The sequence below is a fragment of the Equus asinus genome, chromosome 24, assembly GCF_041296235.1.
Source record: "Equus asinus isolate D_3611 breed Donkey chromosome 24, EquAss-T2T_v2, whole genome shotgun sequence".
Lineage (NCBI taxonomy): Eukaryota > Metazoa > Chordata > Mammalia > Perissodactyla > Equidae > Equus > Equus asinus.
In genome coordinates this window covers 22,164,096-22,233,843 of record NC_091813.1, presented here as the reverse complement: position 1 = coordinate 22,233,843, position 69,748 = coordinate 22,164,096, and the positions used below count along the sequence as shown (strand labels likewise).

General features: G+C 38.9%; 1 protein-coding gene, 1 long non-coding RNA gene and 1 pseudogene across 5 annotated transcripts; 1 reads left to right on the top strand and 2 right to left on the bottom strand.

Moving 5' to 3' along the window:
• Positions 1 to 12,832: 12,832 nt before the first annotated feature.
• Positions 12,833 to 15,951, bottom strand: TPBG (trophoblast glycoprotein). 3 transcript variants are annotated; one of them, XM_044757452.2, is made up of 2 exons: positions 15,820 to 15,951; positions 12,833 to 15,122 (listed from the first exon to the last, which is right to left on the bottom strand). In XM_044757452.2, exon 2 carries the CDS (start codon positions 14,781 to 14,783, stop codon positions 13,521 to 13,523), a length of 1,263 nt encoding a protein of 420 aa, XP_044613387.1. In that variant the 5' UTR covers positions 14,784 to 15,122; positions 15,820 to 15,951; the 3' UTR covers positions 12,833 to 13,520. The 3 variants fall into 3 exon arrangements, with proteins under 3 accessions (XP_044613387.1, XP_070352515.1, XP_070352516.1); XM_070496414.1 differs by lacking the exon at positions 15,820 to 15,951 and adding an exon at positions 15,488 to 15,745; XM_070496415.1 differs by lacking the exon at positions 15,820 to 15,951 and adding an exon at positions 15,353 to 15,457.
• A 7,565-nt stretch (positions 15,952 to 23,516) lies between these two features.
• Positions 23,517 to 50,451, top strand: LOC139041822 (uncharacterized). Of its 2 annotated transcripts, XR_011497799.1 has the most exons (5): positions 23,517 to 23,648; positions 37,717 to 37,763; positions 44,752 to 44,888; positions 47,636 to 47,698; positions 50,183 to 50,451. It is a non-coding gene; the product is annotated as an uncharacterized lncRNA (long non-coding RNA). The 2 variants fall into 2 exon arrangements; XR_011497798.1 differs by having other exon boundaries at positions 47,636 to 50,451.
• On the bottom strand, positions 28,116 to 28,764 carry LOC106838848 (peroxiredoxin-6 pseudogene; annotated as a pseudogene).
• Positions 50,452 to 69,748: the final 19,297 nt, after the last annotated feature.

Here is a 69,748-nt window from a genome sequence, read left to right as displayed (position 1 = left end):
CTGATATGACAAATAAAGTCAGTTAAAATAACAAGAAGCTAGTTTGTACACGAAGATGCAGGTTATTTGAAAAATATCTTGATTGCAGCATCTCAGGGACAGTTTATATGGGTAGCAGAGGAATCCTAAAGCTGGGCCTTGGTGAGGACACTGCGATTAACACCCTGGCAGACATACAAAGAGGGCAGGAGGGCTTGCTCTCAGCTTCTCCACCCACAGGGCAAGTGTTCAGCCAAGATTAAGCTGGAGAGATGTGACAAATTATTCTAAACCCTAACAGGGGGAAGGCCACAGCCACCTCATTCAAATGAGAGACACAGACCGCAGATCAGATAAGTAAGGTCAATACATTCAAGAGAAGGCTTGAAATGTCTGATTCATCTATGCTGGTCTTACTATACCGATGTTCAAAACTAAGTTTCCCTTTGTGGAAAACATTTACCAAAAATGGATGCAGCCAATAGCCTAAAACTAATCATTTAAAGTCACAGAGGAAATCTATGAACACATCTAGATATTGAAAGTAAAACAGCAAGACCATTCTTAAAGAAAGTGTTTCTTTTTTAAGCTATTGTGATTTTTTTTTCATTTTAGCTTTGCAAATGGAATTCTTATGGTGCTATTTTCCATACACAACATCTTATTCAGGGCCTTATATTATTTTATTACTGTTTCTTCAGATATATTAAATACCATTGAAATGTAGCGATTTTCTGTTTATAGTTTAACATCAAAACATGAAAAACTAAAGACTTTAAAAGTGAAATTATTTGGATCACTTATTCCATAATCCCATACACCATACTTGTTAAAGAGAAACCTGTTTACAGATACATTCTTAATTTGTCTAAGAACATATAGCATTGTGGTTATCATGGTAGATGTGAGAGGCAATATAGCACAGTGGTTAACCTGTGAACTCTGGAGCCAGATTCAAATTCTAAGATCCTGAGTTCAAATCCCAGCTCCACCATTTCCTGGTTGTGTGAAGTTGGGTAGGTCATTTAACCTCCAATGAGCCTCGGCTCCCTCATCTATGAAACAGTCCCTACCACACTGTCCCCTTATATCCCATTAAGAGGACACAATGACTTAATATTTATAAAGCACTTGGAATGGTACTGGAGCATATTAACATGACATAAGGAATTATGAAATATGTCACTTGTTAAATAAAAAGCACCTCCTTCAGTAATATAAAATGTCTCTGCAGTATGAGTGTAAAGCTAATTTAAAACTACTCTACCTATATGTGATCAATTTAGTCTAAGGACTATTGAAATGTAATATCATCCAACATTTAAGTTGATTAGCCAGTATTACATTATTAAGATTGCACATTTACTCGAGCAATCTCTCTGGTGAATTCATTTTTCATTAGAACATCTATCAATGGATAGAAGAGGAAAGAAGGGGTAGATATGGGATGCATCTGGTTAGATGCAGCCAGTCTCCTCCATTCACTCGCTCAAAGGGCAAAGCCAAGTGGCCTGCTAAGTGGTGGCAGCATCTTTAGACTTGAGCAGGGAAGCTTTTTCTTTTTAATTTGTTGAGTTAAAAACCAATAGAAAGGACCATCTTACTGTAACTACTAAAATAGTCTGCTGTCTCTTCCTTCATCACTGCCAGGTTAGTCTTCCTGGAGCAAAAGGGTAATAAAGAATCTGACTCCTTGGGGGCCAGCCCTGGTGGCCTAGTGGTTAAGTTCAGTGTGCTCCACTTTTGTGGCCCAGTTCAGTCCCCAGGCATGGACCTACACCAGTCATCTGTCAGTGGCCATGCTGTGGCAGCGACCCACATACAAAAAGAGGAAGACTGGCAATGGGTGTTAGCTCAGGGCGAATATTCCTCAGGAAAAAAAAAAAAAACTTATTTAAGGACTTCCCCTATAAAAAAAGAATCTGACTCCACTTTTGATGTTTGACCTCTGATACTTTCAAGCCCCTCTTCTCTGCCTTCTGTTCTTGCCCTACATCTGGGCAACCAATAAGAAGGCCCCAGCACTCTCTCCCGCAGTATGGTCAGGGGAGGGAGGGAGTTCAAACCAAACGAACCCTGGGAATTTTGGCCCCAACCCATAACGACAATAAAAATCAGAGCCACTCTCTTTGCTTAAGCCAGTCTAGAACAGCTTGGATATCTGCCCTGCTCTTTCCAGAAAATCTCATTATGTGAGTAATAAACTTTTTTATACTCTCTTGGGGTATGTGTGTGGTGCCATCGATATTAAAATCCAAAACAATTTTGGGTGGGGAGGTTGATCCTGTCCTCCACGAGGCAACCAAAACACAATTGGTAGAGTCAGCAGTTGGTCTAGTTGATGACCACCTTTGACGGGGGTCTTTCTTCTCCTGCTCTTGGCCTGCTCACTGGCTCTGATGCCTGCTGGGGAGCATGCATGTGGAGCCGTGCTGCTGCTGCTATCAAGCTTGTGCTTTGAGTTGTGCTGTGGCAGTGCTGCATCTGCTGGGTCCTACAGAGCCTCTGTTTACAGTTAACCTAAATCAGAAGTTTTGATAATTGGGGTTTAGATACAGAATTATGGGACTGGGGGGTGGGGGCTCCTTCAAGTGGTCCTGGGTCATGTGTCTCAGCCCAGACCTATCAGTATGTCTTAGACTGAATTGTATGTCTCAATTCTGCTTAAACTGTGACCATTGGGTTTGCCTATCAACCAGGCATTGGCCCCATTCTAGAGAACACAGGAGAAAAACTGATACCCTGAACAATATACAAGCCCATCAGGTAGCCACTTGTGTGAGGAAGAGTATTCACCATGTGGCAAGCTGGAGTCCATGTTCCTAAAAACAGAGGGCTCACTAGGACCCTTTGCCTAAAATGTCTCTGGTTTTATTGCCGTCTATGATTCTGTCACCCAAAAAATCCTGATCATCAAGGGCTATAAAGAAAAACATACATGGCACCCCATAAGGCACAGAACATTATGAAAAGCATCCTCCTAAGAGGATGCCATCACCTTATTGGATAACTGTAAAATGGACTGACAAATACTCTAGGTCCTATTGAGTGCACAGACTTAACAACATGCCAAAGAGTTATTTCAAAACTAACTTAAGCCCAGGGTCCCTAAACACAATAAAGCAATGGTTACCATGGGAGAGGTCCCTAACCCTGACAATACACAGTTGGGACTCTCTATAGGAAGAAATCCATAAATATGAGCATAATAGAAAGAAATCCCTAAAGTACATGCAGTAATCACAAAGGGAAAGTGAGGGAGACTTTGCTACAGGGGAAGGAATCAGAAAGCGAAACAATGTTTGGCAATTTGACCCAATGACAAATCCAAAATATACTAAAATAATTGATACAACAGGACATTGATCGGGTTTTGTGCCTATACAACATAGGTTCTAAATTAATTTTAACATCAGCTAAGATGCACCAATTGGCCTTCATGGCCTTAATCAATACTGGTGCCCAAGTTACAATTATAGCTGGGGATCCCAATAAGTTTAAACAAGGCATTCCCTATACTCTGAGAGGAGTTACCAACAAATTGCCAAACTTCACCACCAGAATTTCTGTCTTGCGTAAATTTCTCATGGTCATAGTGCCCACTGACCTAAAATATCCTGTAGTTGGTATGGATGCTTTGATCCAACAAGAAATAAACTGAAATAAAATTAAGTCTTTGGCCCTTACAATTGGTCTAACAGAATGGGATCTCACAGACCTTCCCCCAACAGCTAAAATAGTTAATATAGCCCAATACAGATTAAAGTAAGGCCTACAGGAATTATGATCCACCATATAAAACCTACAAAAGGAAGGAGCCATTATTCCTGCTGCTTTCCTCTTAATTGCCCAATGCTCAAACTTGATAAAAAATGAATGGCATCTAACAGTGGACTATCACAACCTTAACACCATAGTACCCATAATTAAGGCGCTTGTACCCAATATTATTAAAATTACTGACTCTAGCCAATCAGAAACTGGAAAATCTTTGCCATCATATGTTTGGCAAATATGTTCCATTAAGTTTCTATTTCAATGGCCTCTCGGCCACAATGTGAGTTCACCTTTGAAGGGACACAATATACCTTTACTCGGCTATCCATGGGGTATCTCAACAGCCCTACCCTCCCACACAATCTCTTCAGGCAAGATCTTCACCACATCCACCCTTCTCCAGGAACACAGGTATGATACTACATCAATGACAACCTCCCTTTCTAAGATTCATTTGACACATTCACTCAAGACATACAAATAATCACACAGGAGCTCACCTAAAGGGATGGGCCATTGCCCCACAAAAAGTACAGGGCCTTAGCTAAATTCCTAGGAATGATTTTGTCTGTCAAGGGCTGCTCCATCCCTGACACTCAGAAAACAATGACCGACCCTCTGAGCATCCACAACGTTAAAATAAATCCAACATCTTTTTGGGTTCTAGAGGTAACATATTACTTGTTCACAAATTTTGCTTAAGTTGACTTATGCTATTACTTGCAAACTGGCCTGAATTGAACAGGGTCCTCTCCCACAAAAGGCTCTAGAATCTGTCCAAAGTACACTACAATAGGCACTCCCATGCTTTCCAGATACTTCTTCACTGTAGAAGCTTTAGCAACATCCTCTCGTGCCTCCTAGAGTCTCTGGACCACCTATGATGGCAACAAGTTGCCCATGAGCTTCCAATACAAGAAACTGCCCTCCTCAGCCCTGTGCTACACACCCTGTGAATATCAACTTCTGGCTGCATATTGGGCCTATGGAAACAGAGGCCCTCACAGGCCTTGAGCCCAGGACTCTCCACAGCCAGCTCCCCTTTATGCCTTGGATCACTGAGGCAGCATCCAGCAGATCTGGCACAGTCACAGAGGCCTCCTTATTAAAATGAAAATGGTACTTACAGGCTAGAGCCAAACCTAGGCCTTCTGGCATATCACACCTGCAGGAAGGATTGGCTTCCCCTGTCCTCAGTCCCTTGCCAGATACGATGGTACTAAGGAAGTCACCCCTTTCCCAGACCTACTGGCCACCTAGAGAGTGTGTGTGTATGTGTGATTACCTAGGGAGAACTGAGTAATCAGAAAAGAAACTTTACCTCTGGTAAGGTCACCACAACACGTGAGGGAGCCCTCTAGCACGACGCTGCTATCCATCCCCTAACCAGGACCACTTTGATCAAGGACGAGACTCACGGGTCAGCACAACTGGCCAAACTTCATGCAGTCATCTTAGCAAAAGAAGATGCTTGAACAAAAATTGGTCCACTGTCCATCTTTTTACAGAATTTTGGGGCATTACCAATCATCTGGCCACTTAGTCCAATCAATGGCAACAACAACTCGTTATTCAAGGTCACCTCCTTTGGGCAAAAAACTGTGGAATTTCTTACCTCACATATACCCTTGATTTCAAGGCCACACATATCTGCCCACACTAAAGCCAAAATAAAAGGTCTCATCAAGACACTTCTTATCCCCTTTGGAGTTCTAGACATTATGCTGACCAACTGACCAAGGCATGAATTTCACTTCTCAAAATACACACCACAGACTCTTGAACAAGGCATTCAATGGAACTTTAACCTCCCTTAATTGCCTCATACTGTAAGCCTCATAGAGTGCCATAATGGCTTACTTAAACAAGTGCAAAATCAATTAAATGAGAGGTAGCACATTTCAGCATCAATCAGACATCAGTGGTGAATTATAATTGAGTCTGATTCCATTTGTGTGTCTGAGTACTGACAGTTTTCAAGCCCTATCTCCCCCGCTTTTTGCCCCACATCTGGGCAAGCCCATAAGAAAGCCCATGAGCTTCATCCCTTGGCATCTTCTGGGTAGTTAAACCATGAAAACCCAAACCCTCACTCTGGCCCCACCCCTTAATCACAATGAAAAACAAAGCCATGCTTTCCCAGAAAATCCCATTATGGGAGTAATAAACCTCTTCATATCCTCTGATGAATGTGTGCTGTCATTAGTCTTGATATTCAAACTAGTTTGGGGAAAGGGTATTGATCTCACCCTCTGGGGGACAACCCCAGCTATGCATATCATTCCCCTGCTCATAGATCCCAACGGTTCCCTCTGTCCACTGAATTAAATAGAAACTGTTTATCACAGCTACAGATTTATCTTTCTAGTCTCACTCTTCACCATCCTCCTTTATAAACATAATGCTTCAAATGTTACATTCCCAGAACACATTTGGTCTTTAATTGGCTTCATGCTTTTTGCTTATGCTGTTCCCTCTGTCCTGAGTTGTCTCTTCCACCCACCATCTCTATTTGCCTTTTCTTCAAGATCATCTTAAATGCTACGCCTCCATGAACTCTCTTCTGAATATCCCAGCCAGACAAGCTCTCTCCCTGCTTTGAACCCTGTATCGTACTGTTTGAATCTCTGGTAGTGCTTTACCATGTTCTACCCTATAACAAAGTCATTCACATCTTATTGCTCCTAAAGCTCAGGGTTGAGAGCATGGGTCCTGGAAGCAGACCCTCAAAAAAAAAAAAAAACTCACACCTGATTCTTGCTATCTAGTTCCCTGGGAAGGTCACCTATCCTCTCTAAGCCTCAATTTCCTCCTCAAACGAGAAGAAATAAGGTCTTACATGTGAAGGGTTTTGCCTAATGTCTGATTCAGTCTAAGCACTCAACAAAATGTCAGCTATCATCATTACTTATCCTCTCTACTGGATCAGAAACAATTCTACATCAGAAGCTCATTTTTTTAATCCAATGCAACAGTGTCTGGCATATAGAAAGCACTTAATAAATATCTATTGAATGAACTGAATAAATGGTTCGTGGGCTTCAATGAAATTTTAAAGAAAATTAACAGTAAAATTAGCACAATTATATCACATGCATGGGATCTAAATTAATTCTAAGTATACAGACACAAATCATCTAAAAAGAGAGTAGAATTCAGGTGAAGACATAGGTTTGTCTTGAAAACTCCTTGCCAACTGATAACTGGCTTAACTAATTCCCTAGATGTTCCTCCACCCCCACACCGTCTCTCCCAGCCTGCAACACACACACACGTGCACACACACACGCACACTCTTTTTCTTCTCCCTAAAGCTCCCCAGTACATAGTTGTACATCCTAGTTGTCGGTTCTTATAATTCTTCTATGTGGGACGCAGCGTGGCTTGATGAGCCGTGCCAGGTCCACGCCCAGGATCTGAACTGGTGAACCCTGGGCCTGTGAAGTGGAGCGCGCAAACTTAACCACTCCGCAACGGGGCCGGCCCCCTACACACTCTATAACTGGGTTCTGGGCTTAGCTATCCTCTGACTGTGTTATTTTAACAAAGAGTAGACATTTGTGGATTAAAAACAGTGACAAGTTAATTTGCAACTTAAGTTTCTTTCTGTTCAAAATCCCGTCCACAGACGATTCAGTACTCTGTAAAAAGTTTGATTGAGACGCTTAAAACATACAGTGAACTATGCTGGTGTACATTTAATATTCCTAATTTAAATAGACATCAAAGATATTTTTAGAGGTTAGAAAAAAGAGATTATACCCTCGGATGCAATAATTCTCTTTCAAGGACCTACTTTAAGGGAAAAACGGGAGATGGAGAAGCACAGGAACAGCATCGGTCCAACAAGGCTCATTACAGCATTAGTTAAAACTGCAAGAAACGTCCTATATATACGTGTAAAATATGTGATTGTCTGCAGTACTTTAAAGCAAGATATTAAAATAGCTTTTAATGATAGTGGGGAACGTTCACAACATTGTACATGAAAAGGCAAGATAGAATGTGATATAAACAAGGCAGTTTATTTCAACAGTAAGACACTTTTTCCTTAGTGGTAGGATTATTCATGGTGTTTTTCCTCCTTGTATTTTTAAATAATCTACCAGAAAGATGAGTTAATTTAAAAATGCCTTTTAAGTGTCGAATAGCCATGTGTTTGCCATGATCTACAAGAATAACCACAGAAAGTGTCTAATTAAAAGCTGAAAACAACTTACTGTGTGGTAAAACTGAAGGAAACCGTGTCATACAGAGAAATGTCTACTCGCCAACTGACCCACCTAATGTTTCAGTCAGTCCAGTTCTCCTGTGTGCAAGAATCACCTTGAAGCGTTATGTATCAAGGTTTTTTTCGGGGGAAGAAGAGCGGGAGAAATAAGACTGTGGAGGGAAGGGGAATGGGGAAATCTATAAACCTCCATTTAGAAAAGGCCTATTTTGATAATATCCTCAGGTCTTTAAAACACATTATTAAGTATTTACTTTTCACAGAAAGTACTATATTTGGTCATATTTTAAGCTTTTGCTTCCTTGAAAACAAATGTATCCTTACATTAACCAAGTTAAACTGTGAACCACAAATATATCCTATTATCATAAAATATCAGCTAAACATAAAGAGTATTTGTTTGTATAAACATTTACATGCAAGTCTGTGATATAGTAGTAATGATCCTGAATCTTAAACCACATTATTTTAAATAGCAAAGCAAACCTAGTTAATTTCCCAGGTGATACATTAAAAGACACCCATACAGATTTTTCTCAAAATTCACATAAACAAGAAATCTGTTGTCATCTGTGGCATACATGCTACACTTGAGGACATAGGGACTGTCATGTTTGGTCCTCGTATGTACAGATAGTAAACTGGCACCTCAGCAGCAGTCTGCCAGGGTTTGGCCGTCAGTCCACTGGTTTCCCAAGGTGATAAGGGATTTGCATTGATTTAAATTCCCTGTTTGGTCTCGGCCCTCAGAGGATTGGTGGTAGCATGCACCTGGAGCATGGGCCGGGAGAGCAGACCGGGGCATGCAAAGCTGACTGTCTCACCTGGTGACTGACTGACTTTGTGGCCATGAACTTGGTCTCATTTGTTTAGTGTTCTCACCAGCTGAGCTAACTCATCTTTTGAGATGGAACTACACAAGCTAGCACAGCTTTCCAGGGTTTTATTTGTCTTTTCAAAACAAGTATCACCATTAAATCTCCAAAAACTTCCTATCATAAAATGGACTCAGAGGAGCTCTACAGTAATGATTGCCATGACAAAATTATTCCAAACATTTTTAAGCACATTCAGAAGTCTAAAGCATAATAATGTTCAACACACTGCAAGTGAAATTTAGAGCAAACTGAAACATAGTGAATGTCTGAGTGCAAAGCAAAAACAATAAAACAAATTCACAGCAATTGCCTTTTTTTTATTAGACACGGGAATTTCAAAGGTCTCAAGGTAGGTAATTAGTAACGCCATCAGGTGGCAAACAGACCACTAGAAGGGGAGTCTGGAACCCTGCGATCTAGTCCTGGTTGCCATTATACAACACAATAAAATGTCACAATTACGAGTTTCTTCATTTGTAGAATGGGAAACGGAGCTTGACACATCCAAGAGCCCTTCCAACTTTGAAACGCTAAGAATTCTTATTCTCGTCAAAATTATATAAATCATATATTAAATTTTTTTAAGATCTAGGTTTTTTTTAACCCAACACAAAGACAGAGCTGCTAAATTGTTTTAAGATAAAACACAAAATAAAACCAGCCTGCGTTTTTAAATCAAACGTTTCTAAGGATAGGAATGGAAAAACAACTGTACAAAACATCAAGGAGCTGCTTTTCCCCATCTAAAAGAAGGCAGGATCGCCAGGACAATACACAATATATTTCCTTAAATGAATCATTTCTAGTGTAGCACTGCAGTAGTACTGAAAGATTTTAAAAAGGTATTGTCAAGGTACTTATATATTATCTAGAAATCTAATTTCCTCCCTTCCCTCTCCTTTTCTGTGAAAAATCCTTGCACAAGCGTAAAAGTGAAACCTGAATCTCGTCTAACAGATGTCCTTCTTCACTTGAGGGTACTGCTCTCTGAAGGCTGAATGCCTGAACAGATTTTGGAGCAGGAAGGAAGCACGTGTCAAATTGTTTTTAACCTTGCAAATCCTCATGGTATCTCTTATAGGCTTTGGAGAAACATTTAAATGGAAAGCAAAAATGATATGAAAGACTCTCAAGCTAGGGTGGCAAAATCTCCAATGTCCTCAAGAAGGTAAGTGCCTGCCTGGAGCATTAAGCCAAAGGGACAGAGTAAAACGGAATCCTTCAGGAAACAATCACAGTTCGTCTGAACCTTCTTTCTTTTTACATCTGCTTTAATTAAAAAGACAGAAAACAAAGATGCAACTTATTTCTAATTAAATAACGAGGTATGCATAATCCACATTTTCTGCCCATCAAGATATTTTAAAAGGATTTACCATTTGTGACTTGTTCGTTTATTTCAACCAAGCCTTTCCCCACCTCTGAAAAAAAAAGAAAATCTTGCCTATTATTGATGGTACCAATTTATGTAGCTCCTTTTTCTTTAAAAAATTTTTATCGAACATGCTTCAAAGTCTCCTTACTTTGTAAGAAAAATCTATCAGCTATAAGGTACAAATGTGCCTTATAGGTCACCATTGAGTCACGCGTGGCAGCAAAATTGATGACACATATATTAATGCTGCAAACCGAATAGTTATTGAAAGGGGGAAGTTACAATTGAGGGTCAAATAGCTGTGTTATCCTAAAATCTTGCCACTTTAAATAGAAATTTATTGGACATTTTAATAGCTTTTTCAATCGAAAGATTTATCAAGTGCTTAAATTTTTTAAGTATTTTTCTAACTTTCTTCAAATGAAACTTGTAAAGGATAAATGAAGGGTGTTTTCTGCCAAGACCTTTGTTGAGTAGCAAAGTATATTGACAACCAAAATAAATTTTAAAAAATGGATTACTTCTAGGTTTCTAGGATCAATAATACATAATGGTAGTAAGGAACAGTGTTTAAAACAAGTACAATTAAAGTGATGAGACTTTTTTTTCATTTCTCCAATATTCCCTTACACTTAGTAGATTTATATAGCACCTATCTTCCAAGGCACTCAGAATGCCTTATAAGCTTATAGACTTAGAGTATTAGGACTGTACAAGAGCAATTGTTTTTAACAGTAATATTTTTTACCTTAAAAATGTTCTATTGCCATGTATTGGAGAATAGCAAGGAGTGACGTGATAGGAAAAAGAGCAGTGGCAAGTTGGGGAGTCCATACAAAGGAAGAAGCAAGGAGATGAAAAAGCAGCAAGAAATCATAACTTCAAAAAAGCCATCCGGCCAACAAGCAAAAGCTCGGCTTCACATTATCACAGATTTTGCTTCAGCGAGCTGATGATGAGATAAGCTGGACTAATGAATCCACCGCTTTCCTGGATCTTAGACAAAGCTCAGTTTTTAACTGCTAGATTATCACAGGATGAAGAAGAAATAATTCCTCTGAATAGACTCTATAGATATTGAATCAGTTGTTCTCCACACTATGAGCAGAACTACCAATAAAAGTCCATCAGTAGTTTCTAAGATGGTGTGCTCTTATTTATTAGATGATTTCACTATTTTTGTCAGACTAATATTCTTACCATTCTTAGGAAATGATGGCAGCCAGCCAGTTTATGAATTCCTGGTGAACACTTAGAATGTTTAATGGAATACTAAGCACCTTATATGTAACCTTTTCTCAGGTAATTGTAGGATCTGAAGCATAACCCATAAATAATGAATACTATAATATTTCATAAATGAGCCCTATGAAACTTAATATAGTTAAAACTTCCTATTCTGAGTATACAGTCTAAACAAGAGATTCATATATTTTTAACCATATTTTGAAAACTTCTGAATTTAATGCAAAGAAGGAATAAGCAAAGATTTCTAGAACCTAAAGTACTATCTAATCCTATTTCACTTATTAAAATATGGAAATGTAAATTTTATTTCAAATATAAAACCCAGCAGAACATAATCAATTTAAAAGGAAAGGAGGCCCTAAGACTTACTGATACAAGTTTAGTTAAGCAATAATGGCTAAATTATTTATAGAATAATTTAAATTATTAACAGAATTTGCCTTTAACCTTAATTGGCAAATAATAAACTCTGAAAAAAAGAAAATAATGTCTATTATTAATAATATCAACTGAGTAACTAATTGCTTTTATTTACACATAAATGTGATTTATTCTTCACAAAGGAGTATATACTAACATAGAGCTTAGCGAAAATCAAAATATCCCCAAATTCTTAAATACTTATCTGAACATAAGAACCTATGATTAGTTGAGATACTTGTTTATGGACAAAGACATGTATCTATGGTTATTTCCTCAAATTCATATCCTCCCATGACAATTTTTTAAACAAATTAGCTGGGTCTCTGAATAACTATCGAGCAGTATGTTCCATTTTAAATGTTTAAAAAAAATATTCTCAAGAAAATTTAAGTTCCAATTTACATTATGATCTCAGGAAATTTTTTAAATTTATATTTTAAAATTGATTTTAGAATATTCTATGTTTTTAAGACATTTCATTTTCATACCTTTATTTGCATTATATTTGTTTCATAGTCTGCTCTAAAGACCCACAGAACAATTTCCTATGGGAAGCTTTATTAAGTAAATAATTTTGTCCTATCCTAACAACTTAGCCTAGAAAAATCCATAAACTGTGAACCATTTATCATACAGAACTCTTCCTTCTTACCAACTTCATAGTGCTCTTACAAAATTGTTTCATAAATAGAATTAACTTTGGGATCATGAGAAATCTATTCACATGAATATTCAAATTCTCTATTTAAATCCTAAAAGGATCCACAATTTCAAAACTATCTGCAAAGTCTGTTTCTATAAGACATTGCTCTAGTTTCATTCTAAGCTATAAGTAATACTTTAATTATCATCCGAACCACGATCATTCAATATCATTGTCCCTAATCCTTTTTCCAAGCAGCAAACTTAACACAACTGTAATTCTTTTAAGAATCTTTATTGAATTTTTTTTTAACAATTTAGTCTGTTGGATCTCAATGCAGTTTATAAAAAAACTTCAGTATAGTTTCATATAAACTGCAATCAAAAAAGTAATTTACTTTGTCAAAGAAGTTATCTGAAGTTGCAAGTTATTTTTTTGTAATATGCAGAACAGTAAAATGTAAGCATGCTCTCGGATGCAGGTGCTCCCGTGTACTACGGAGTTACTTTGAAGAGCTTGCTAAGGTCTGCAGGCAGTTTAGGGGATGCAATCATTTTCTCCACAATTCTGGTACATGAGAATAAAACTGATATTTATGAATAAAATATTTTTCTCAAAAAAGTTGAGGCAGCTTTTGTTGAATGCTATCTGCAGGGGTACACTTGCTACACCTTGAACTGTACTAAGAGAAACAGCCAGCCAGGAGTCCATATTCATGCTGAAAATTGAAAAATCCCTCCACACGTGTTGAGGAGTTCCAAGAAAAGGAAGAGGGTAAAACACTATGCACAGTTGTTCATCCACACCAAGAACTTTACATAACAAGGGAGCCAACTCCTCTCACGGCTTTCAGTCAAGGTCAGTGGTGTCTCTAGCGGAGGGTGCAGGTGGAGCAAGCCCAGGACGGGATAAAGCTGAAGTCTACATCTCATGCATAGTTGTCCTTGTCTGGTCCTCGAATGTTTCTCAGACATCCGAATTAGAACTGAGGTTTGTTAACCTGGGGTCCGCATTGATTTCGTATCTGTAATGATACCCTTCCATGTGATCTCTGCAGGCGTCTCTGATGTTATGCATCCACTTTTTTATCCCCTTGCGGTTCAAATACAAAACGAGCAGGAAAATGGCACCTATCAGGGCTAAGACAATACCTAGGAAGACGTAAGAAGTCTGCAAGGATGGTGGAAGGATAGGGTCACAGTCCAGGTCGGAGCTGTTGAGTTCCAAGAGGACCCGATTCCTCATTTTTTCCGGGAAGGCACAGGTGAGCCTGGCTTTGCCCTGCACTACCTCTGTCTCCTTGAGCCAGGCCACCATGTCCACCATGTGGCAGTCGCACACCCAGGGATTGTTGTCCAGGAAGACCCTGACGTGGGGCAGGCCTTGCAACTCTGCCAGCGTGCCGTTGTGGAGGACCTTGAGGGCGTTGTCCTCCAGGTGGAGGCTTTCTAAGTGTGTCAGGTTGCGGAAGGACACGTGGGTCAGGCTCACCAGGGAGTTGTCGCGCAGGTCCAGGTGCCTGAGGCCAGGCAGGTGGGCCAGGAGGTCCCGGGGCAGGTAGAGGAGGTGGTTGCTGGCCAGCTCCAGGCGGCGGAGGCCGCGCAGCGCGTGGCCCGCTCGCAGGGCGGTCGCCACTATGCCCTCGAAGCTCCGGTTCTGCAGCTCTTTGGCAGGGGGCACGATGTGGTTGAGCATCAGTTCCAGCAGGGGGCTGGGGGCCGAGACGCTGGCGTTGCTGCCCGAGAAGGCGAAGGGGCTGAGGCGGGCCAGCGGGTTGTGGCTGAGGTCGAGCTGGCGCAGGCTGGGCAGATGCTCGAAGGCGCCGGCGCGCACCTCCTCCAGGCGGCTGCCGCTGAGGTTGAGCGCCGCCAGCTCGGCCAGCGGCGGCCGGCGGGCGAAGGCGGCGGCGGGGAGCACGGCCAGCTGGGCGCCGGTGAGGAAGAGGTTGCGCACGTAGGGGGGCAGCTCGGCGGGCACCTCGGTCAGGTTGCGGTTGACGCACTTGACGGTGCGCGCCGCCTCGGAGCACTCGCACGGTGGGGGGCATCGGCCGGGCGGCGGCGGCGGGGCGGACGCGGCGGAGGCCGGGGACGGCGCCGGGGAGGTGGAGGAGGCCGCCGAGGGGGTGAGCGCGGGCGAGGAGACCCAGCCCAGGAGCAGCAGCGCCAGGCGCGCCAGCCGCAGCCGCCCGTCCCCGGCGGCGGGGCCCCGGGAGCGCCCCCCAGGCATCGCGGCGCGGGTCTCCCCGGAGCCGGGCTGGGACGGCGCCCGCTCCGAAGGCTCGGGAGCTGGGCCCGGAGGGCGTGGGCCGGCCGGAAAAGTCTGGAGGAAACTTTCCTCTCGTGGGAACGAGGAGAAGCGCCGCAGCCGGAACTTGGCTAACCCCCTCGCCACCGGGCGTCCCCCTCCCGGGGCCGACTCCCCCGCCCCTTCCCTCCAGCAAGTACGCACGGCAGCCCGGGACGCTCGGCTCCGCGCTCCTCCTCCTGCTCCTCTTCCTGCCGCCGCCCCCGGGTGGCACCTCCTCGCCTCTTTTGTTGGCGCCTCACGCGGGATCCGCTGCGCGACCTGGGACAAGCAGGAGAAAAGCGTGAGGAGCGGCTGCAGCCGCAGCTCCCCGAGTGCACGAACTGCCTCTCCAAACCGAGTCGTCCCCACTCTGTCCCCAAGCCCTCCCTCCGTAAACCCATCAGGGCCTCGCCTCGCCCAGTCCCACGCACGTCCTCACGCGGGAGAGGGGCGCGATCCGAGACAAGGAGCGCCAAGTTGCCCTCTGCCCCGGCCCCCACTATATATACCCTTCCAGCTCCCGCCCTCCTCTCCCGACCAGACTCGTCCCCCGCCTTTAACTTCTCGCTTAATCCCCAGCGCCTTGCCGACCAAACTTCTCACTCTCCCAGCTCCTTCCCCCACCGCCTCCGCGGGCGACCTGCCTTCCGGGGCCTCCGCCCCCGCCGGACCTATCCTCCGGGTCCCGGTTAGGATGAGAGGGAAGTTTCAGGTTACACGAGTCTTCTGATCTCTTTTAGTACCATCTTGGATTAGCAGGAAGTGGAGACCCTTACAGCTGTCGCCCCTCAGCTCGCGCCCCCACCAACCCCTCAGATCCCAGAGGGGCTTCAAGGCATCTCCAAACGGGAGGGGAGGGCCGCGCACACAGCGGCGGTGGGACCCCGGACCTGCGCTGCTCTCCCGCCCGAGGATGGGGGGAGCCCTGGAGCCGCCTCCCGGTTCTCGCCTTCACCGCTAGCTCCCCACCACTCACCTCCGCGCCCGCCACCTTCCGACCCAACTCCGAGTCCCACCAGAGTCGCGGCGACTTCCCGGCTCGGCGCAGCGGGCGCCGACTCTCCTCGCACCCCAGCCCCTGGCCCAACCTCCGCAGCTGGGAAAAACCAACCTGGGGGACGGGGGAGGGCCGGGCTTACGGGAGGGGCTTCTCCGGCCGCGAGGCCCAACCTGGGCAGCCCTCAGCAGGGAGATTTAAGAAAGGAGGCTGGGGGATCTGGGGTGCGCACCTCCTCTTGCTGGAAACTAACGAGGAATGTGCTGGAAAAGGTGAGGGAATCCCTTTCTCTCCCCCCTCTCCGGCATCCTTTGGTGGTTCCTCATTTTGCATACTCTATTTGCCAGGGACAGGAACGACACGGCTGGTGAATCTTGTGGAATTCACCCTCATTGGGGGCACCTATGGCAGTAACGAGATAGATTTAGGCGTGACTGGCCGAGCAGCGTGAAGCAGGAGCATAAATAAATGAGCTGAAAATGTACAGCGGCAGCAGCCCAACGCCCAGCAGGCTGCAAGGGAGCTTCAGAAAGTCTTCCCACCGAAATGATACCTTAGGTTGCCAACTTCGGATTTAGGTGTAATTAATGGGTCCCCACCTGTCCCGACCCCGCACTTCGTGGATAGTTAGGGAACTTGTGAAGGGAGAGAGCCAACTTGAAGAAGAAGAAGAAAAGATTCGGGGAGAGGGGATTCATTCTTGATTCATTAGCTTTTCCCCTCCGCAAATTAAAAGCAGAGGGAAGAAAACGGCAGCCAAAGCATCCTAGAGACAAAAGCAACGACCTGAGTCACCAGGAAAGCGGACCTGCCTCGCGCACCAGATGTGGCAGCGTTGTGACAGTGCAAGTCACCTAAGCTGAGAGAGCTCCCCGGGTTGGGGGTGGGGGGGAGGCCTCCAAGGGAGAGCTGAAGTTTGGTCCTAAAGTCTATCGCCCCAGGCAGTGCCCGACAGTCCGGGGAGGTGGAGAGGATGGAGCTGGGCAAAGGGACAGATTGAATGATTACTGGGAGGTCTGTGATACCAGAGGGGTTTGGGGTCCTGAAAGCTCGATGGTTGCGCTCTCTAGACAGATCTAGTAATATAAAAAGGATCAAATAAGGAATGCTGAAGCTTGTGCCTGGGACATGTGCCCTTAGTGTGAAGAAGGGCCCCAACTCTCAAGTGGATTCCTGATTACTTTTGTGGAAAGAGAGTCTGCAGAGCCAACAGCAAAAAGGGCCCAGACGAGACCTCGAGGGGTTAGAAACTCAGATTTGTGCAAAAAGCCAGTTTTGTTGATTAGCATCTTCAGTACGTTTTTCTAACTCCCTTTTTCTTATTTTTAAAAGCGTTTTGCAACAAGAACGTGAAACACTTTGAACAAAGAATCTGAAAAGCTGTAGTCACGTTCTGTATCCCGACCGTGTCTAGATTTATCTAACCACACGGCTTAAAATCCATAGAACTTTGTACACAGCCAATTTTACTATATGATAATTTTTAAAACGAAGTTAATTACTCATAGGAAAAAATTGTAGTAATGCTCTAGCATGACATTAATTCTGGTTCTGACCCAAAGAACAACTGCTCTGTTAAGGAGAATGTGAAGCACTTTAGAATTTAGAAAGATAATATATATGTCCTCATCTGATCCTCAAATCAACTCAGCAGCAGAGATATCATCAGTATTATTGTCTTGTTGCTGTTATTGGTGGTGTTATTCTACTTTACAAATGAAAAAACTGGGGCTGTGAGCTATAATACCTAGCATTGACGGGGCCGTCTTACTTGCCCAGCCCCGTGCTCATCACTTTACAGAAATTATCTCCTTTATTCTTCACATCGGTACTCAAGTAGGTCCTCTCGCTCCAGTTTTACAGAGGAGAAAATTGAGGCAAAAATTCATTCTATAATTTGTTTGAATGAGTGGTGGAGGTGGTGACCAGGCCCAGATTTGTCTGCTTCTCATATGTACCCCACAGTCCACCTCCAGGCGAGTTTGTGCAAAGTCCCACTCTCTCCACTTAGGCAGAACTGAAGCCACTCTCTGGCACTCTCTCTCTTTCTCATCTCCCTCTACCTTTCTGCAGCTGGCACTTGGTTATGGCTGCCGAATCAGGACCCAGAAATTTGGGGTCATTTCTAGCTCCACCACTTACTTACTTTGTGACTTCTGTATACTTCTGCTTAATCTGTGAAATAGGGCCACTAATAGAACATTAAGCCATTTCCATGAGAATTGAGATAAAGTATGTAACACATTTAGCATAATTGCCTGTTATTACTGTGTGCTCCTCAATTACTCTCCCTCTCGCCATTTAGCCATTTATTGTGCACCCACGGTCTCTCTGTAACTATGTGATTGGAGTACAAAGATGAATAGTGTAAGGTCTCCTTAAAGTAGAGTTGCCAGATTTAGCGAATAAAAATACGGACACCTAGTTAAATTTGAATTTCAGATAAACAATGAATACTTTTGTGGTATAAGTATGTCCTGTGCAATGTTTGGGATGTATTTATACTAAAAAAAAATTCATTGTTTACCTGAAATTCTAATTTAACTGGACATCCTGTATTTGATCTGGCAACAAAGGAACTCGTAACCTGGTGGAAGAAACAGACACAAAAATAAAAGCTTTAAGGGCAGAACATCAAATGTAGTTTGATGTTTGTATCTTTACAATCTCCTCTCTCTTTGTATATATTTTACTTTGTTTCTGCTAATTCTATATGAATGGGATCATAGTATATGTATTATTCATAATTTTTCTTATTTTAAAACCACTGTATATCGTTGTGCGTCCATATATATAGGTATGCCTTCTTCTTTTTTAAAGGCTCCAAAATATTCTATACTGTGGATTGTTATACAACGTTTTTTTAACTGCCCTATTGAAAGACATTTAGATCAGTAACTACTTTTTAAAGAAGTTTCCTTCAAGTGAGAAAAGCTTACTAGGATCAGTTCTATTTTGATTGTCTTAAGCATTTAATTATCCTAAATTATCATGCTTGCCTTACTCCTGACAGCTTGAAAATTTTTTTGTGCCTGATGCTATTTACATGCTCTAAAGCAGGACAGAGGATTTCAGAGCACATTTTTTTCCCCGTTTATTCTTCCATTCCAAAATGAAATAAAAGAAGGATCTGAATGTCCTAATGGAGAAGAACCAATTTAGTGTATTTCTATAGGTCACTTTGTAGCCTCCAGGAAAATCTCTGCACCATCATTTATTTAGCAGATTGTTTCTACAGGAACCATTTTTCTCCTAATGAGCCAATGGAAAGTCATTAGTAAATTATTGAAATATTACTGCTAAATCCTGGGAAGGCAAGGAATAATGTAGTATAAAATAAAATTTAAAAATGGTGGGTGATTATGGCCAACCTTGTGGTAACTACCAGAGAGAAGCCGTGTGGTCTAGGATGGACAAACATCAAGATTATTTAAGACTAGTTAATTTTGATCTCTGCCTTAAATTAGCAAAGGTGTGATAAAGGTGAACACGCTTAAATCTGAAAAATATCAAAAACAAATCAATTATTGGTGACCATCAAGCACATATGTCATAAAACCAGGAACCAACACTTAAAACCAGAAAATCAACTTGAGGGTCAATTTGGGGGGGGGAGGAAGTTATACATTCAGGGAAAATATAATTTTTAAAAATTGTTAATGATTAAAAAGTAAACTCTTCTCATGAGCTGATTTCAAATCACTTTAGAAAGAAATGGGTTTCTTGTCTGAGATAGATGAACTAAATTGAGCAAAATATTAACTAGGGAATGGGTCAAAAGTGACATATTTGTCTTATGAATCAGTACAATGAGGGTTGGAGCTAGTAAAAGGAAAATATAATAAGGGCGTTTCAAAATTAATTGGAGATTAAATACTGAGGAAAGAAAGCTAAAAGATTGGATTAATTAAACTGTCTGGAAATACGTGATTCTTCAAGGAGGAGAAAACATGAAAAGGTAAATAAAAACAAGTATATAGTAATCTGCAGAACTCTCTAAATATCTAACATTACAGGATCACTCAACTTTAAAAGTGTTTCACTTTCTAAGTCCTTACCACTTGCGCTCCACCTATGCAGTGTTCTTGGGACGCAAAGGTAGATGGGGTAAAAAATCCCTACGGGTCAGCTAACTCACGGTCTGGTGGCGCAGGCAGACTATCTAACGGGTACAAAGCATATGGTAAGTGCAAGGGTCAGGGGTGGAGTGGGGAGATTGGGGAAGGGTCCACTGGGGAAGTGATGCCTGAATTGCATTTTGAATTACTAGTAAGAACTTGGCAGTCAAAAGATCGGCAAATTGGTGAAAAGTCTCAGAGAACTTGTTCATTTCTAGAGACTACATGGGGAAGAACACAGCACACACTGGAGGGAATGGTACAAGATCACACTGAAATATGGTGGGATCAGAGCACTGCCCTCCGTTCTAGAAACTTTGGCTTCATCTCTAGTTGGGGGAGCCTCTGAAGGTATTCAGCAGGAGAATGACAGGATCAGAGGTGCGTTTGAGATCACCTTTGCCATCTGTTTGAAGGGTGAATTATAGGCGGAGAAGACCGAGGCGGAGGAGAAAAGTTGGGAGACCTAAGTGATAGATGATGAAAAGCCAAACTAAAGCAGTGGTAAAGATTGACACATCAGACTCAGATTATACAGTGTTCTCAGGAGGGTGGCACTGCCCCTAGTGGGCATTTTGGATATTTGCGGAAGCATTTTCTGGTTGTCACAATGGTGGGGGAGAGCTGCTGGCCTTTAGTGTGTATAGGCCAGGGATAGCAGACATCCTGTAATTAGAGGGACAAACCATGCAGTGAAAAATTATCCTGCTTCCCACATGACTTTCAAATATCCGTCTAGACAGTCTTGTAGATGAAAAGCCTGATTATAATTATCTCAGCCCAGAAAGAACTCCATTTTACATTTAAACTGCAAATACTTATAGTATGGTTTTAATATACACTGAATTTTCCAGGAATGCAGCGACCGTATTTCACTGAGGGAAGAATATATGTTGTTTTCTTTGGAACTTTACCAAAATTTTATCTCTGATCGCTATGCCACTCATGCTATTTGAATCTCGAATAAAACCCAACTATATCCATTTGCATTTGTAGTTATTGCACTTACAGTGATTCTTATTCCAAAATGTCTAATATGAAGAAAAATTATTTTCAATATTCACTTGAATATTGGCCTAATTTCTCTTAAATCCAGCCTGTTTATAAGTAGATGTAAGTATATTACCACTGCATTAGGTTTTCTGGTAGTTTTACCCAAACATTTATGTTATACTACATGTTATTTACTATTATTCTACTTTTATTTATCCTTTATATTGTAGTTAATGTACATTTTAAAATTTATATGTGAAATTACGTTTAATATAAAGAGGGGACTTTATAAAATATTCATTTTAAAAAACAAACATTGGCTTTAAAAAGGCTGAAAACAGCCTGTACAGATATTTAAGATGTAGAATCTGTAAATCTTAGTGACATTCATAATGGGGGGGAGAATACAGACATTTGTAATTCTAAAAATTGTAACATTATAGATAACTTTTATATTATAAGTGATGTCCAAGAGAAATTCGAATAAGTCTAGATTGAAGAGTCAAATTTGACTGTAAGGAAGCTGAAAAATACCTAAAGGGTAGAACAGTGAATTTATTCATTTAAAGAAGAACCTGGCTTATCTGGTTGAAATTATTGTCTTTTCAAAGGAAATTGTTATAAATATTTAAATTAGCCAAGTTATCTAATAGCTTTTTTGTAATGTAAATTAATTCAACTTTGAAGGTGACATTGAAGATTTTTCATTTCTCTGTTCCTTGCCCAAACTGGGTTCTAAATCAAAACTGAAATCCAGCCAAGAAATGGGAGCAGTTGCAGTTGTAGTCACTATCCAAATTCAATTAATTTCAATTAAATTTAATACAGTTCAATAAATGTTTATTAATGTGCTTTTTTGTGGTATTTACTTTGTCTTCCAAACAGACGCACCTCCAAAGCTAGAAATTTTCCTGAAAAAAATGTCTAATCCTCGCACAATGACAGGTGATCTATTGCATGTCCAGGGCAGAGGTTCAGCAGAAAGCTTGGATACATGACCCAGCCTTCTCTAATCTATTTTATAAGTCTTATCCAGTGAGCTAAAGTACATAGGTCAATAAGTTGCCTGCTAGTACTGCTTGAAATATTCAAAGCCAACAAGTGAATATTTATCAAATTTAGTTTAGATCCCCATATAAAAGCCCAGGAAGAGAGGACTAAAAATATTGTTTATTTTGGAACAGAAATTTATCACATTACTTTGATGATGAAGTAAATTGGAAGTTAAAAAGTTTAACTAGGGAAGCAAAGTCAAGCTACTGTCAAGTCGTATGGTCTGAACAGTGCAGGTTATGGTAGTATAAAGGAGTAGGTGCGGAGTGCGTGCCGAAGGATACCTATACTGAACCTGAATCAAAGCCTGCTGGAGGAATGTGTGACATCAGGAGGCACTTTAACCTAGGAAATAGTGGTGTGGTGACGTTTCAAAGGGATGATATTCAAAATAGTTTACAACCAGTATGGTGCAGACAATGACCAATCAGTGTTTAATAATCAGACGGGGCGCCACCTGTAAACAACCAGTAGGGCTTTGTTGGTGCAAGCTGCCTAAATACAAGGATATATATGATATATATATAGAGAGAGAGGTTTCTGATAATCTTGGCAACCACCCTCTACAGTATGGGCAATCACTCTAAAATTGTTCTATAGCTTCCAAGTTTTCCCATAAGGAATTGAAAGCTTCTTTAAAATGAGAAAATAACCAGTAGCTGTGAATAAACTAAGTTTATTCATTATTTGTTGAGTAAATATTTTTGGAGTGTATGATGAGTTCTTCTAGGTACCGTACTGAGACAAGGGCCCTATTTTCATGGAAACTTATTGTTTTCACTAGTTTATTAAATCAATTAACTCAAGTGCAGAAATCTAGTTTTCTTTTTTGAGTTAAAGTATTTTCTTATTAGATATAGAAAACACATATTCAACAGCAGAGAATAGTGTAACAAGATCCTGTGTACTTCTACTCAGCTTTGCAAATCCTAATATTTGGGTTTTTTTTCAATTCTCTTTTCCATATAATTAAAGTGTACAATTTGGTGAGTTTTGACCTTTGTATACACCCTTGAAACCATCATTACAATCAGGAAAATGAATATATTCATCACTCCCAAAAGTTTCCTCATGACCTTTCATAATCCCTCCATTCACATGACACCCCCAGTCTGACTCACCCCCAAGCAACCATTAACTTGATTTCTGCCACTATACATTAGTTTGAATTCTCTAGAACTTTAGATAAATGGAATCGTACAGTATGTGCTCTTTTTTATCTGACTTCTTTCACTCAACATAATTAATTTGAGATTTATCTGTGTTATGAGTGTCAGTAATTCGTTCCCTTTTTATTTTCCTGTTTCCATAGTATGGATATAGGACATTTTGTTTATCCCTTTACCTGTTGATACACACTGGACTGTTTCCAGTTTGGGTCTATCTCATGTAGAGCTGTGTTAAACATTCATGTTCAAATCTTCATGTGGACATATACTTTCATTTCTCTTGAGTAAATATCAAGAGGTAGAATGGTTAAGTCATATGGTAGATTAATTTTTAACTTTTTCAGGAATTGCCAAAGTGCTTTCCAGTGGTTATACGACTTTCTATTACCACCAGCAGTGAAGAGGGGTTCCAGTTGCTCCAGATCCTTCCAACACTTCATATGGTTCGACTTTTTAATTTTAAGTATTCTAAAAGGTGTGTAGGAGTACCTCATTTTGCTTTTCATTGATCAATGATTTTGCGCTCCCTTTAATGTGCTTATTTGCCATGTTTGTATCTTTTTTCGTGAAGTGTCTGATCAATTCATTTGCCCATTGTGTTTATTGGGCTGTTTGTTTTCTTACAACTGAGTTTTAAGAGTTCTTTATATATATATACATATTCTAACTATCAAGAAATAGTAATAAATTAGAGTTATACACCTAAACAAATACTGTTGAAATTCTCTAAGGGAAAAGTTAAGCATCCTACAATCATCCAAGCAGAAAATTGGCACTTGTAAAGGAAAAAAACCCAACTGATTTTAGAGCTTTTTTTCTGCTTTATTAGATGCTAGAAGAATTTGAAGCAGTATGAATAGCCTTAGTTTTTAAAAATAATTTATTTTTCTAAATATGTAATGAATTTAAACAGTTGGAAATTCAAAAGTGACAGAAAAGTGTACAGGAAGTCTCCTTCCACTTCTATCCCTCAGTTAGACAGTCAACCTCTCCACAGGCAATCAACTTTTGTCAGGTTTTTGTGTATATCCTTCCAGGTATATCTTATGCACATGTATGCAAATTCATTTTCACATATAATTGAACAATGCACGTTTTTCTTTTTGTTTAGCTGAACCATAAGTCTCAGAGATTATTCCTTAATAGTATAATAAAGAACTCTCTTATGAGTAGATGGCATCCATAGCACAGTGTATTAGCTATCTATTGCTGTAGAGTGCACCACATCACAACTCAGTGGCTCAAAACAGCAATTCTTTGTAAGTATAGCTTACGTATCCGTATGTGGCTGAGGATTGGATTATCTGTGTTGGACTTGGTTGGCAAATTCTGCTAATCTGGGTTTACTTGTGCTTCTGCGAATTGAATGGTGGGCTCTATTCTAGGTTGGGCTGGACTGAAACACCTTATTTGAAGACATTTCTGCTATTACCTTCCTCCCAAGACCAGTGGAATAGCCTAAGCATGTGCTTCTCATGACAACAGTAGAAACACAGGAATGAACAAGAAAAAAATACAGACCAATACCTCATGTGAATATAGATGCAAAGATCCTTTAAAAAATACTAGCAAATCAAACTCAGCAAAATATAAAGAGTGTTATATACCATGACCAAGTGAGATTTACACCCAGGAATGCAAGGTTAGTTTAACATCTGAAAGACAATTAATGTAATAAACCATATCAATAGAATAAAGAAAAAATGACCAGCTTAATTGATGCAGAAAAAACATTTAACAAAATTCAACACCCCTTCATGATGAAAACACTATACTCCCTAGGAATATAAGGGAACTTCCTCAAACTGATGAAAGGCATCTACAAAAAACCCATAGCTCACATCACATTAAATGATAAAAGACTGAATGGTTTCCCCCTAAAGATAGAACCAGTACAAGGATATCTTTTTTTTTTTTTTTTTTTTAAAGATTTTATTTTTTTCTTTTTCTCCCCAAAGCCCCCCGGTACATAGTTGTGTATTCTTCGTTGTGGGTTCTTCTAGTTGTGGCATGTGGGACGCTGCCTCAGCGTGGTCTGACGAGCAGTGCCATGTCCGCGCCCAGGATTCGAACTAAGGAAACACTGGGCCGCCTGCAGCGGAGCGCGCGAACTTAACCACTCGGCCATGGGGCCAGCCCCAAGGATATCTTCTTTCACTTCTATTTAATATTGTACTGGATGTTCTAGCCACAGCTATTACTCAAGAAAATAAAAGCAATCTAGATAAGGAAGGAAAAAGTAAAAGTACCTCTATTCTCTGATGACATGATCTTTTTTATATAGAAAATCCTAAGAAATCCACCAAAAAAAACTAGTAGTGCTAATAGAAAAGTTCAACAAGGCTGCAGGATAGAACAATCAATTTTATATACATATACTAGCAATGAACTATCTGAAAAATGAAATTAAGAAAATAATTTCGTTTAAAATACCATCAAAATGAATAAAATACTTAGAAATAAATTTAGCAAAAGAAGTGTAAGAATTATATACTGAAAACTACAAGGTGACATCAAAGATGGTGGGATAGGAGTTCTCTACCATCATCCCCCTAGAGAACATCAGTTTTGGCAGTCACGCATGGACAAGAGTACTTTTGTGGGAGTTTGGGCATTCAGCAGAGACGTTCCAACAAACAGCTAGAACAAAAACATCCAAGAATAGATGCACCAAAGTGGGTAAGAGGAACAGTTTCACTTTGCCCACATCAACCCTCCCCCAAGGTGGCATGACTCATTGCCAGGACAGATCCACTTGGCCAGAGATTTTGCCCATGGGGGAAAGGGAGAGCATGTGAGTGAATGTTCAGCTTCCCTAGTGGTGCAGGAAGAGCCTGAAGAGGCCCACTTGTTTCTTTCTTGCCTCACCCAAAGTGCTGAGGTGATCTATAAGGCTGTGGGTTTGGGAGTGGCTAGGAGCATAGCAACCAGGGTTCAAAACTCATCAAAGGGATGATACTAGCTGCTTCATGGTTCTTCCTCCTGACTGACTTGTGAATTCCATCAGGAAGCTTGCCCACAAGCCACTGGGGATGCCTTGCCTCTGGGCCCTCACAACTGGCCCAGTAAAGCTGTCCTTCAGAAATGAAGGAAAGTTGAAAACTTTCCCAGACAAACTAAAGTTCAGAGTTCATTGCCACTAGACCAGCCTTACAAAAAAATCCTAAAGACATGTCTTCAAGCTGAAATGTAAGGTCACTAATTAGCAACATGGAAACATATGAAAATATAAAACTCACTGGTAAAGATAAATATACAATCAAATTCAGAATACTCTAATACTGTACTGGTGGTGTGTAAATTGCTTAATTCTAGTATAAAAGTTAAAAGATAAAGTTTTAAAAATTAGTATAGCTACAATAATTTGCTAATGGATACACAGTATAAAAAGATGTAAATTGTGACATCGAAAACATAAAATGGGAGGAGGAAATAAAGGGTATAGTTTTTGTAGGTGATTGAAGTTAAGTTGTTATCAGCTTAAAAGAGACTGTTATAACTGCAATATGTTTTATGTAAGTTTCATGGGAACTACAAAGCAAAAATCTATAGTAGAATCAGAAAAAATAAAAAGAAAGGAATCGGAGCTGGCCTGGTGGCGCAGTGGTTAAGTTCGCACGTTCCACTTCTCGGTGGCCTGGGGTTCACCAGTTGGGATCCCGGGTGCAGACATGGCACTGCTTGGCACACCATGCTGTGGTAGGCATCCCACATATAAAAAAGTAGGGGAAGATGGGCACAATGTTAGCTCAGGGCTAATCTTCCTCAAAAAAAAAAGAAAAGAAAGGAATCAAAGCATACCACTACAGAAAATCATCAAATCTCAAAGAAAGAAAGCAAGAGAGGAAGAAAAGAACAAGGGAATTACAAAGCATCCAAAAAAATATTAACAAAATGGAAATAGTAAATTCCTCCTTGTCAATAATGACTTTAAGTGTAAATGGATTAAATTTTCCAATCAAAAGACATAGAGTGGCTGAATGCATTAAAGAAAAGAAAAAAACAAGATCCAACTATATAATGCCTACAAAAGACTCACTTCACCTTTAAGGACACACATGGGGTGAAAGTAAAGAGATGGAAAAAGACATCATGCAAATGGAAACCAAAAGAGAGCAGGGGTAGCTATACTTACACTAGAAAAAACAGACTTTAAATAAAAAACTCTAACTAGAGATGAAAGTTATTATATAATGATAAAAGGGTCAATTCGTGAATAGGATATAACAATTGCAAATATATATGCACCCTTATTGGATCACCTAACTATATTAAGCAAATTTTAATAGATCTGAGGGCAGATTTAGACAGCAATGAAATAATGGTAGGGGACTTTAATACCCTACAATGCATAAATCATCCAGACAGAAAATCAATAAGGAAATATAGGACTTGAACTACACTTTCAACCAAATGGACCTAACAGACATATACAGAACATTCCATCCAACAGCAACAGAATATACGCTTTCTTCTCAAGCACACATGGAAATTTTCTGAGACAGGTCATATATTAGGCCATGACACATCTTAACAAATTTAAGAAGACTGAAATCATACCAAGCATTTTTTCTCACTACAATGGCATGAAACTAGAGATCAATAACAGGAAGAAGGCTGGAAGTTTTACAAATAGCTGAAAGTTAAACAATGTACTCCGAAACAACCAATAGGTCAAAGGAGAAATCAAAAGGGAAAACAAAAAATATCTTGATATAAACAAAAATGGAAATACAACCTACCAAACTGTAGCAAAAGCAATTCTTTTTTTTTTCAGTGCTATTTTTATTTAATAATCCAGAATATAGCAACCTAAAGACCTTGGCTATGATTACACCAGGATGTTTTTATAGAATTACTGCAGAAAAACATAACTGGCAGCTGGCATCCTCTGGCTCACTGTGCTAAGTGAGCAGCTTCAGCACCAACTTTTTGGAGAGACTTAAGGCTGGGGAGGGTAGCAGAGGTATTTCTTGCCAGACAGGAGCTCTTTGGTGACGACTCCTTTAGGGGAAAGTTTGGAAGGGATGATTGGAAGGACCACCATGCTATCTCCAGTCTTCCAATCAACCAGGGTGTCAAACCACTTTTTGGCTATCAGCTGGAGAGAAATAGCTACTCCAAGAATCTCATCAAAGCATCTGCCAGTGGTGGCTGTGTAGAGGATAGATAACTTCAGTTTCTTATTAGGACCAAAAATAAACACCACACATGCTGTCACAGGCATGCCCTGTTCCTCTTTCTCTACTGGATTCATCATGCCTACACAATGGCCAGGTCCTAATCCTTTTCATCAATGATGGGAAAAAGTAACATTTCTGTGGGCTTCTTACCACTGTAAACATTGATATCCTGCTTCAGGCAAGATTGTGTATTGAAAGGGAAATCATCCCAACATTCCTCTTGGCAAATTTTGGTGCCAGCTTTGTGGCTTTGTCAAGCTCTATGGTACATACTGGAATAAAGTCCCAAGGGTGGGAGAAGAGAATGCTCCATGTGTCTCCCAGATAGTTGTGGAAATGGATGGGGCCAATGGTAGTATTGGCCTCAAATTTGGGAGCCTCGTCCCCAACAAGGAGACCTCCTGACATAGCAGAAATGGTGACAAGGGAGGATAAGAAGGCACAGCAACAGCAGCCAACAGCCAGCTGGCTCTGGAGATGGAGGTCAAAAGCAGTTCTAGGAGGATAGAAATGAATGCCTACATTAAGAAAAAAGAAATATTCATATAAGCAAGCTAAATTTACACCTCAAGGAACTAGAAAAAGAAAAACAAACTAATCCCGAAGTTAGAAAAAGCAAGGAAATAATAAAGACTAGAGCAGAAGTAAATGAACTAGAGACTAGAAAAACAATAGTAAAGATGAACAAAACTAAGAGTTGGCTTTTTGAAAAAGTAAACAAGATTGACAAACCTTTAGCTAGCCTAACTATGAAAAAAAAGAAAGAAGACTCAAGAAAAGATAAAATCAGAAATGAAAGAGACATTACAAATGACATCACAGAAATACAAAGATCATAATAGACTACTATGAATAATTATATGCCAACAACTTGGATAACCTAGAAGAAATGGATAACTTCCTAGAAGCATACAAGCTACCAAGACTGAATCATGAAGAAATAGAAAGTCTGAATAACTAATAAGGAGATTGAATTAGTAATCAAAAATCTCCCAACACAAGAAAAGCCAGGACCAGATGGCTTCACTAGAGAATTCTATCAAATATTTAAAGAAGAATTAATGCCAATACTTCTCAAACTCTTCCAAAAAATTAAAGAACAAGGAACACTTTCTCATTTTACAGGGCCAGCGTCACACTGATACCAAAGCCAGACAAGGACACTACCGGGAAAGAAAATTACAGACCAATATCCATGATGAACATAAATGAAGACTACTAACAAACTGAATTTAATAACACATTAACAGGATCATGCATGATGATCAAGTTGGATTTATCCATGGGATGCTAGGATGGTTCAACACACACAAACCAATAAATGTAGTATGATACATTAATGAGGATAAAAATTGTGTGATCATCTCAATAGATGCATAAAAAGCACTTGACAAAATTCAACACGTTTTCATGATAAAAACTCTCAACATATTATGTAAAGAATGTACCTCAACATAATAAAGGCTACATATGACAAGCCTACAGCTAACATCATCTCAATAATGAAAAGCTAAAGGCTTTTCCTCTAACATCAGTAACAAGACAGTGCCTATTCTTTAATCACTGCATTCTGTTCACCATATTACTAGAAGTCCTAGTTAGGGCAATTTAGCAAAAAAAGGAAAGGCATCAAATCAGAAAGGAAGAAGTAAAAATGTCTCTATTTGTAGATGATGTGGTCTTATATAAAGAAAACCCTAAAGATTCCACCAAAAAAATGTTAGAACTGATAAACAAATTCAGTAAAGTTTCAGGATACAAAATTGACGTATGAGAATCAATTGTGTCTCTATACACCAACAATAAGTTATCCCAAAAAAGATATCAACAAAACAATCCCATTTACAATAGCATCAAAAATTATACTTAAGAACAAATTTAACCAAGGAAATGAAAGGCTGTACACTGAAAACTATAAACAATGAATAAAGAAATTGAGGAAGACACAAATAAATGGAAAGATATCCCATTTTCATGGATTGGAAGAATTAATATTTTCATGTCATTCATACCCAAAACTATTGACAGATTCAATGCAATCCCTGTCAAAATGCCATTGACATTTTTCACAAAAATAGAAAAAACAATGCTAAAATTCATAAGGAACCAAAAGGGTCCTAAATAGCCAAATCAACCTCGAGAAAGAAGAACAAAACTGGAGGCATGACACTTCCTTACTTCACATTATACTACAACCTGTAGTAGTCAAAACAGTATGATATTGCCATAAAAAACAGACACGTGGACCAATGGAACCGAATAGAGAGCCCAGAAATAAACCCATACATATACGATCAACTAAACTTTGACAAGCGTACCAACAACACACAATGGGGAAAGGATAGCCTCTTCCATAAGTGGTATTAGGAAAACTGGTATTAGGATATTCACAACGGACCACAGAAAAGAAGGGGAAGTCTGATTCTTTTCAAACACATTTTAGGTGCATGGATTAATACATGCTGAACACCAACTTTGAGAAACTACAAAGACCTTTACCTTCTTTTATATTTTTCCAAATATTGATCATTCTTCATTTCCTACATTTAGCGAAAGTATGGGATGAGTAGAAGTCTGCAAGCCAAGAGATCTTACAATGTTAAGATAAAATGAAAAATAAACCCCTGAGTGTTGGAACATCGTTGAAGAGTGCACAAGAGGCATTAATAGTGTTGGCATCTAGAATTCAGGGAATGCTATGATCTGAAGATCCTTAGGGAGCTATAATTGTGTTTGATGTGCCCTAATAAAATTGTGAGAAAGACAAATTTAGGCAATAATAAAAGCTAAGATTTGTTGAGTACTTTCTATGTATCAGGCACGTTCTAACTAGTTTTACTTTATTTAATGTTCACAATCCTATCCTGAAGGAAGTACTATCATTATTATTGTTTTACAGGTGAGAGAAATAAGGCACAGAAAGGTAAATTGTCTAACATCACACAGGTAGTAATGGTGGAGTACTCACATACCTGCAGACTGATACAAGAGGTCATGCATTTAATCTCTATACAAAGAGTCATCTAATCATGGCGGGCTTGAGTTCATTCAAAAATAAACTGGAACTCAGAAATAAATCTTCACGTATATAGTCAATTGATCTTTGTTGAGGGTATCAAGAATACACAATAGGGGAAAGACAGTCTCTCCAACAAATGATGTTGGGAAAACTGGATATCTACGTGGAAATGAATGAATGTAATGAATGAATTCCACCACTCACAAAAATTAATTCAAAACGAATTAAAGACTTAAATGTAAGACCGGAAACCATAAAACTCCTAGAAGAAAACAGGGAAAAAGCTCCTTGACATTAGTCTTGGCAATGATTTTTTGAAGATGACACCAAAAGCATAGGGAACAAAACCAAAAATGAACAAGTGGAACTACATCAAACAAAAGCTTTTGCAAAGAAAAGGAAATAACCAACAAAATGAAAGGGGAACCTATGGAATGGGAGAAAATATTTGCAAACAGTATATTGGATGAGGGGTTAATATTCAAAATATATGAGGAACTCATACAACACAATAGCAAAAAAACAAATAATTTGATTAAACAATTGGCAAAGGACCTCAATAGACATTTTACCAAAGAAGACGTACAAATGGGCAATGTTTAGATAAAAAGAGGTGCTCAACATCACTAATCATCAGAGAAATATAAATCAAAGCCACAATGAGATATCACCTCACACCTGTGAGGATAGTTTTTATCAAAAAAAACCAAGAGATAACAAGGCTGGTGAGGATGTGGAGGAAAGGGACCCCTAATACGCTGCTGGTGGAAATATAAACTCCTGGTGGAAAAACTATAGAAAACTGGAGATTCCTCAGAAAATTAAGAATAGAACTACCATATGATCCAGCAATTCCATTTCTGGGTATTTATCCAAAGAACACAAAATAAAAAATTTGAAGAGACATATGCACCGCTATGTTCATTGCAGCATTATAGCCAAGATATGGTAACAACCTAAGTGTCCACCAATAGATGAATGGATAAAGAAGATGTGGTAAATATATATAAAGGAATATTACTCGGCTATAAAAAAGAAGCAAATCCTGCCATTTATGGCAACATAGGTGAACTTGGAGGGCATTATGCTAAGTGAACTAAGTCAGACAGAGAAAGACAAATACTATATGGTATCACTTACACGTGGAATCCAAAAAAAAGTTAAACTCAGACACAGGGATAGAATGGTGATTGCCAGGGGCTGAGGGTGAGGGAAATGGGGAGATGTTGATCATAGAGCACAAGCTTTCTGTTATAAGATGAATAAGTTGTGAGGATCGAATGTACAGCATGGTGACTATAGTTCCTAATATCATATTATATACTTGAAATTTGCTAAGTGAGTAGAGTTTGCATATTATCACCACGAAAAAAAAAGTAACTGTGATGTGATGGAAGTGTCAACTTGATTGTGGCAATGATTTCACAATGTATACATGTGTCGAATCATCATGTTGTACACATTAAATATATAGTTTTATTTCTCAATTATACTTCATATAAAGGTGTTGGGGAGGGAGTACAGAACATTGCTGAAAGAAGTTAAGAAGACCTAACTAAATGGATAGACATCCCTTGTTCATGGATTGCAGGACTTAATATTAAGACAGCAATATTCCACAAATTGATCTAGAGTCAATACAATCCCTATTAAACTCTCAGTTGAGATTTTTACAGAAATTGACAATCTGATCCTAAAATTTGTAAAGAAATGCAAGGAATGTGGAATAGTCAAAAGGATCTTGGAAAAGAAGAACAAAGTTGGAGGATTCACGCACTTGCTGTCTCCAAAACATATTACTCAGCTGCAGTAATCGAGAGAATGTGGTGCTGGTGGAGGGATAGACTTACAGATCAATGGAATAGAACTGAGAGTTTGAATATAAACCCTCACCTTTATGTTCGGTTGGTTTTGGAAAGAGTGCCAAGACCATTCAATAGGAAAGAATTGTCTTTCCACAAATGGTACTGGGACAACTGGATATCCACATACAAAAGAAATTAAGTTGGACTCCTTCCTTACGCACATACAAAAAATTTAACTTCAAATAGATTGTAGACATAAATGTAGATCTAAAACTGTAAAACTCTTAGAAAAAACAAAGGAGTAAATCTTCGTGATCTTGGGTTAGGAAAAGCCCTTTTAGAAATGGCACCAAAAGCACAAACAATAGCAAAAAGTGTATCAATTGAATTTCATGAAAACTAAAAACTTTTATCCTTCGAAGGACACCATCAAAAAAGTGAAAAGGCAACCCACAGAATGGGAGAAAACACTTATAAATCATATATCTGATAACCAATTTTTATCTAGAATATATGAGAAACTTTTATAACTCAATAATAAAAAGAACCAATTTTAAAAGTGGGCAAAGGATCTGAATAGACATTTCTCCAAAGAAGATATACAAATATCAATAAGCCCATGAAAAGATGCTCAATATCATTACCTATTAGGAAAATGCAATCAAAATCGCAATGAGATAACGCTTCACCTCCACTGGGGTGGCTATCATCAAAAAGACAAGTAATAACAAGTGTCGGTGAGGAGGCGGCGAAATTGGAGTTCTCATACATTGCTGATGAGAATGTTAAATGGTGCAGCTGCTTAGGAAAACAGTTTGGTAACCCCTCAAAGTGTTAAACATAAGGTCATGATATGACTCATTAATTGCACCCCTAGGTATTTATCCAAGAAAAGTGAAAATATATTCACTCAAAACTTGTAAATAAGTGTTCATAGCAGCATTCTTCATACTAGACAAAAGTGTTTCCATGTTTTAGATAGTGTTTGGACATTGTTCCCCAGTATCCATCAACTGATGAGTGGATAAAAAAATATGATATATTTATACAGTGGTATATTATTTGGAAATAAAAAGGAATTAAGTACTAATACTTGCTATAACATGAGTGAATCTTGAAAACATTATGCTCTGTGAAAAAAGACAGTCGAAAAGGGCCACATATTGTATGATTGCATTTATATGAAAAATCAAGAATGGGAAGATCTGTAGAAACCGAAAGTAGGTTAGTGGTTACCTAGGGCTGGAGTAAGTAGTGGAGGGAACGAGAAGTGTTTGCTAATGGATACAGATTTCTTTTGAGGGTGATGAAAATCTTCTAAAACTGATTATGGTGATGGCTACATAACTGTGAATATACTAAAAAACCATTAATTGTATATTTTAAATGGATGAGTTATATGGTATGTGCATTATGTCTCAAGAAAACTTAAAAATAATAAAAATTTTTGAATTAAAAACATTATTGTAAAAGTAAGTTAAACATATTAACATAATTTATTCAGCATAATAATGACCATAATTAAGAGAATCCTGGGAGAGCTGTTTGGAAGTGTTGAACTTTGTCTGACAGATTAAAGTATTTGATATAAATATGGGCTGATATGGGACTGAAGACATTTCGTACAGAGACTGGAAATGCACGTATAAAACCCAGTACTTCCAGTCCCTCTTTTTCTAACTCATCTTCCATACTGTCACTCGAGAGATCTTTCTAAAGACAAAATTCTGAGCAGTTCACTCTCTGCTCAGAGCCCTAATGGTGCCTCCATCGCCTCAGAATAAGATCCAGACCCTTTAGTGTGCATTCATAGCCTCTCACACCACTTGCCTCAAACCCCTCCTTGCATCCCGTGCTCCTACAATACCAAAGTTCGTGGTGCCCTAAACATATCGTTTTCTTTCTTCCTGTCTCCCTCCATCCCTCCCCCCTTTCCTTATTTCTCTCTCTCACTCTTTTTAACTTTCTTTTTGCTTTCCTCTGAACACTCAATGCTCTGCTCAGAGAACTTTCCACACACATAGTTTCTTCGTCTACCTGGTAAACTCAGATTCATTCTCTAGTAGTCAGTTTACCATCACCCTTTCTTTGGAACATTTTGGCCTCAGACAGCATGTGCTGCTCCATCCTCTACGCTACCCATGACAGTCATGAGATGCACACTTATGTTACTGAACTTACCTCATGTATAATTATTTGTTTGCTTGGTTGATTTCTACATCAGACTATAGTCCTTTCTTCCCTGTGTCCTCAGAGCCAAGGAAAGCACCTACTGAAGGACTACATGGATAGATGGATGGATAAATCACAAACTAATTACAAAGTCTCAATCATCTACTTTAGACTTAGTGCAATTTGGAATATCTAAATCCTCAATCTGATGCCTTCCTAGCTAATAGAATTTTAGGATAACTTTTGAACTTTTCAGAAAAAAAGTTTAGAAATTATATCACAGCACTCTTAATGGAAACTGATCTTTCCCTTTCTCTCTTTCCTAAAGAAACAAAAAAGTCACTCTGTGTGAAGAAAAAAGAGTTAGAAAAATAATAAAACGCTTTTCATGACGTAGATTCAAGATTAGGATATTCACTGCATCAGACAATGGAATTTAGCTTGCTACTTCAGCAACGTGGTGTTATGAGAAATTTTGAAATTGAAACAAAGCTTAACAGAACTCTCATAAAGAAAATATATGTATAAATACTAATTTAGAGGTTGTGACTGAAATACGTTTTTAAAGAGTTGTTTAATATATATTCTATATGACCAATGTAACAGATTTTACAGTAAGCAATTCATTACAATTTCTTTTGGTCTTTGGGCAAAATGAAAAAATGTATTACATCAAAAGTTGAACCTAATATGAAAAGTACAGAGTTCCTAGTTATTCAAGCATGAAATATTATTTACTATAATTCTCAAATCTTTGCTGAATTTGATTTTCTCCTAAAATATGAGTTATAAATTTTTTCACGTCTATAATCTCATTATAAATTGACTTCTGGTTAAGAAAAAAAGGCACCCAACACATAAGTTTCCCTTTTATGATAAAATCTTTATTAAGAAAGTATTTTCATGCTCAAGAAAATTGCAACAATATATTGTCAATACAAATATTGCACAATTTTTGTTTTCAGTGTTTGCTTTTGTACTCCTAAAAGTTCACAGCTTAAAAACAGACCACAAGATATTAGATTTTTTAACAATTAAGAATTAGAGAAGTATTCCACTTTGTCTCTTGAGGGCGCATTTAGAGTCCAGTGTAGTCATCACTGAATCAAAGGCCCATCTCAGATCTGGTTGTCTTTTCTGAGCCCAAGTCTGCTTATTACTAAACTTTAACTAGTGGGCTTGCAAGTGGACCATGTTTAAAAAAATTTCCAGGGCATGGAATTTGGACTAGGCTTAGCCATTATCACAAGAAATGTTAAATTGCTTGGCACAGAAATACTTTTCCTATCTTAGAAAATTTTCATAGCCCTTGGTATTTTTCTTGTGGATCTTATGTCTTTCCACCTTACTTTATGGTTACTTATATGCCATACTCACTCCTTGTACTGTACTATATGGAAGAGACTGTGGTTTACTCGTCTTTTTATAACCCATAACACTTCTTACAGGGGTTTAGCACATAGGAGTTACCTAATCAATGTCATTTGAATGTCAAATTGTTTAATTAATTTGTCTTAACTTCTAGTGTAGAATTGCGATGATGCCAAAGATACGTTTAAAGAAAATTTTGTCTTCACCATGATTATAACTATTAATGGTACAGTAATTAAACTTGTTCTATAGTTCAACTTATATGCAGATATTGTTTTATTTCTCCCTCTAGTTCATTTGCTTGATTAGGCAGCTGCTCACTGAAATATTTCCTGTAAGAGGGCTCCTTGATGTTTCAGCGGCCTCTAGAGTATTCTGACACTTGTCCTTGGAGAATATGCAGGTGTGCTGCTGGCAGAAACCCACAATTTTGCTTGGAAGCATAAAGGTTGCCAGGGACCTTGCAATACCTGGTGTGTCTTCCTGGGACTGAAGCATCCTTTGTCAGAACATACATCTCAGCAGCCTGAGGAAACTGGCACTTGGGTAACCCACTCTAGGGAGCTGTGCTGATCATAAATCAGAGATTCAGGCTCACAAGGGATACACAAGATGACCTTCAAAATGTGAAAAGAAGATAATAGGATAAATTCCATTTACGTATGTTGTCTAAAAATTTGAATTAAATTGTATTTTATTATTAATGTTTAACATACAGATTGCCAAAAAAAAATGGTACTCAATATATTCTAAGGAAAGAAGGGGAGAGGTAGGTGCTGGTGCCCTCCTTACATTTTTTGCTTCAGTTTTTCAGACTTTACTCATCCTGACCTTAATCCTAACCATTACCAGATATAGCAGATAGAGTGAATACCCTGCCCCATACTTGGTGGGCCCACATGAGTTCAACTTAGTTGCCGTAAGCAGTTTGCAGCATCCTAAGAGCTTCCAACCTCTAACACCAGCATCTCTCTTCTCTACCTGGTTCTCCAGCACCATGGGAGTTCGCTCTGCCAGACAGACGCAATCCAGAAGTGAAGGTGAGTTAAAGCCACCGGGGACAAGCATTAATCAATGGGGAATGAAAGTTGGTGGATAAATGCCCCAGTCACCCCACCATCCAGGAAAAGATGATTCTGAGGTATGTCACTGCTGGGATTGAGTACACAGAAGCAATGTGCTCATTATCACCCTCTGTCTCTCACTGTGCCTACTCCCTCCCTTGTGCTTCTGAGGATCACCTCCTGAGAAGACAACCTGCACTCGGTCCCTCCCTTAGGGGCTGCTATTGAGAGAACCCAGGATGGAAGGGGAAGTGGATTTATGTAGTATGTCATCTAGTCGACTAAACTAAATGCTCACATAATGGATACATGTTTTAGAAAGATTTCTGCAAAGAAACTTCATAATGAAGATAATACTGATATGTAAGAGCTAGTGAACAAGAAACTCACATTGTTGACACTTCTCTGAATCCAAAAAAGAGCTCTTTGTCAGCCAAATTGCAAGATAAAAGTAATGGGAATCTAATCAGATCTAACGAGAAGTGGACAAAAAATCAAAATTGTCTGGGACTATTTTCAATAGGCATTTATATCCATTGTAGTGACAAACTTCACCCTACCTGTATATTGTGCCTTGAGATACTAGTTAATGCTAATATGATACATCACAATGAACAATACATTTAACTATATTGTTTATTTAATCTTTATTTTATTATGTTTCTATTTTTTTGTCTCATAATACTTCAAATACTACTAAAGTGGTACATGTACAATTTTATACATTTGCAAGTAATTTATAAATTTGTCCCTGCAGCACTTTCCTAAATGGGGGTACTTGCTCAGTTTTCTTTACTAATAAAAGTTCATGATCAAAAAACTTTCAAGACGACTATGTAAAGGATACTAGACTTTGTATGTGTAACTATCAGTGGTCCCCATGTTGAAGTCTAATTTTACAGATGAGAAAAGTAAGCTCGAGAAAGTTTAAGTAGCTTTTCCAGGATCACATGTCTGATTGATGGTAGAACCAAATTATCATGCAGGTCTTCTGATACTTAGTTCAAAAATCTTTCCACTCAGCCACAGAACGTGAGACCTCTGAAGTGACTTTATCTTGGTTTGGAAGGCACACTTGCCTCTGGCACAGATTCTTTTTTTTCTGTCTGCTCTCTGCCCCTCTCTCCCCAACGATCCACCTTGGCTCCCAGTTTCTTTGTATTCTTGACCCATTTATATTTATTGACATTAATCCATTCCTCCATGTGGACCTCTCTTTTACCTTCTTTTACTGGGTCTAGGCCATCTGGTTACCTTGTCTTAAATGGCAGCTCCATGCTATGTTTTGTCCTGCCTTATAGCCTTGTCTTTTCAACTCAATGCTACCCATGGTCCAACATGACAAGGTAATACGCACCAAGAGATCCAGATCCTGCTCCTGGGGTCTAATTTTGCTTTGAGTTGTAGGAGCCACGCATGCTGGTTGTTTTCATCTCACATGTTCTTGGTCCAGTGAACCCTACTTTAATCTCCAGTTTCCCTTGAAACTCTGAACTAATTTTGGTTCTGAATTCCTCTAGGATTAGAGGAGGGGTTGGAGGAAGCTGAGAAAATAATTTAGTTCCAGATCTACATCTATAAGTTTTTGAATTTAGTAACTATTATATTTTCATAGCTAAAATAATTAGGACCCCAGTGTAACACATAGAAGCAGACCACAAGGAAGTGTAAGGAATTACAATGGTTAAGAACATGGATTTAAAGCCAAAGTGTGATCTAGTTATTAATAGCTCTGCCATTTACTAGCTGTGTAAACTTGGGCAAGTCAGTTTACTTTTCTGTGCCTGTCTCCCCATCTATAAAATGGGAAGAATAATTGTACCTACTTCAGAAAAAAACCCGTGAATATTAAGTAATATAATATAGGTAAACCATTTAGAATAATGTCTTATGAATAGTAAGTGTTATATAAATATGGACAGTAGCATAATCTTCATGAAGTTTAAATCTTGGGTAGAAATTAATCTATTCACTTAACAAATGCCAGATGATGTATTTCTGTATACAAAATCGTGCTGGATATGTAGGCAATATGATAAAGTACAATACACAATACTTGACCTCAAAAGGGATGAGATAGGATGAAATTCTGAGTTAAAGCAGCAGAAGTGGTAATGGAGAGGAATGGACAATTTTTTAAAGTTAAAAGTTAGAATACGCAGGATATAGTGACCAATTAAATGTGGGAGTGAAAGAAACAGCGATGTAAAAAAAGGCTTTTTCCCCCATCCTTCAGCTTGTACGTTTACATAAACTATGTTTTGGAATAAGAGAGGAAATGCAGAGGGAGGAACAGGCTTTGAATGGAAGATAATGAGGTTGATTTGGACAGTTCTAGTTTGTGGTGCCTATAAGTAGAAATGAACCTGGAGCTCAGGAAAAGGAACACTGGAATTCTAGTTGAGATGATTGTTGAGGACGTGGAAATCATTGAGCTCACCAAGGGAAGACATTTAAAGGAAGAAGAAAATTCAAATTAGCCCAACATTTAAGAGAGAACGGGAGAAGGATAAATCATCAAATTTGGAAAGAACAGTTAGAAATGTAGAAGCACCAGCAGAGTGTAATATCATGGAAATAAAAGATGAAGAAAAATCCAAAGGTCCAACAATGGCAACTGCTGTGGGGAGATTGAATAGGATGATGATGGAAAATAAACCCTTGAAAACGATGATTAGGCAATAATTGGTCACAGTGGATTGGTAGAGATAGTACACACTGTGGGTAACAGCAATGATTTAGATGGCACTCATAGGAGGAAATTGGAGTTTCTATGCTGCCACCCACTCGCTGATCTGCTGAGCAGCATACTAATACTCTCTAAGCCTCAGTGTTCTCATCTGTATAAACAGAGCTGTTAATGATGTCTATCTCATTGGATTCACAGAAGATTTAAATGAGATAATACATGTAAGCTGCACAGTGCCTGGCACACATTAGTCACTCAACAAATATTAGCTATAATTATTAATAATGATATTATTGTAAACGAGTTAAGGAGAAAATGGGGGGTTAGGACATAGAGGCTTCACAAAAAGTGTACAAGAAAGAGAAGGGGAGACACGAAGCATTCACTCGAGTAGGAAGCAGTGTCCAAGAAGGGATTTTTAAATTCTAGAATGGAGAGAGGCTTGAGCATGTTTTTAGGCAGAAGGGAAAGAGACAGTAATTGAATAAAAATACTGTTAAAAGGAGAGTTCTTTATTTAGAGAAAATATTCTCAAAATGGATAAATTTCACAAGGAGATAATATGACAAGTTCAATAAATCAATAACGAAGAGCAATATTTGTGTTGAAACATCTATGGGTGAATCTAATTTATGAAACCACCTACAATTTGTTGGCTGTTCACAAGCAAAGTAAACGTTTCCTCCATGGAGTGCTTTCAACTTGCATTCTTTACTGATTCTGAAATGAATATGAATTCTTGAAAGAGGTGGCTAAGAATCCAGGCAGGTTTGCCTTGATGGGACATCACCTCTTTCCAGCAGTTTTTCTAGTCATATGAGAAGTGGAAAGAACTGAGAGAAAGAGAGAGACAGAGAGAGGAAGAGGGAGAGAACACGAGAGAGGAGTGCATCAGCAAACCATGCAGTCAATTCCCCAAGCAGCTCCCAGGCTGTAGGGAGTAACTTCAGTAGGTAGGACACATTGAAGAGTATTGACTGCTTTGTTAGCCATAAATATTCAGCAAAAAAGTCAAACAGCGTCTTCCAAAATCAAAGGAGATCAGTGGGCCCACAATGGTCACAGAAATGGGAAAACAGAGGAGAATACAGGATTCATCTCAAGTTCGTTCTCAAGTAAGTAGCTTGGTTTAAAAAACAGGCAGTTCCAACATTATGTGTTAAAGAAGTGTGATGAACCATTTTGAGTGTCAGATACCATTTTGAGCTTTGCCAGAATTATCCTTATTCTTGTCACGCTGAAAAACCTAACAGCCACTTCACAATTTTGCCTAGAGTTGACCTTGCGGGCAAGTGAAGAAGATCCTTTTAGCTCAATTCTCTAGACCTCTCCAATCGCAGTACTCCCTCTCTCCAAAGGAGCTCTGGTCCGCTGGTCAGTGGGAAGAGTGATGGGGGAAATGAACCTCGCCAGACCTCTCTCAGGGTGGCAGAAGCAGCACACAGCTCACTTCAGTGAAAGCTTCTCTGTTGAATTCTCACTTTCTTCTTGGCCAACTATTGTTAGCAGGAAAAGAATCTAATAGAGCAATTCATGCTGAGTTGCTGATGACTGATAATAGTTTATTATGATATCCCTTCAGGCTATTTACATTTGAGCAAGAGAAAGCATTGACTCTGAAGGTAGGAATTTTAAGTGCCTTGGCATGCTCTAGGGGAGATGTGTGAAGACTTAGGATTCTTCCTATCACTTTACCAATTATAACACATAAACAACAGCCTACTCTTAACTCTGACAATTCTTGGCAAGTGACAAGGCTGAGGATACTAAGAACAATAACCATGTAACCAGGGTTCCAAACCTTTCTAGAAAGAAAAGTCTTCATGACCTAGGAAAACAAGGTGAAATTACCTCCTTCCTTTCTGTAGCTCTCATCACAGATTAGCTGTGATGATTAAATGTATCTTGCACTAAGTTTTTCCAATTTGTTGGTTAAAAAATGTATCCCCACTGTTATTCTAATTGGAGAAAAGAAGAATGAGGAAGAATGTGGTTCATAGAAACTGTGCTTTATAAAAGTAAATCCTCAGGCCACCTTCAGGAAATAAAGAATTTTCATTGATGAAAAACTTAGCATACAAAAGCACTGAAGATATATTTATAGTCAGGTACTAAAATTTGTAAAAGCACAAAAAGACAGCATACTAACTGTTGTGGGCAAATATAAAGGAGGAGACAGTAAGAATGCTACTAAATACATGAAAACAAACATGGAAAACATATGAAACCCAATGTCACTCTGTGTGTGCGTCTGTGGACACAATGCAGATAAGTGGCATAATAAAGTTATCAAACTTTGCTTTAAGGCAAAGATAATAGAAAGCCCTGTCTTTATGTAGAGCAATTGATTTTACAAATGCTTTTTTCTTCATTTGATCCTTACAACTCCTCTAAGAACTTAAGTATTAAAACACTAGAAACTCAAGTGCAGCAGAGATCCAGAGACAAGAAGGGAACCTTGTCTAAAAGGTCAAGCAGCAGGTGGACGGTAAGGGGGAGGGGTGAGAGAGGAGTCAGGACAAAGTTTTGCCATTTAGCATCATTATTGTCTTAAGCATCATTTAATTATACCCTCTGTTTGTGGAAAGTTAAGGTTACTCAAGTCACAATAATTTCTCACTTTTTCATGTACAAAACATCTTACTTCAATTTAAGTATTCACCACTCCTATGTATTGAGCCCAGGATAATATCACATGTGTGAAATGACACATATATAAGGTTATTTGTTCTGCACTGTTTTTAAGGGCAAATATTTGAAAACAACTTAAATGTCTATCAACAGAGGACTGGGTGAATAAACTATGGTTCAGCCGTATCACAGAATACTACGCAGCTGTCAAATAGAATGAAACAGCTCTCTATTGATATGGAAAGATCTCTGTATTAGCTTCCTAGGGCTGCCGCAGAAAGCGCCACAAACCATGTGACTGAAAACAACAGAAATTTGTTGTATGACAGTTCTGGAGGCCAGAAGTCCAAAATCAAAGCGCTGGCATGGCCATGCTCCCTATGAAACTTGTAGTAGAGAATCCTGCCTTGGCTCTTCCTAGCTTCTAGTGATTTGCTAGGAAGCCTGGGTAAATAAGGACACCAGGCACATTGGATTAAGGGCCCAACCTACTCTGGTATGCCCTCATCTTAACTAATTACATCTACAATGACTTTATGTCCAAGTAAGGTCACTTTCTGAGATACTAGGGGTTAGGACTTAAACATATCTGTTTCAGGGACACAGTTCAATCTATCTCAATCTCCAAGATAAATTAGGGGAAAAAAGCAAGGTATAGAGCAGAGTATGTAACATGATACCTTTGTGTAAAAGAAATATGCACACACATATGACACAAATGTTTATAAATTCATTCAAGTACCTCCAGAAGGATTCATAAAATACTAGGGACTTCCAAGTAGGAGAATTGCATAGCTGGTGGAAACAATACACAAGAATCACACTTTTTAGTTATTACATTTTTGCACTTTTTGAATTCCGTGTTAATTAATTTTTTTAAATCTCCTCTCACAACTATTCTTCAGTTACCTTGAATCTATTTAACATTCAATTCCCTCAAATGTTAGGAGAAGGTATTCAGATCTTTTCTTCTGAGCTGCTCTGGCAAAATTAATCCAAGACAGAATTTACTCAGCGTAATGCCAGTCCGAAATATTAAGGCGAGAGAGAAATCAGAACCAGGATGAAAGACTGGGCTCCAAAATTACGCAATCAGAATCTAAAGCGAAGCAGATATATACTGCAGAAAGTGAGTTCAGATTGTCCAACAGGATTAAGAGGATTATCATTATCATGGATGTGAAGCAAAGTGGAGGTCATGGTCAGGAGTGGCCAGGCAAGCCCCACAGTTGCGGCTCCAAGTGCAGTATTTCCAACAGCTTCCAGTCCTAAGAATCATCTTTTTTCTGCATACAGATTCCCAGGCCTCTCCCCTGGAGAGGCTGGGTCAGTCAGTTTGAGGCTCTAGCCATAAAATGTGAATGTTTAACACATGCAGAGAGAGAAAGTTTGGAAAACACTGAAGAGCAGAGAGAGGAAGAGAGCATGCAATGACTGTCCTTGGTGGTATCTCTTTCTCTACCTGACTGCTTAAAACCACCCCGATCCTAAGACGTAAGCAAGATATTCAGTCCAGGATGCCTTGGAAGGCCTATCTTATGCAGACCATCCCACTGTTATCCTTTATTCATTTCTGCTTTTCCCTGTAATTCCAGTGTAAAAAGGTCTCTCACACAGGTGTTTATTTCGTCCTGCATCATTTAGGTCCTGTGGGAAGACAGTTGGCCTGATATTCCAGAAAGTTTCAAGACAGAGCAATCCTGCGAGATTAAGACTTAGAATGGAATTGGTAATAGGAGAAATAAAACTACTTCTCAGGATGAAAACGAGGTATTTTACAGGTACAGAAGTAAGAAATATACTGTTGATAAAAAAAAATTCCGAACTGTATTTTGATGCAATTTGTTCTGTAAGGAATAAATAGTATGCTGTCTAAACAGGACTGGTAGTAAAATAAATTTGAGAAACACTGGTAATATTCCCTTCTTAAAGATTCACGATGCATATTATCCTAGCTAAGGCTCTAAGAAGTCCTAGATGTGTTTAACTTTGTTGAGTTCAGAGTTTAAAAAGTATACTTGACTACAGATCATTTTTTTAGATTTTATTTATTAAAGTATTCTTGCAAATCTGAGATTCCAGGGAGCACAGTTTGGGAAACGTTACTGTAAATACTTTCATATCTCATTTGCCAAGAGTTTAGAGAGTAGTTTTGGAAAGGAAATGTTTTCATAGAAATGAAGTCAGCTGAGTGGGTGAGATAGGACTATTTATGGGAGCATTTATTTATTTAACAAACATTTATTGAACACCGTCTAGAAGAATAAACTAGACAGTATTTTTTTCCATAAAACATAGAAACATAGGGATTTTTTTTACAAACTTCTGTATTAACATGTAATATTTTGTAATTTTGTTTTAAAAAATTGTGGACATTTTCTGATATATTCTCCTTACAGAATATTCACAGTTTGATTAGCAAGAGAGCATACCAGTTTGTTGGGCCAATAAATGTTGATTTATTGGCTCAAAAAAGTACCAGGTTATGAGAACATTGATATATTTATTTTTCAAATTTATGGAACGACAAATGTTTAGTTTTATAATGAACTTATTTAAATTTCAATAAAATATTAGAGTTAATGACAAACATAAAAATATCTAAGGTAGAATGCGGCTTCCAGTTAAACATGGCAAATTGAGCCTGGGTTTTTTTTCTATACTCTCCTAACACCCCCCACACACAGTAACAAAGAAATAAACTCACTATGACAGAGGGAACAGGGTGGGTAATAACAGAGGCCAAGAGATACCCACAAGATTTTAGAAGATGGAAAGTAGACAAATGAAAGGTAAGGACTTAGCTCAGGAGAGAAAGCTGAGGCCTAACTGCCTCAATGAGAGATGCCCAACAGGAAGTGCACCAACAGGACTATAAACGCCATCAAGTTTCTGGATTGAAGACATTGGTTTTCCCAGAAGAATTAGGTGTGGGATGGGGCTAAAAACTAGAGAATTAACTGAAAGACTGTCAGCAGCAGCTGGACCTTCCAGATGCCCTCTTCAGCCCGTAGAGTCAGCACGTGCCCCAGCACCTGGTGGAAGGCAGGAAGAAGAGCCAGATCTACCAGGAAGCTAATGAGGCCCAGGCCTCAGCCTCCCCACTTGCACAGGTCCCTACCAAGGCTCTGTATTTAATTTTGCTTCATAATTTTCTATTTTTTGCCTAGAAAAGGGCCTCCCAAATTATACATGTTTTAAGCCCCCAAAAACCTAGATCCACCCTAGACAGGGTAGAGAGGTTGGATCAAGAGACACCATACCAAAAACAAGGGGACTGTGTGACAGTCTGCATGAAAAGCAGTTCCCTTCCACCCCTGCCACAGCTCAGCTCCCAAAACACTGGTGGCCAGGCTTATGCTCCTGGGCAAGAGACTAGAAAACACTGAGCAGCTCAAAATCAAAGCTCTACAGAAACTGACATTTATGGGGACCCAACTGTCTCTTTAGGGGATCCCTCCCCGACCCAGTCTTCCTACAGCAAAGCTCACCAATTGACAAATCCTAGAGCTTAAAAGCTTCAATTTTAAGTACAAATAGACAGCCAAGAATCACTAGATAAGAACCACCAGAGAAAAGCCTCTAACATAATAGACAGAAAAAAAGCAGAGGAAAACTTCAACAACAAAAACAAACCTTATAACGAACATCTTCAGAAATAAAAGAGAAAATATTGCCTCCATTTAAAAAAGTTTGTATGTATACGTGTGTGTATATACACAAATATACATATAAGTGTGTGACTATGTATATATATACACACACAAATTCAAAAAATAAGACAAAAGTGTTGGATATTTAAAATATGATAGAAGATAGATTGAAATATAACTGAGGAAATTTGAATAATGACAAGGATTCTAGAAATAAAGTATGGAAAAAATGAAGAGGAGGAAATTATCAAAGAAATAGTATAAGCAGACATCTTAGCTGTGGAAATCTGAGTCTAGTAAATTTTCCAGCACAATAAATAAATCATAACAGTAGTAGCAATAGCCAATGTTTACAGAGGGCTTGTTATGTGCCCAACACTGTTCTGACCAGTTTTAAGTATTACTGCCATCCTCCCCCAGACCCTATGATGTGGGCACTAGTATTATATTCATTTTACAGCCAGCAGAGGCTCAGAGAAGTTGAGCAAACTGTCCAAAGCTATAGAACAGATTAAATGATAGACCCAGAGTTCTGGCTCAAGAATTTGTGTTCCTAATTACCACACGTTCCTGCCTCTCCAGAAGAAAAAGATCTCGTGAAAGCCCAATTATTTTGAAATTTTAGAACCCTAAGGCTTCCAGTGGGAAAAAATAGGTCATGTACCAAAGACTGAGAATGACAATGGCATCAGAATTCTCAATAGCACTGCTGAAAAGCAGAAGGTGATGGAGCGATGCCTCCAAATTTCTTAGAAAAAATGATTTCCAACCTAGAATTCTATACCCTGGCTCTCCATCAAGGGTGAGAGTAGAATAAAAACATTTTCAATCATGAACAGTTGCAAAAATTTACTTCTTTTTCTCTGTTTCTCAAGAAACCATTGGATGAAATCAAGAAAGAGGAAGATGTGGCATCCAGGAGAGGAGATCCACAAAAAGTGAGTGGAGGAAATCCTGGGAAGATGATAAAGCAGGATAACAGCTGTGCTGGAGGCTGGGAGAGCTCAGAGAAGACTGGAGCAAGAGTAAGAGGTCTCTGGAAGGAATGATGAAAGAGGAAGAAGAGGAGGAGAAGGAAGGAAAACTTAGAGATTAGCAGCACTGTTTGACCATATGGAGACAAGTTTTATAGTTCTAGCAGCATGTTTAAGAATGGGTTAGTTCTCAGTACGTGGAAAACTAAACAAATGACAAAACAAGGCAATTTCAGAATCGGAGAAAATAATTAGTTGTACAAGAAATGAAAGGTAATCATAGTACATTTATGCCTCAGTGTTGAGTAATATTTATCTAGCTGTACCAATGAAAACATCAGAAATTTTATTATAACTCTACTAAGTGAAAGGAGGAAGGGGACATGTACCCTTCTTCTTTTCCTTTATCTTTTTCATATCATGGGTCACTTTCCGGAATTATTCAATTATTTGGCTACTTGTATATTTTTTACCTTTATACATCAGAATGTAAATTCTTAAGTATGGGGACTTTATCTTGCCCACTGGTATATCCCCAGTTATTTCCAGGAAGGAAGAGGGCAGGGAATGTATAATGGGGCTAAATCCCCATCCTTTAGAGTAGAAAATCAACAGGCAATGTCCAATATTGAAAAATCTAGAAGTAACAGTATAAGCATATCATTTCAAATAATACCAATAGAAACTGCTAAAATAGTTGAAAGTAATTTCTTCTGGGGAGCAGAAATTGGGAATGCAAAGGGATAAAGCAGGAGAGAGCTGTTTCGTTATAAGCCTTATAATATTTTCTGATTCTTAAATTATGTGTATTATTTTGATAAAAAAAGCATAAACTTTGAAAGGAGAAAAAATATAAATGGATACTATAAAATTATGTATAGCAAAATGGAGTTTCATTTTACATTTAAAACATTTTACAATAGTGTTTAGAATTACTAATTTCACAGCAATATATAGAATGAATTGAATGATGTAGGAGATTAAAGGAAAGAAAACCAGAAAGGAGACTTTGAGGTGATTGAGATGGTAGGTGAAGAGGCCCGGAACCGGATCAGTATCCCTAAAATTGGAGTAGTGACATATTAGAAACTATTTTGGGAGTTTAAAAATTATTTTAAAAGATATCCAAGTATGACCACATATTCCAGAGCCATCATTCATAGTCATTCTCAAGTAATTTTTCAGAATTTTAGAAATCGGGAGTGCAATTCTGTAACTTAAAATAAACACAAAAGAAATCAAAAGTTGGGGCCTCCCGAGTGGTGTAGCAGTTAGCTTCACACACTCTGCTGTCGCCTGTTCAGATCCTGGGTGCAGACCTACACAGTGCTCATCAAGCCATACTGTGGCAGACGTCCTACATATGAAATAGAGGAAGATGGGCACAGATGTTAGCTCAGGGCCAATCTCTCCCTGCAAAAAGAGAAGGATTGGCTGTGGATGTTAGTTCAGGGAGATTCTTCCTTAAAAAAAAAAAGAAAGAAAGAAATCAAAGGTTACCCTCATTTGTAGCAATATTGCTTTCAGGACATTTTTGTAGTGCTAGTGTCCATGATGAGCAGAGTCTTTACAACTCTTTGGCACACAGGGTAACTTTCAAAGCATGATTTGGAATTGCAGTATCCATATCATATTATTATCTACAGTTCCACAGATTCAGAACTCACTAGCTTGCACAAGTCAGCATCCTCTGATTTTAAGGAATCAGCTGCTGTATTCCTGATAAAGACTTCAAGTTATTTCTCAGCCCGTTGACGGAGCAAAACACCTCATTTTTCCGGCCCTGTAGCATTTACCTTATTCTGCCTTGTATAATTTTGAATTCTTCTCATCCCTCTTACAAGTTGATAAAGTCATTTGGACCAGGATTTATGCCATATACATGTACGTGCTCAATAAAGATTTTTTGAGTTGAATTGAATATTCATATTTGTACATGCTTATAGAAATGTAATTATTTACTCCATTCAGTTTCCTCACTGAATAAGGAATTAAGCTAGATCAGTTGTTCTTAACCCAGACCGCACATTAGAAACATCTGGGGAACTTTGAAAATCTTCTGATGCCCAACTCCATAAGATATCCATAAGATATCTGGATAATTTCTTTAAAATTCCCCTTTTGATTCTAACAGAGATTAAGGACTGCTGAATTAGATGACCTATAGCTTTGGTTCTCAAACCTGGTTAAGTATCAGAATCACCTAAGAAGCTTCCTAAAAATGCATCCCTTCCAGCTCCAAACACTATGATTATGGGTAAGTGGCACTCAGACCACTGCAGCTGCTTTTGCTCATTCGGTGAATTAGATTTGACAAGTTACAGAGGCAGACAGCTCACAGTATGTGATTCACTCAGATACCATCTTAAGTTTGGACTTAGAAGAATTGTGGAACAAAGATCTGGTGAACTAGCAGGAAGAACGTAACCATCATTTCTCTCTACTTAGGGCCCCTTCCCCGAAGGATGTCTTATCCTCTTTCTACTTGGCTTCATTCCTGCCTAGAATGGAGATTTGGGGGTTGGAGCCAGTCAGCACCTTAAAGCTGGTTCCAAGATCCTGGGGAAGCAAACTTGGTAACATTACTGCCACGCTCTCTGTCATGCTGTGCTTGCAAAAGGCTGTGTTGCTCTTTCACCAGAAATAGGCATTATTTAATAGTGAATATGATCACCATTTCCTCCTTATACCACATGTTATAATATTCTTAATACTGTTTTCACTACAAATAAACATGCTGGTTACTAAACAACGTCTTGTTTATTTAATCATTTCGCAATTAAAAGCTCATGGAAGCCTCATGACAATCTGTTCCATAGATTGGAACCTATTCGCACAGGAGCAAACCGAAGTTAAAACTTGTTCTGGCAGCCACACCAGCTCTTCTGTCACCTGGTCCCCACGCCAGTGCTCTTCCTGCTCTAATATGTTCACTGTCTCTTCTGTGGGGAGAGTGGAAACTTCTTTTTTTAAGAATGTCAGATTTCAAGTTCTGAATGTGCAATTTACTTTCTGATGAATACTCTCCTCTGAAGGGAATGTCTGGGGTGGTGGACATTCCAAGCAATCAGGTCAGTACAATTTATATGAGAATTTTATATTCTCATACAAATGTTAGTCATGTTTGCCTGTGTTCCACATGGCAGTCCCTAGCCATGTTTAAAAGCTATAAATTCCCTGCAGAACTGCCAGCAGCACAACTTTGAAATCAATTTTTATCCTATAAAAATGCAGGAGAGTTTGAGATGCGAGTGTTGAAGGGTTGTTTTTCCATGTTGGCATAGTAGGTACTTACGACCTGGTTCTTGAAAGTAATAACGACCACTAGTGTTAGCATTCATGATACATGTACCTTGCTAATCACGTATGCATCCCTAAGACACAATTTGACCTTGCTGTGTGGAAAAAAAGGAAGATTTTACATGGCAAAGCCAAAAGGAGACTGGAGTGTTTATATCAAGGGTCTAATTACAGATATTTAAAACATAAAAGCATTGTTTAGAATCTCTTCACAGAGAAAAGCTTGTCCTCTACCAGCTGTTTTTTTCCAGGCTCTTTTCTGCTGTTGTGGAAATCAACTCCTTTGTTACCCTTCCAAAATGTTTAAATAGACCAGAGCTATATTCTGAGAGACAATTAGAAACTCTCAAGCCCCACAAAAGGTTAAAAAAACAAAAGAATTTTCTAATTAATCCTCTTACTTTTACTTCATTTTAGAATGTAAAATGGGGGAAAGAAAACGTGAACGGGGAGTTGAGACCTTATTTCCAGCCCTCATTCTGCCACAAACTTGTTATAAACCCTAGAGCGTGTCACCTAACTTCTCCAAGCCTGTATCTCCTCATCTCTGAAATGAAGGCATTAGACTAGAACAATCTTCCTTCCCAGCCTGAACATTTTATAATGCTAGTTTCTACAGTTCTCAAGTTTAATCTTCCTTCTACACTGAACATATCTGAAATCTAAAAGTTTGCGTAGATCCTCTTGTGAGAGGTTATTTTGCTGCTCCTAACACTGTTTTTCAAATTGTGGGTTTTCAAGCTTCCTTATAATGGGATCACCTGGAATGCTCATTTACAATGCAGATTCTTGGGCCCTGACCCAAGCCTACTAAATCACAATCCTTAGGATGGGATCTAATGTGTACAGTGGGGTGACTATAGTTACAATAGTGAATTGTGTACTTGAAAGTTGCTAAGAGAGTAAATCTTAAAATGTCACACCACACTCAAAAAGGTAACTCTGTGAGGTGGTGGATGTAACTACCTTGTTGCAATAATCATTTCACAATATATACGTATATCAAATCATCACATTGTACACCTTAAACTTACACAATGTGATATATTAATTATATCTCAACAAAGCTGGAAATTTTTTTTAATAAAATTATGTTCCTGAAAAACAATCTTTAGGATGGGAGGAGAGATTCAAGAATATATGTGTCTATGAGCTCCGTGGTGATCCCTGTTTCCTCTAGAGTTTGAGAACTACTGAGAATCCAGGAACAAAGCATAAGGAAGGGAGGGAAGAGTGATGTGGAATAGCGATGATCACTGCCTAGCTTTGGACAAGGAAGAAACAGATGTAGAGGGATGAAGGGAGGGATCTGGATGCAGAGGGTGCTCCTGGAGAATGCATTTCTTTGCCAACATTGCTCACACTGGTTTTGTGTTTTAATAGACTGCAATCAAGCACTGACTATGAGAACTGATTGTGTAAAAATGCCACCAGTCATAACATCAACTGATACAATGGGTCTCTAGGTTTCGTTTTTTGTGATGTTCAACACCGGATGAGTAGGTTGTGGACGTTTTATGAATGAGGAAATGGCCTTCCTCAAAGAGGAGAGAGAAACCTGAGGTAAATGATGACCAGTTAGGATTTCTGAAGATTTTTGAAGAATGGAAATAAACTCTTTGTGAATTACATACATTCTTTTCATGTTTCAGATTTTGCTCAAATTTTATTTATTCTGTTTTGGGGACCATCTGTTGTTCTGGAGTGTTTAGACGAGTCATTTATGAGAATCCCTAGAAAAACATATGCTTATCACCATGATTTCATTGCATAATTTTGTACTTCTATAGGGATCATCTCTGTAGGTTTTGTGATAATGTTGCCTTTTTAGCACAAATACAAAAACATACAAAATAGAAAGAGAAGGGAAAATCTCATCATGCAGTATTTTAACTTCTAATAAGTTTGAGATCAAGCCTCAGGGGTTCCAACTCATCTTTTGACAAGCCAAATGTCCTGTGTGCAAGGACACTAGACTGCCCAAGGCGTTGGCACAGTTCCAATCTCCACATGACTTTAGTGGAGACTTGACGAGGGGAGGAGCAGCTCTGGCTTAGCAGGATCTTTGAAGAACTATAGACATGTGAGGGCACACCAGCACAGAGGAGCGTGGCAGAAGGTCCTGCAACCTAAAAAGAGTTTTGATGAGGAGCAGCAATAACGTTACAGCCATGCTTCTGGCTGTGTATTGGCTGAAGAGTGAATTTCCAATGTCATGGTAAGGGAGTTCCTTTACCAAGCTAGCTCCCAGTCAAGCATCATCTTAGTGGAGAGGAGAATAGAAGTAAAGGGGAAAAGGTGAAGACGAGATTTCATGTCCCTTCTCTATGGCTTCCTAAACAAAGGCAACTTTCTTGTGGAGGCCTTCCTGTCTGTTCATCCTTCTTCTCCACTTTATTTTTCTGCATATTTATGCTTATTTTGTTTTTTGCCTGTTTCCACTTCGCTAGAATCTAAGCTCCATGGATTTCTGTCCACATTGTTCACAGCTATGGCCCCAGTGCCTAGAAGAGTTTCTGGCACTTGGTAGGTGCTCACTAAAAACTTGTTGAAAGAATGAATAGATCCCTATTAGATTATTGCCTTCCCTCATTTGGTGATAGAGATAGAACTAGTATAATTTATGCACTTTTAGAATTGTGACCCCAGAGATGACAATAAAGTATTTAGGGAGATGGACTAAGGTGGAATGTTTATCTGGCTGATTATTTCCGCCTTTAAGATTAGGTAACTTAGTTACGGAGAGCTTCAACTCTGGAACTGAAATGTCTTGGTTTCAATGCTGGCCCTGCTACTTACTAGCTGTGAAATCTCCAGCGAGTTAATTAACTTCACTGTACCTCAATTTCTTCCTGTGTGAAATGGGATAATCCAATCTGAGTATCAAATGTAGCTAAAGTGTTGAAATGCGGTCTTGCACATAGTGAACAAGAGTAGTGTTTATTATGGTTGGTTTGCTGTGAATATCATGAGTTATCTCTCCCATCAATGGTGCTTTCAACAGACCACGTACACACAGTTACATGTGTGTTCTTGAGTTAAATTTTAATTTCTTGGAATATGTAGTTGCATGACCCTTATGAGAATCAGAAGGTACAATTTTAGTGCAGGAAAATAAAGGCGGGGGGGCTACTCTTTGGACAATGAAGCCTGGTTCACAAAAACATCAACAATGTAATAACTATTATTTGTTTAATGTTTTGTTTTAAATCTATCTATCCACCCTTCTAACCATCTATCTTCCCACCCGTCTATCTATCCATCCATCCTACCATAATTGTATCTATTAAAAATGTATTTATTTATAGATATTTCTCCTTTGAAAGAATAAAATATCCAACACACATATAGCAATTACTTTGTACCAGGTACCATTCTAAGCACTTATAGAAAATTTTCCATTTGTCTGTGTAAACACCCATGTGTTCACTTGCTCCTTTAGAAATTCTTTTTTAAAATTTCAAACTTGGAAACACTTTCATGGATAGTTAGTCTTAATGTTATTGTTCTTGTTTGTTCTAACCGATTCATAAAATTTTCATATGACTGTATTACTGCATTGTGGAGTTAACAGTGAAAGTCCATCACAACGGGCTTCAGTGTTAGTTAAACAACAGTATGTAAATACAACCCAACTGCTCCACACAAGGCATCCTTAAGTTCTCCAACCTTCTGGGTCAATTGCATTTTATAACTCTCAAAACGAATGAAGTCCTATCTCCACTCCCCAACATCTCTGAGGATTTTTCGAGGACTGACAATTCTCCTTAGGGTTCCTAGCTGCCTACTTCTGCACACTTACTTCCTCCTAACATCCCTCTCAGTGCACACGGCACACCATTCTCTTCAAAGCGCTCCACCTGGGACCTCCTCCTATCTTCTTTCATGCCCCCTCGAGCATGATTTACACAAAGCTGTTGCTTGTAGCCAACTCGTATTGATGTTTTGAGGGAGGGATGGTGTGATGGGAGAGGATAGGGTGAAAGGAACATAATAATAATTGCAACACAGAACCGGAAATAACCTTATACAATTTAAGATATCACTATTCCTGGCATTTATGGGTCATTTCCCACCATTGGGAATTTCACACTGCCTGTCTCCTGCCATATCTTTTTTTTTTTTATTGAGTTAATGATAGGTTACAATCTTGTGAAATTTCAGTTGACAATTAATGTTTGTCAGTCGTTTTGTAGGTGCACCACTTCACCCTTTGTGCCCACCCCCCACCCCACCTTTCCCCTGGTATCCACTAAACTGTTCTTAGTCCATAATTTTAAATTCCTCATATGAGTGGAGTCATACACAGATTATCCTTCTCTCGCTGGCTTATTTCACTTAACATAATTCCCTCAAGGTCCATCCATGTTATTGCAAATGGAATGATTTGTTCTGTTTTACAGCTGAGTAGTATTCCATTGTATATACGTACCACATCTTCTTTATCCATTCTTCTGTTGATGGGCACTTAGGTTGCTTCCATGTCTTGGCTATTGTAAATAATGCTGCAATGAACATTGGGGTGCATAGGACTTTTGGGATTGCTGACTTCAAGCTCTTTGGATAAATACCCAGTAGTGGGATGGCTGGATCGTATGGTAGTTCTATTTTTAGTTTTTTGAGGAATCTCCATACTGTTTTCCATAGTGGCTGCACCAGTTTGCATTCCCACCAGCAGTGTATGAGGGTTCCTTTTTCTCCACAACCTCTCCAACATTTGTTACTATTAGTTTTAGATATTTTTGTCATTCTAACGGGTGTAAGGTGATATCTTAGTGTAGTTTTGATTTGCATTTCCCTGATGATCAGCGATGATGAGCATCTTTTCATGTGCCTATTGGCCATAAGTATATCTTCTTTGGAGAAATGTCTGTTCATGTCTCCAGTCCATTTTTGGATTAGGTTGTTTGATGTTTTGTTGTTGAGTTGTGAGAGTTCTTTATATATTATGGATATTAAGCCTTTGTCAGATATATGACTTGCAAATATTTTTTCCCAGTTAGTAGGTTGTTTTTTTGTTTCAATCCTGTTTTCCTTTGCCTTGAAGAAGCTCTTTAGTCTGATGAAGTCCCATTTGTTTATTCTTTCTATTGTTTCCCTTCTCTGAGAAGGCATGGTGTCCGAAAAGGTCCTTTTAATACTGATGTCAAAGAGTGTACTGCCTACGTTTTCTTCCAGAAGCCTTATGGTTTCAGGTCTCACTTTTAGGTCTTTGATCCATTTTGAGTTTATTTTGGTGAATGGTGAAAAAGAATGGTCAATTTTCATTCTTTTACATATGGCTTTCCAGTTTTCCCAGCACTGTTTGTTGAAAAGACTTTCTTTTCTCCATTGTATGCCCTCAGCTCCTTTGTCAAAGATAAGCTGTCCATAGATGTGTGGTTTTATTTCTGGGCTTTCAATTCTGTTCCATTGATCTGTGCACCTGTTTTTGTACCAGTACCATGCTGTTTTGATTACTGTAGCTTTGTAGTATGTTTTGAAGTCAGGGATTGTGATGCCTCCCGTTTTGTTCTTTTTTCTCAGGACTGCTTTAGAAATTCGGGGTCTTCTGTTGCCCCATGTGAATTTCAGGATTCTTTGTTCTAATTCTGTAAAGAATGTCATTGGGATTCTGATTGGGATGGCATTGAATCTGTAGATTGCTTTAGGTAGAACGGACATTTTATCTATGTTTATTCTTCCAATCCACGTACATGGAATGTCTTTCCATCTCCTTATGTCGTCATCCAATTCTCTCAGAAAGGCCTTGTAATTTTCATTATATAAGTCCTTCACTTCCTTAGCTAAATTTACCCCAAGGTATTTTATTCTTTTTGTTGCGATTGTGAATGGTATTGCGTTCTTGAGTTCTTTTTCTGTTAGTTCATTACTGGAGTATAGAAATGCTACTGATTTATGCAAATTGATTTTATACCCCGCAACTTTGCTGTAGTTGTTGATTACTTCTAAGAGTTTTCCAATGGATTCTTTGGGGTTTTCTATATATAAGATCATGTCGTCTGCAAACAGTGAGAGTTTCACTTCTTCCCTCCCTATTTGTATTCCTTTTATTCCTTTTTCTTGCCTGATTGCTCTGGCCAGGACCTCCAGTACTATATTAAATAAGAGTGGTGATAGAGGGCATCCTTGTCTCGTTCCTGTTTTCAGGGGGATGGCGCTCAGTTTTTGCCCATTGAGTATGATGTTGGCTATGGGTTTGTCATATATGGCCTTTATTATGTTGAGGTAGTTTCCTTCTATGCCCATTTGTTCAGAGTTTTTATCATAAATGGCTGTTGGATCTTGTCAAATGCCTTCTCTGCATCTATTGAGATGATCATGTGGTTTTTATTCCTCAGTTTGTTGATATGGTGTATCACGTTGTTTGATTTGCAGATGTTGAACCATCCCTGTGTCCCTGGTATGAATCCCACCTGATCATGATGTATGATCCTTTTGATGAATTGCTGAATTCTGGTTGCCAAAATTTTGTTTAGAATTTTTGCATCTATGTTCATCAGTGATATTGGCCTGTAGTTCTCTTTTTTCGTGGTGTCCTTGTCTGGTTTTGGTATCAGTGTGATGTTGGCCTCATAGAATGTGTTAGGAAGTGTTCCATCTTCCCTACTTTTTTGGAAAAGCTTGAAAAGGATAGGTATTAAATCCTTTCTGAAAGTTTGGTAGAATTCCCCAGGAAAGCCATCTGGTCCTGGGGTTTTATTCTTTGGGATGTTTTTGATTGCTGTTTCAATCTCTTTCCTGTGATTGGTCTGTTCAAATTGTCTGCCTCTTCTTGAGTGAGCTTTGGGAGATGGTAGGAGTCCAAGAATTTATCCATTTCCTCTAGGTTATCCATTCTGTTGGCATATAGTTTTTTGTAGTATTCTCTTATAATCCCTTGTATTTCTACAGAGTCTGTTGTTATTTCTCCTCGCTCATTTCTGATTTAGTTTATTTGAGCTTTCTCCCTTTTTTTCTTTGTAAGTCTGGCTAGAGGTTTGTCAATTTTATTTATCTTCTCAAAAAACCAGCTCTTTGTTTCATTGATCCTTTCTACTGCCTTTTTCATTTCAATAGTATTTATTTCTGCTCTGATTTTTATTATTTCTCTCCTTCTGCTGACTTTGGGCTTCATTTGTTCTTTTTTCTCTAGTTCAGTTAGGTGTACTTTAAGGTTGCTTATTTGGGATTTTTCTTGTTTGTTAAGATGTGCCTGTATTGTGATGAATTTTCCTCTTAATACAGTTTTTTCTGTATCCCATATGAGTTGGTATGGCATGCTATCATTTTCATTTGTTCCAGGTATTTTTTTATTTCTTCTTTAATTTCTTCAGTGATCCATTGCTTGTTCAGTAGTGTGTTGTTTAGTCTCCACATCTTTGTGCCTTTCTCAGCTTTTTTCTTGTAATTAATTTCTAGCCTTATAGCACTATGATTGGAGAAGATGCTTGTTATTATTTCAATTTTTTTTAATTTGTAGAGGCTTGCCTTGTTTCCCAACATATGGTCTATCCTTGAGAATGTTCCATGTGCACTTGAGAAGAATGTGTATTCAGCTCTTTTAGGGTGAAGTGATCTATATATGTCTATTACGTCCAATTGTTTTAGTTTTTCATTTAGCTCCACTATTTCCTTGTTGATTTTCTGTCTGGATGATCTGTCAATTGATGTGAGTGGGGTCTTGAGGTCCCCTACTATTATTGTGTTGTTTTTAACATCTTCCTTTAGGTCTGTTAGTAGCTGCTTTATGAATCTTGGTGCTCCTGTGTTGGGTGCATAGATATTTATAAGCATTATTTCTTCTTGATGAAGTGTCCCTTTGATCATTATATATTGTCCCTCTGTGTCTCTCTTTACCTGTCTTATTTTGAAATCCACTTGGTCTGATATAAGAATTGCAACACCTGCCTTTTTTTCCTTGCTATTAGCTTGAAGTATTGTCCTCCACTCCTTCACCCTGAGTCTGTGTTTGTCCTTGGGGCTGAGGTGTGTTTCCTGGAGGCAACAAATTTTTGGATCTTGTTCTTTAATCCATTTTGCCACTCTGTGTCTTTTTATTGGAGAGTTCAAGCCGTTTACATTGAGAGTGATTATTGATGCATGTGGACTTAATGCTGTCAATCTGTTGCTCATTATCTTGTTTTCCTGTGTTTCTTTTCCTGTTTGCTTTAGCCTACCCATTTAATACTGCAATTTCTTATGCTGGGTTTCTTAGATTTTTCCTTATTTATGATTTGCGACTCTGTTCTGTACTTTATTTTAGTGTCTACCTTGAAGATTGTATTTACAATCTCATGTATAATATAGTCTATTCTCTGGTGGTCTCTTACTTACTTGACCAATACTGATTTAGACCCTTTGCTCTTCCCCTCCTAAGTAATTATTTTCATTTCCTATTCCAACTCATGTTATGAATTTGTAGTTAGAGTGATAAGACCGTCCTTGCTTTGGTAGTTTCCTTACCTTTACCCTAATGCTATAGTTGAATATTTGCTATCCTGTTCTGGTTCTATCCATCGGTCTCCCTAGTCTGTGGATTGTGACCCCTTTCTCCCTTTTTTCTTTTTTTAGGTATGAGAGCCTTCTTGAGGATTTCTTGTAGTGGAGGGCTTTTAGTTACAAATTCCCTTAACTTTTGTTTGTCTGGAAAAGATTTAATTTCTCCCTCATATCTGAAGGAAATTCTTGCTGGATAGAGTATTCTTGGCTGAAGATTTTTATCTTTTAAAGCTTTCAATATGTCACTCCATTCTCTCCTAGCTTGTAAGGTTTCTCTAGAGAAATCCACTGACAGTCTGATAGGGGATCCTTTATAGGTTATTCTCTTCTTTTTTCTTACTTCCCTGAGTATTCTTTATTTATCTTTCCTTTTTGCCAATTTTACTACTATGTGCCTTGCAGTAGGTCTTTTAACATTGACAAATCTAGGAGATCTGAAACCTTCCTCTACACACATTTCTCCGTCAATCCCTAGATTTGGGAAGTTCTCTTCAATAATTTCGTTAAGCACACTTTCTGCTCCATTTTCCTTTTCCACATTCTCAGGAATTCCTATGATCCTTATGTTCTTACTCCTCATTGAATCCACTATCTCTTGGAGATTTTCCTCATTTTTTTAAATTCTTAGTTCTCTTTCTTCCTCTGTCTGGAGCCATTCAGCCTGCCTATCTTCAATTTTGTTAATTTGCTTTTCTATGGTGTCTACACAGGCATTCAGGGAATCCGTATTCTGTTTTATCTGGTCCATTGTGTTTTTCATCTCTAGTAATTCTGTTTGATTCTTCTTTATGATCTCAATCTCTTTTGTGAAATGACTCCAGAACTTGGCTTGTTTCTCTGTCTTTCTCTCTACCTCATTGAGGTTTTTGATTATAGCTGCTCTGAACTCATTATCACTTAGTTTACCTAATTCCAAGTCCTCAGGACTTAATTCTGTGTTTTCATTGTTTTCCTTCTGGTCTGGGGCATTTATAAATTGCTGGATGGTAGAGGAGCGGGTTTTTCACATGGTGGTAGAATTCGGTTGCAGTTACAGCCTGTCGCCACTAGATGGGGGTCGAGAGCCGCGTGTTATGAGCTCTCCGCCTTTGGGCAAGATGGCTGCGCCCACTGGCTTTGCCAGGAGGGAGGGGCGCTATTCTCGTGCGGTCTGGATTCAGATCAGTTCTGTTCTCTGGTCTCCCGAGGCCCTGGGTTTATGGGGTCCCTGCGGAAGGAAGCTTTCCCCCCGTCAGCGGGTCTCCACTGAATCAGCGGCAGGAGTCCTGGATGATCCCCTGGTCACACGGCCCCTCCCCCACTCCTTCCCGACCTGCGCCGCAGCGATCGCAGACTCTAAGGGAGGGAGCGATATTCTCTCCTCCCGTTCCAGCGCCTCCGAGGATGTAAGTAGGGTTTATGATCTCTGCCTTCTTGGTATTGTAGGTCTCTAACGTGTTGGTATTAGATTTAGTCTCTGAAATTCAGTTTTTCCAATTCTTTGTTGTATTTTGGAGGGGAGAGAATCCCGGGTCAGCTCACCCCACCCTTTTGCTCCGCCCACTCTCCTCCTGCCATATCTTGAGGTTCCACTTTTCCATGACCCACCTTGCTTTCCTTTCTTCCTGTTTTCCAGGCCCTCTACTCATTTACTCTCTCTTCTCTTCAAAGTTTCCCCCAGAAATACAAATATGTTCTACTTTATTCTGTCTCTCTTTCTCTCTCCTTATCCTCTCTCCACTATCCTCTTTCTCCTCAAGCAATAATAAGGGAGTCTTTCTCAACCAAGGTAACCCCATCCCATTATGATGCTTTCTGAAAAAGAATCATCTACCCCAGGATTGAGTTATGACATTCCTCTTGGCAGTCCCAGAATTTCTATGTAGAAGGGCATCATAGGTTTAACCTAATTGAAAAGGAATTGAGAAAGCTTGTCTTGAAAGTGCACTTGCATAGCAAATAAACTATTTTTAACTTAATTGTGCATCAGTCTAAGTCCTAGCAGACATCAAAATTCCACTCAAAGGGGTTTAACTAAAGAGAATTTAAGGGAATGTCTCCAGACGTGTGAGCAAGTTAGAGAAACCAAGAAGGAACAATGAGGCACCCAGGGACAGCAACCTGGGAAGCCATTATACCCCGAGGCCTGAAGGAATGAAGGAAGGAAATAGTGTCTCTGAGCCTGGTGACAGTTGGCGCTGTGGAAGAGCCAGTAAGAGCTGTTATCTTAGGGGTGACAGGCACAAAATCAAGGAAGAAGAAGAGGAAGAAATACCCTGATCTCTCATTCCTCTTGTCCTCCAAGCTCCTACAGGTGCTTCCCATGGGCCAAACTCAACCGGGAGCTAGAGGGCAAAGGAGCCCTGGTGAAGGAGCCTGCACGGATTCCCCACCGATGGCCCAGAACAGATGGGGTGGGGCTGAGTGTTAGAGAATAATCAGAAGAGATTGTATATTAATTTGAGATAACTTTGAAAACAGAGACAAAGGGAGATTAAGGACAGCTCAACCACTGCTGGTCACTTCCTAGAAGGGAGAAACAACTGCAGTCAAATGTTGTTTTACACAGAAATTTTCCCCTCTTAACACACTAGAGGCTAATGTGAAGACAGAGGTTAGGCCTCCTCTCCATCTCTATTTCTGAGGAAAGCTCTGAGTTACAGGCAGAGCAAGGTGCAAGGGAAGTGTTCGAGCAGTATTCACCTTGGTCTTATTGTCAAGATTCCTGCCTCCTTTGCACTACAGATTAGCTTGAAACACTGCATCGTAGTAAATAGAAAAGAAATTTTTGAAGCATAAAACTAACCTGCATCAACCAATCCAGAAGTCAAGTTGAGCACTGGGAGAAGCCAAGTACAATTGAGGATGTACACTTTTGAACTCTAAATTCTTTTTTATTACATCTAAATTCAAGCTTTCAAAGAACTGTGAGAAGAGTTTACATTACTCTGGAATCAGTGAGGCAAAAACAGATTACTGAAAGCTGGAGAAGGATACAGGGTTGATTCTCTCCTCAGGGCTGAATACTAATTTGAGGAGATGTCTTTGTTTCTTTGCAGAGAATGGATGCGGCAATATGAACTCCTAGGTGCTTCCAGCCAACTTGGCCTGCTGCCTGGTGCTCCTTCATCTGATTGTGTCTACCATTGCCAAGGGAGTTATGGAAGAATTTCTGGAAGAGGCTTCAGTTCAACACAACTCTCCGTATGGGTCAATGACTACCTCAACTCCTGGGAACAATCAAAGCATGAGAATGTGGCTCTGACCTGCTTGTCCTGGAGTATACTGTGGTGTCAAAGACAGAGTGCCATGAAATTTCTGAGAGAGGTATACTATCCTCTGTAAAGTTAACTCTGATATGACTTGAGGAGAAAAGAGAGAAGCATCCTGGGACATACCTGTTGCCCCAGGAGCCCCTTTTCACATTCTCGTGTCCAGGATAGCATGTAGACGAGGTGCTAAAATGAGTGACTGAACAATCATTTAATTAGCCCCTAAAATCCCTTAAGGGCTAAGCTGAGTGCTTCACATTAATCACCTCAAAATAAATCTAGGAGATGCACATTACAGTATTCCTATTTTACAGAGAAAACAGGTTTTAAGAAGTCACGGGTTTGCTCAAAGACAAACAACTTGTACGTGGCAGAGCTGATACTAGAACCCAGTTCTGTCTGCGTTCAAAGCCTTTGCTCACGACAACCACGCCACACTGAGTATGTCAGGAAGTTGGGAAGGAGGGTGGTGAGATGGTATATCACATGGATGGTGAAAGCTGTTTCCAGATTTACAAATCCACATGCAAGAATGAATTTAATTAGCTGGGTGTTTTTGTTGGAAGTGACAAAAACCCAATTCAAATTAGCTTAAGCTAGAAGAAAAATAGAAATTTATTGGCTTATTTAACCTAAAAGTCCAAGGGTTGGTAGCTTCCAGTATAAAACCAGGTGCTTAAATGAAGTCTCTAAGAATCATTCTCTGCATAAATTCACCCATTAATTTTGGTTTCTTTGGAGTTGGTTTTAACTTGTAAGCTGGCTGTGTCTACTTAATGGAGACGAGTCCTGACAGCAGCAGACTTACATAGTTTTTGTAGTTCTTGACCTCAAATGAGAAATAACCTTGTCTCCCCGGTCATCCATATCAATCTTTGAAAAACACTCCAGCTCTGCTTAGATCACATACCCATCCTTGTCCAATCGCTGTGTCTGAGGGGGAGTGCAAATGCTCCTATGGCTGGCCTCACTCATGTGCTCACTCCTAGCAGGACAGGTGACGGCTTGTGATCAACAGCCCTAACTGTTCCCCAAAGAGACAGGACCCAAAACAGGGAGGCTAGGCAGACAAAAAAAAGGAAGAAAATAAAAATGGGTACAAAAATGACTAAGTTACTAACTAAATAAGTAAACAAGGCAGTCTCTAGTTGTAGGGGGCTAAATGAAGGCTGTGAGCGAGACAAGCTTACGAGAGACCATTGCTTGCTACCTCATTGAGCAAGAGAGACAATGTGTTAAAAATAGTTGCTTTTAACAGACAACCCTCCTTGAACAAAGACAGATGTTTTTCTTATTCTTAAAATGTGGACTGATACTACAAAATCAGGAATCTCTGTAGATGTTAACTCACTCATTACTCTGAAAGCGAAAATAAGTTTAGGAGTAAGAACCATTATGAGTGTTTTATAGAGAAAAAAAATGGATTGAAATGTCTTTATCCAAAGTCAATGCCTGGTAGGCTGAACAGAAGCAACCTTCAATTTAGAAACTCTCCTAAGAGAAAAGCATCCAGATGCTTACCACTGGATTCTCTCGAGCTCAATGTCCCTCCAGAGCTGCTTTTCCAGGAGAGCATCTTAGCTTTCCAACTTTGGATTCTTCTCTCCAGCCTCCTCCCTCTGACTGATCAGTGCTCAAGAAGTCTTGGAGTAAGACCTTGAAGTTAGTACTATAAATTTATTTGCCCAGGGAGTCCTTTCCTGTCTCCTTTCTCCTCCCCTCCATCCTCCAACCACCTGAGAATCTAAACTTTTAGACTCTGTTCAACCAGCATCTCCTTTGCATGTATCTGTATTACAGAGCTCTTCTTATTTTGTAGTGCTATTTATTTATATGTACCTCTTTCGGCATTTTCTCCCAGCCTTCCGTCATTAACAAGATGATGAAGCTCATGTTAATTCATTTTTGAATCTACAGTAGTTTTTACACTGCCTTACGTATAGTAGGTACTCAATAAATATTGGTTGAGTAAGTGAAAACTTGACCATTATTTGTAAAATAGTGATTCTCTGGTTTGTTAAGAGACAGGGAAAATAGAATTCAGGGAAATTTTTGCAGAACTCAAAGAATCGTGAATATTCTAAACTTAATTAAATAGCTAAATATACAATTATATACTAAATTGAGTCTCATGCTAGATTTTATTATGGAAAAGTAGTAACCGTGTCAAAGGTTTAAGGAGGGCAGTAAGACATACAGCTTAAGATGAGCGTTAGAGTCCAAGAGACCTGGGGTCTATCACTGTTCTTGTTGTTATTACTGCATAATGAATTACCCCAGCACTAACATAGCAACCCAGTTGCTGCAGGCATCTGAAGGTTTGGCTGTGCTGGAAATTTAAATGGTTCACTCACCTGGCTGACAGTCGATGCTGGGCTGATGATCACCGTGCCTGTATGTGGCCTCTCTAGCCTGATTTCTTATATGCCAGCTGGCTTCTACCAGAACAATCATCACAAAAGAGCCAGGTAGAAGCTGCATGATCTTTCCTGACCTAGCCTCAGAAGTCACAGTGTCACTTCCACTGGATTCTATTGGTTACAAGTGAGTCACTAAGGCCAGCCCAGTTTCAAGGGAAGAGGACGTAGACTCCCAAGGGGAGAAATGTGAAAGAATTTGCGGATATGTTTAAATCCACACACTAGCTCTACCACCCAGTATTTAAATAGCCTGGGGGGAAATTAGTCGTTTGAGTTTTGCTACCTATAAAATAGGATTCTTGTGAAGATTACATAAGATGATGTATGTAAAACACTTACTCACAGTAAGCTTTCAAATGTTCTTTTACTATTGAGAGAAACTATATGGGGAAAATCCATAAAACCAAGAAAATGATATCCCATAATTACATTACCCTGAAAATTGGAAAAGACCATTACTCTCTTGTATTTTTCTGTAATTCCTTACAGGACACCAATGTCCTACGGGATCATAATTTTAAAAGCACTAAATTCTAACAATATTTTTATACCACAATCATTCCAAGTTCTGATCAATTGACCCAAATGTGAACTTTTGGAACCCAACTCACTTGTTGGTAACTGCAAAATGATCTATCCATTTATTGTATATAAAATGGCATATCCACTTATTATGTTAATAATATATAACCTTGCTATTCTGTCAAAGGTATAAAAGAAAAAGAAGTGTACTAGAAAAAAATCTGTTCATCATTGAATGATATGACTTTACATTAGGCTAAAAAATACCAGGAGAGAGACTGATGGCTGATTTTCATTTAACACAAAAGCAAGAACTTTAAAGACTATTAGAGCCTTTGCTGAAATCACGTTGATTCAGTAGCTAGAAATACACTTAGTAAAGAAGAGAAAAATCATGGGTGAAGACAATCATCCTTGTAATCAATCTTTAATGAATTCCCTGTGTGTGATTAATTTCATTTAATACTATCCAGTGTTGTAATTCCCTCCCTGTCTTCCCCTTCCCCTAAACCCAGAAATGTTTGAAATTCAATACAAGAACTCTTGCCACAGGATCATATTAAAAGATTTAATTAACAGAAAATTCTGCAGAACATATCTGTCAAATACAAATTATTCTCCACAGAGATCCCAGGGATTCCTGAGCAACCTTTGTCTACAGAGCCCGTTTGCTTCAATCACAGTCTCTGACACATTGTTTGTCTTCCTGAGAAGCTGTAGCAGACATTGGTTTGCAATCACTTTTATGTTCAATTTCCCAGGGTTTTCTGGAACTCTTCATGCAATGAATCTAGAAAGTGACCAAGAGTTTCCTTCGGCTCTTGGCCTGTGGAATCATCATCTCTCTTCTGTAGAAGCACTTGCTCCACTTCTCTAGCTGTTATCTATTCACTCATCACCTTCCGGGAAGCCACTGAACAAGAGAAATTGTTGCCTGTGGAGGAGAGATGAGAACTCTCTCTGCTTTTACTAAGGGAAAGGGAAATTGGACTCTTTGCCAGTGATCACTACTTTTTTCTCTCTATGATAAATTTCTTATCTTGAGCAGAGTAATGTCCCGTCCCCACTGGGTTTTCCAGTGACATTACTACCTTTCTCACCCTTCCAGTACTCCTTTACAATACATCCCTACATGGCAGTCTCATTTTGGGAGATGTGCTGGGACATGCACAAATGGGAGGGGGAAACCCAGCTCCAATAATAATGACCTGACATCAGTGAAGAAATTCATACAATCTAGTCAATGTTGACTATTAATGAGGCATAAATGAATTGACCAACAACTGAACTCTATTCTCAGCCCTCGTGGAAAGCTTCCTGTCTTTGCTATCTTCCCTGTATCCCCAAGTGTTGTTTTCTTCCCTTTCAGGCACATGATTTTACTTCACTGGCCTAATATTCCTCTTTGTTGACTGAGAAACCACTCAATGATTGGGGGTGCAAAACTTTATTCCTTTCTGTCCCCATTCCTAACAACATATTTCCTTCAATAGGACATTTTCTTCATCAGATTTAGTTTTATTATTTGAGGGTATCCTTACAGATATATATATATGTATGTGTGTTTGTGTGTATTCTTTTATATATGTAAAAGAATTGGGTATTATTTCACTGGAACAGTATGTTAACAGAATTGGTTTATCTGATAAATCCAAGACGACCTATTATTTGGAAAGTTGTTAGATGACGGGCTCAGAAGACTGAGACAATGAATATTACTACAGGATAGGATTGGAGGTCATTCTGGAGATAGTGAACCCTGGTGACTTTAGAGAAAGGTTCTGCAAAGAGATAAGGAACTGTTGTACACAGTTTAGATTACTGCGAAAGAATAGCAGAGCATGATAGATCTTAGAAATCATACAGGAAAAGTATTGATATGTACCTTTCAGCCAGCCACTGTCTCCAGTTTATTTACTAATTTATTAATTTTAATTATGGTAAAAAAATAGGATTTACCATCTTACAGTTTTAGCTATTCAGTTCACTTGAATATTTACATTGTTGTGCAACAAACTTCCAGAACTTTTTCATCTTGCAAAACTGAGACTCCATAGCCATTAATAAACTCCCAATTTCGCCATCCCCAATCATCATTCTACTTTCTGTTTCTATGAATTTGACTACTCTAAATACTTCATACAAGTGGAATCATATAATATTTTTCATTTTGTGACTGGCTTATTTCACTTAGCATAATATCCTCAAGATTCATACATGCTAGAGCATGTGACAAAGTTTCCTTCCTTTTTAAGACTAAATAACATCCCATTGTATATTATACTTAATATACACGCATACATATATGTACATACACCACTTTTTGTTTATTCATTCATCTATCAATGGATATTGGGTTGTTTCCACCTCTTGGCCATTGTGAATAGTGCTGCTATGAACATGGGTGTGCACATATTTCTTTGAGACCTTGCTTTCAATTCTTTTAGGTATATACCCAGAAGTGAGATTGCCAGATCATAAGGTAGTTCTATTTTTAATGTTTTCGGGAAGTACCATACTGTTTTCCATAGCAGCTGCCCATTTTACAATCTCACCAACAGTGCCAAGAGTTTCAATTTCTACATATCATCACCAACACTTTTTTTTCAATAGTAGCCATCCTAATGGGTATGAGGTAATCTCTCATTGTGGTTTGATTTGCATTTCTCTAATGATTAGTTATGTTGAGCATTTTTTATATACTTCTTGGCCATTTGTATATCATCTTTGTAGAAATGTCTATTCAAATCCTTTGTCTACTCTTTACTTGGGTTATTTGTTGTTTTTTCTTGTTGTTGAGTTGGAGAAGTTCTTTGTATTTTCTGGATATTAGCCCCTTATCAGATATACAATTTGAAATCTTTTCTTGCATTTTTTAGGTTGCCTTTTCACTCTTTTGATTTTGTCCTTTGATGCTCATAAATTTTAAAGTTTGATATAATCCCATTTGTCTATTTTTGCTTTTGTTGCCTGAGCTTTTGGTATCATAACCAAGGAATTATTGCCAAATTTGTTGTCATGAAGGTTATCCCCTATATTCATTCTAGGAGTTTTACAGTTTTGGGTCTTACATTTAGGTCTTTAATCCATTTTGAGTTAATTTTTGTATATGCTATAACATAAGAGTCCAGCTTCATTCTTTTGCATGTGAATATCCAGTTTTCCCGGCACCATTTATTGAAGAGACTGTTTCGCATTCAGTATTCTTGATACTTTTTGTCAAAGATCATTTTACCATATATTCAAGGGTTTATTTCTGGGCTCCAGTTTATTTTTGAATGAACTCAAGTTTACCACGATCAGGCTACTTTTTGTATATAGATTAAATGCATGGCTTCTTGTATCAGTCTGCATGAGCACAAGTACTCCACCATTACTAACTGTGTGGTATCAGACAATTTATCTTTCTGTGCCTCATTTTCCATCAAATCTTCAGATCATACCAATTCCCTCTAGATGCCAACCCTGTTCATGCCTACCTACCAACCACTCCCATTAATGTTTCAACACCTGGGGAGTTATTTTTCATTTTGTCTTAACCCCACAAGACCACTTAGCTTTCCATATTAAAAGATCATCCCACACTTTCCCTAATTGTAGGAAATAAAGAATGATCAATATTTTGGAAAATATAAAGGAAGATAAAGCTCTTTGTAGTTTCTCAAGGTTAGTGTTTAGTATGTATTGATCCATGCACCTAAAATAGATTTGAAAAAGATCAACGACTTTCCTCCCTTTTCTGTGGCCAATTGTGAAGTGACTGAGGTCAGGTAGAAAAGGTGAGGGGGTTGAGGAAAACTAAGCTCTTTGGTACAGCTTAGTTTGAAATTGGCAGACAGCTGTTGCAAAAGTCTACCTGGTAGATTTAAAGAGCTGCACTGCCCAGTTCCTTACCTGACTGATACTCCTGCTCGAACAAGGATAGAAGAAACTTATGGTAAACAAAAATGAGTGTGTTAACCATCCTAGCAGCAGAATAAATTAGAGAAACTAGGAAAGTTGCATACATCTAAGCAAAGGGGAGAGTTAGCATTTGTTCT

Bases quoted from the DNA above. Each gene is read 5' to 3' on its own strand.
- TPBG (XM_044757452.2), bottom strand. From the start codon at position 14,783: ATGCCTGGGGGGCGCTCCCGGGGCCCCGCCGCCGGGGACGGGCGGCTG.